Source organism: Eptesicus fuscus, chromosome 17 (assembly GCF_027574615.1).
Source record: "Eptesicus fuscus isolate TK198812 chromosome 17, DD_ASM_mEF_20220401, whole genome shotgun sequence".
Taxonomy (NCBI): domain Eukaryota; kingdom Metazoa; phylum Chordata; class Mammalia; order Chiroptera; family Vespertilionidae; genus Eptesicus; species Eptesicus fuscus.
In genome coordinates this window covers 17,809,995-17,879,484 of record NC_072489.1, presented here as the reverse complement: position 1 = coordinate 17,879,484, position 69,490 = coordinate 17,809,995, and the positions used below count along the sequence as shown (strand labels likewise).

General features: G+C 56.2%; 1 protein-coding gene and 1 long non-coding RNA gene across 6 annotated transcripts; one reads left to right on the top strand and one right to left on the bottom strand.

The window, feature by feature from the left end:
* The first annotated feature begins 12,212 nt into the window (after positions 1–12,212).
* On the top strand, positions 12,213–40,295 carry CHST3 (carbohydrate sulfotransferase 3). 5 transcript variants are annotated; one of them, XM_054728830.1, is made up of 5 exons: positions 12,213–12,339; positions 36,016–36,152; positions 37,061–37,199; positions 37,362–37,586; positions 38,789–40,295. In XM_054728830.1, the coding sequence occupies exons 4-5, from the start codon at positions 37,408–37,410 to the stop codon at positions 40,071–40,073; spliced, it is 1,464 nt and encodes a 487-aa protein (XP_054584805.1). In that variant the 5' UTR covers positions 12,213–12,339; positions 36,016–36,152; positions 37,061–37,199; positions 37,362–37,407; the 3' UTR covers positions 40,074–40,295. The 5 variants fall into 5 exon arrangements, with proteins under 5 accessions (XP_054584805.1, XP_054584807.1, XP_008143630.2 ...); XM_054728831.1 differs by lacking the exon at positions 12,213–12,339 and adding an exon at positions 14,027–14,213; XM_054728832.1 differs by lacking the exon at positions 36,016–36,152.
* On the bottom strand, positions 34,701–40,963 carry LOC129152005 (uncharacterized). Its single transcript, XR_008558716.1, has 3 exons — positions 40,876–40,963; positions 36,395–36,479; positions 34,701–34,934 (listed from the first exon to the last, which is right to left on the bottom strand). It is a non-coding gene; the product is annotated as an uncharacterized LOC129152005 (long non-coding RNA).
* Positions 40,964–69,490: the final 28,527 nt, after the last annotated feature.

The following is a 69,490-nucleotide window of genomic DNA, read 5'->3' as shown; positions in this document are numbered from 1 at the left end:
ACGCGAGGGCCCCTGTGTGCTGCCACGTAATTCCGCTAGAACCCCACTTCCGTCGTGCCGCTTCTCCAGCGCCCACCAAACCACCCAGCTCCGCAGGCTCGGGGAACCCGGTGTGTTACTGGAAGCTAACAGAGTGCCTGACGCGGGAAAGGTGTTTTGTTTCGGCATTTTTTGAGCGGGTTTCCATGTATTTAGTGAGTTTGAATACATCATTTACCCTGAAACCTTGACAAAAGGACGAAGAGGAAGGCTTCACGACAGAAGAGCAGAAACTCAGCGCACTCCCTTGCCCTGACACGTCACTGAGGCGAGTCTAGGCTCAGAAAGAGGTCATTTCCCGGCGGCGGCACTGGCTCTGGATCGTTAGGGGTTGGCCTGTGGTTTGTTCCTCTCCGCATCCTCGGGAGGTGGGCATGCTTCCCTCCCGGTCGCAGGTGAGGAAACAGCTCAGAAAGGTGGCCCCGCCCGCAGGTGGCACCCCTGGCCTCTGGGCGACCCTGCCCGCCCTGCTTGTCTCGCTCTGGAACACTCACCGCTCGCCTGCCTCACCACCACCAGGCCAGCCCCCCAGGGGAGGGTGTCAGCTCTCCCGTCTCCCCAGCACCCAGCTCAGGCTGGACATGTAATGGAGACTTGGCAAATATTTGTTGAATAAATGAAGGAATGGATCATTGTAAATTGCAAAGCTATTTTCCAATATATGATTATTATTTCTTCTCTCCCCCTTTTCCCTACCCTTGACTCCTCCCTAATAACTACGCCTACCTTGGTGGCTCTATTTCCCCCACATCCTGAAAGGCTTTGGAATCCCCACCAAGGATGGAGGTGCCACTGCCCCCAGGAGGCAGCTCAGTGTAACGCCTAAGTATGCGCGCTCAGAGCCAGACTACGTGGGTGGGTGACTCCTGTGTCAGTTTTCTCACCTGTAAAATGGGTATAATGACAGTGGTGGCGACATTAATGATGATCCTGTGTCAGACACCCCTGAGGCACCTGTCAGATGCCCTTGGCCTCTGCTGTTATTCATTCTGCTGATATTCATGCTGTGGTGGCAGCTCTGCGTGGACTATGATCAGCTTCTCGAGCAGCACCTGGCCTCCTATGCGTGCTGTGTGCCTCTGGCGTCCCGTCCTGGGCTCCTCTGAGACCATGGAAGTGTGGGATGCTGCAGGGCCCTGCCTGGTGTCTGTTCCTGCATAACCAAGAAGTGGGGGCGGGGACTGTTAAGGCCCCTTGGGTAGACATTGGCCAATGGGAGACAAGAGCTGATAGATGAATTATTTCTCCTTTGCCCCCGCCTCCCCCACCCCGTCCAACTGTCCTCTATTCCGTATCCCCAGGGGATAGAGCATTCCTTCAGCTGCACCCCGTGGTGGCCAGTCGGGTCACGTACTCTCGTTGTTTGCCCCGGGTGCCTGTCCTGATCAGTTGGGTTTCCACGGTAAGGCCCAGGGTGGGACTTTGTCATGAAAGGGAACTTCAGTATATGAGTTCCAAGGGTTTATAGCGGAAGCAGAAGTGAGTTTATAGGGCCCAGATGGCTCCAGCACATCAGCCCTCATTGCACAGTGGCCCCTGGCACTCACTGGCAGAATTATTTTCCCGTCTCAGCTGCGGCCGTGCTGGCCCGCCGTGTGCGTGAGGACTAGCTGGTGACCTGGGGGTGACCTGTGCTCAGGACATCAGGAGCTCAGTGTCTTCCTTCTGCTTCCTTCCACCCAGTTACTGAGGTCACATGAGCCTAGTAACCGCCTGTGGTTGGTCCCCGCCCCACCGGTGGGTTTAGCTTGTCACCCAGTTTTGCTGTAGATGTTGTCTGTGGGTCTTCTGATTTTTTTTTTATCCTGGTTGCTTTGGAGTGTTTCTGGGGGGTGTAAGTCTGGTAGGGCCGTCATAACAAGACACCACTGAATGGGGGGCTTAACACAGACATTTACTTTCTCAGCGCTGGAGGCTGGAGTCCAAGATCAAGGGGCTGACAGGGTTGGTTTCTGGTGAGAACTTTCTTTTTTTTTATTTTAAATGTTAGTTTCCAATTACAGTTTATAGTCAATGTTATTTTGTATTAGTTTTAGGTGTACAGCATAGTGGGGAGATAATCATATACTTTATAAAGGGGTCCCCCAATACTTCAGGTACCCACCTGGCACCATACGTAGTTATTACAGTGTTATTTACTGTATTCCCTAGGCTGTACTTTACATCCCTGAGAGTATTTTGTAACTGACAATTTGTGCTTCTTAATCCCTTCACCTTTGCCACCCAGCGCCCCGCCTCCCTCCCTCTGGTGAGTTCTTTCTTCCTGGTTTGCAGACAACCGCCTTCTCACTGCATCCTCACAGGGCCTATCCTCTGTGAACACACACACACACACACACACACACACACACACACACACACACGGGGGGGGGGGGGGGGGAGGGCAGAGTCTGGTATCTCTTCCTCTTCTTCTAAAGACCCCTGTCTTGCCCGCCTGCGTGGCTCAGTGGCTGAGTGTTGACCTATGAATCAGGCGGACTCTCGGTCAGAGAATCACAGTTGGACTCTGGGTCAGAGCACATGCCCAGGTTGCGGGCTTGATTGCCAGTGTGCGGCGTGCAGGAGGCAGCTCATCAGTGACTCTCTCTCATCATTGATGTTTCTATCTCTGCCTCTCTCTCCCTTCCTCTCTAAAATCAATAAAAATATTAAACATATTTTTATTTTAAAAATAAAACAAAATAAAGACACCTGTCTTGTCACACTAGGGCCCCACTCTTATGACCTCATTTAACCTAAATTACATCCTTAAAGGCCCTATATCCAAATACAGTCGCTTTGGGGGTTATGGCTTCAACATATGAATTCCGTCCATAATGGGGAGTTTGGGGAGAAGCAAAAACTACATTCTGCCATCCTCCCAGAATGAGACAGGCCTTGGCGCAGTTCACAGGGGCCCGGCATCCAGAGCAGGGAGCAGAGTGGGAAAGGGTGGGAGTGCTTGGGGGTTGAGAGGCAGATGTTCAGCACATGACAAAGGCCCCGGAGGCTGGGCTCCTGCCCACTTCTCCCCTCACCAACGCCTGACACCTGCTGCCTTCCCGGCACGCTCTGGGGACAGCAAACGGTTTCGCAGTCCCTGAACACACCACCCTGCTTCTGGTCTCCTCGCCTTTGCTCACACCACCGAGACTGCCTGCAAGGCCTCCCTCGCTTCCCTCCCCTCTTCTCTCTATTTCAACCAAGAGTGCCTATTCGTTCTGTCCTTTGGCATTCACCTCGGCAACCCCCCGCTCTAGAAAGGGTAGGTGTCTGCAGGGTCCACCTCCATGCTCCCGCAGTGAGCATGTGCACACACACACACTCCCATGTCCCACCTGCGCCTCCTCGCTGCACTCACCTCACTGCATTCACCTCACTGCATTCACCACGCTGCCTCGCTGCACTCACCTCACTGCATTCACCTCACTGCACTCACCTCACTGCACTCACCTCACTGCGTTCACCTCACTGCACTCACCTCACTGCGTTCACCTCACTGCACTCACCTCACCTATGCCTCCTCACTGCACTCACCTCACTGCACTCACCTCACTGCATTCACCTCACTGCACTCACCTCACTGCGTTGTACTTGTGTTTTTGTGAGTCCCCCCATCCCACACACACACACAGACTGGGTGGTCCCTGAGGGCCAGGCCTGTGCCTCATCCCGTGGCAGATGGGATCCTGCTCTCAACTCTTCATTGCCCTTGTCAGAGAGTCCATTACCTGTGCCATCACCAGGCACAGGTAGACGTAGCGTAGACTTCTCTGACTGACTTCGGGCTTGGGCATGGGATTCGCTTTGGCCAGTGACGTCAGCAGAGGCTTTAAATGCACTTGGCTGGTTTGACTTGTCCCTTGTACTCCCTTGAGAAGACTGTGTCCTGAGTAGCCACTGGTCCAAACAGAACGTGGGGATGTGAAGAGCAGACCGCACCCCAACCCAGAGGCTGGATGCAAACCCAGCGACCCTGAGGCCGACACAGACTCCCTGCTGACCCCCGGCCTGTGAATGAGGAGAATAAGCACTGGTTGTGTAGGATGCTGGCACTGGGAGGATGTCTGTTTTGCAGCAATAGTTGACCAGGACATCATTCATCCTTGTGTTCCCAAGCCCAGCACAGTCCTGGGCCAAAAAATGTTTGTTAAGTAAAGATACGAATAAATTCCTTGATTCAATACCTTTGTAGTCTGCTCGAGTCGCCGTCCCTCCTGAGACTTCTGTTAGCTCCTCTTTCCAAAGGGGACAATAATGGTTTCTTTGTAGGGCTGTCATGTAGGATTCCGTGAAATAAGGTGGGCAAAGCTCCTGGTACTCTGTGCTCAGTGACACTTTCCTTCCTCCCTCTCTACCCTTGACGTCTTCAAGTGAGCTCTTAGGTTAAAATGCTCAGGCGGCAGAGGAAGCTGAGAGGGGGTGGGCAGTGGGGAGAAGGAGGAGTTTCCTCCACTCTTCAGCCTCTGGGCCCTTGAACTCCATCTGAGGGAACCTCTTTCTGGTCCTCCTCTTCCCTCGTCTTTGCCCCCCAGGATTCTTCCCGGAGTCACTGCCAAGTAGGTCTTCCTGGACCAGAGAAGGGGATTTGCCCCAGACCCCAAGGATTGCCCAGCAACGCCCTGGCCCCCCATGCAGCTGGGCTGCCTGAAACAGGGAGCTCACACTTCCCTCTCAGGAGCTGTGTGTGAAGTCTGTCTCCTCTAAACCACCGCGCTGTGAGGAAGCCCAAGCGAGCCACATGGGGAGGCAGGGGACATGCTGAGGAGTGCAGCCCTCTTGGACTTCCCAGCCCCACCCCGCTGCCAGCGGAACGCAATGGAGTGGCCTCAGCTGATGCCACAAGGAGCCGGGGAGCCCTCCAGATCCACCCCGTCCGATTTATCAGAAGCAATACATTTTTGTTGTTTTAAGTCATTAAGTTTTGCTGTAGTTTGTTACACAGCAGGTAAGTGAAACTCTCCTCCCCTATAATATATATGTCATATGATACGTATATTAAATACTGTTACTATTATTTCTACACCATTTGAGAGGAAGTGGCAGAAATCACGACCCTACACATTTCAGAGTGTCTCTGTAATAAACCAAACGTCATCTTACAACACAGTATAGTTATAAAATTCAGGAAATTTAACACGGACACATTATCCTCTTTATATTTTGTCAATTATCTAAATAATGTCTTTCAGAGTCATATCTTATTTTTCAGTTCCGGGATCCAGTTCAGAATTATCCATTGCATCTAGTGGTTGTATTCGTTATATGTGGCTGCATAACAAGTCACCCCAAAATTTAGTGGCTTAAAACATCTCACAGTTTCTGTGGGTCAGGAGTCCAGCTGTGGCTGAGCTGGGCTCTTTGACGCAGGGTCCCCCAAGACTGCACTCCAGATGTCGGCCAGGGCGACAGTGATCTCAAGGTGCAGCTGGGGCCGGATCTGCGCGCAGGCTCACACCGCGATCGTTGGCGGGATTCAGGTCGCTGCAGACTGTTGGCCGGAGCGGAAGCCCTCGGCGATGTGCTGGCTGTTGGCCAGAGCTCTCCCTCTCTGTTCCTTGAAACATGGGCCTTTCCATGGGGCAACTCACAATTTGACAACTTGCTTCACCCGATCAAGAGAGTTGAGAAGAGCCAGAGAGAGAATGCTAGCAAGTCAGAAGCCAAGTCCTTTGTAACCTAAATTAGAGTCTTTCGTCATCTCAGCAGTGACATCCCATCACCTCTGTATTCTACTCATTTAAAGCAGATGCCTGGGTCCAGGCATGCTCAAGGGCAGGGGATTGCACAGGAGGTAAACACCAGGAGAGGGGGTGTCATTGGGGACCATCTTAGAATCGTCCACAACCTTCTTGTCTCTTTCGTGTTTTTTTTGTTTTTTTTTCTAATCTGAGACTTTTTTTAAGCCTTTTTCTTTGTCTTTCGTGTCTGTGACATTTTCGATATTACAGGCCAATTGTTTGGTAAATGTCCCTCAGTTTGGGTTTGTCTGATGTTTCCTCATGATTAGATCCAGGTGATGTGTCTTTTAAAAATATGTTTTTATTGATTTTTAGAGAGAGAGGAAGGGAGAAGGAGACAGAGAAAGAACCATTTCTTTTGCCTTCCACGCGCACCCCTACTGGGGATCGAGCCTGCGGCCTGTGCTGTGTGTCCCGACGGGGAATGGAACCAGCAACCTTTCGGTGCTCAGGACGACGCTCAACCACCAGGGCCACACGGGCCAGGGCAGGTGAGGTGTTTTTGCACAGGAACACCTCAGACTCAACGCTGTGTTCCTCTCAGCATGTCACATCAGGAGGCACGTGGTGTCCAGGTATCCTATTCTTAGTGGCTTTATTTTGGATTGCTTCCACATTCTTAACCACTCTGCAATTCTGCCTCTGGTCTGGAAAGTTCTTTTAATTTTTCAAACAGGGTAAAAACGAAAGAAAACAAAACGGAGACCAATTCTCTTGGCAGAGCAATTTTGGGAAGAAGTTGAACCTAGAAACTATTTTAGGATGAAAATTCCCAGTGTCTTGGATCAGACCTTTACCCTATACCTCTTGTTTGCGCCCAAGATATTCTTACTGTAGGCCCAAGTCTTGGCTGTTAGGCCAGCCTGAAGCTGGGAGATTGAATACCCTTTCATTCTTTCCATTACTCATCCCTTCGCCTAGAAAGCCCTGTCCCACCTCTACCTTCTATTCCTGTCTACCTGAAGAACTGCGTTCATCTCCTAAGCTCAGGCCTGGGGCCTTCAGCTCCAGGAATAAGGCTGCAGCTCTGCACAATCCAGGGGCCAGTAGTCACATCGCATTCCCTGTGCCTGGTGCCCCTGGGGCTGGGCAACATACCTGCTCTGAAATCCGGTTGGAAAGCATGCAGGCTGACTCCAGGGCGGAGGCCGGCCCCCTTCGATAGGGCCTGACCTGAGGGCAGCCAGGAGATCTGGAGAGAGGGGTTCAGGGAGCTTATTTAGGAGGTGAGCTGTGGTCTGAGTTCTCACCAAATCTCTGGGCCCCTATAGCAAGTCACGGAACTGTCAGTCATAGGACTGACATGCACAGCCTGGAGCACGTGACCACCTGCCCTTCAGCCCACAGCCTGTGGGCCCAGATAAGGAACAGGGTCCTCTGACTTCAGCCCCCTGTGAGGACCTGCTCCTGCGAAGGCTGGGGTCATGCTCAATTCTATTTTGGTTTCTCATCAACGAATGTTGAGAATGAGGGGAGGCCAAGTACAGATGTTGAGGTTTCTGCTTTTTTGGATGTTCTTACTTCTCCTCTACAGGAAGTGGCTTATTGTGTCTAAATCCAATCAAATGGCAGGATCACTGGCCTTAGAGGGGCCTGAATTACTAGCTCATGTCCTAAGTGTTGGTAAGACTCAGGAGAAAAGCCTCATCGGCGGGAATCAAAGCCTGGGAGGCACGGGCATCGCCAGGGTTCAGACAAGTAGGAGGGAGGCTAGGTTTGTGTCTCAGTTCCCAGCCCTTTACCACGCTCCTGGTGAAGCCAGCCGTGGGCCCCAGAGCCGGCGCTGCCAGCTGGGCACGGGGGCCTCACCCCTCCAGCTGCCCCAGGCTCTGAAGATAACCCGAATACGCGAGGGGGCCCCAGCTGGCCCGAAGGGACCACTTCTCACTTCCCTGGATCAGAGAGGGGGTGTCTTTGGGAGCCTGGGGGGCCGTCATTTGACCCTCCTGCGCAGAGATGGTGGAGAGCCCGCGCAGGCAGAGGGGTCTCTCCGAGGAGGCAAGCCACGAGATCTCCACGCCGCCTCTCCCCCATCCACCCACCCACCCACCCCGGCCCGGGAGCTCCTCCCAGCCTCTCCGGGAGGGGGTGGGGATCCAAGCGGCCCCAAGCGAGTCCCCCGGGAGGGGCGGGCCGAGGGGCAGCGCCGGAACAAAGGCCCATAGAGGGGTCCCGGAGAGCAAGGTTCCCCGGGGGCGGGGGCGGACCCCTCCCCAGTCAGCTCCTCCCTCTCCCCTCCTTCTTCCACCCGCGGCCCGGCCGGCACGCAGCCCCAGCCCGAGCTGCGCCAAGTTCGCCAACGGTTCCCAAGTTGTCGGCTCGCAGGGGTGGGAGCTGGGTGGGGTGAGGAAGAGGAGGAGGAGGGGGCGGAGGGGGGGGGCTCCCGGGCGCCTTGGACGCGGTTCAGGAATTCGCCGCCGCTAGCCGCTCGCCCGCTCGGGCCGGGCGGGGAGGACGCTAGGCAGCCCCGATCACTCGCTCCCTCGGTGGGCAGGACGGCGCCCGCCTGGCGCCTCTTCTCGCCCGGCGTGCGAACCCGCGGAGCCGGGCCGCACCGCCCTCCTTCGCTCCCCGCCGCCTTCCCCGGGGAGGGCGCAGAGCCGGGCCCCGAGGGAGCTGGTTCCGCTGAGACCGGGACAAAGTGGCGAGCGGATGCTGCCGGCGCCCGACCCCAGCCGCGGAGAGTGGGGCCCGCCCCCGCCGGAGGAGGCTCAGCGGCCGGGGTAAGTAGGACCCTGAGTCCCGGAACCGCCTCCGGGCCCGGGGAGGCCGCCGGCCGCGCGCCCCCTACCTTCCCCGTCCGGGCGCGCGCGCCAAACTTTGGAGGAAGAGGGGGCGAAACGCGGGGTGGGAGAGGGCGCTCCCGGCTCGGGGAAAACTCCACGCAGGCACCCACAATCTCCAGGCTCGCTGCACCCCGACTCACAGCTGCCAGGTACCCACAGCCCATCACTCAGCCCACATCACCGCGCACACGCTCTGAGCGGCGCCACGCCGACCGGGCACAGGGCGCAGACCCTCGTGTACAATCCCGGGAGCGGCGGCTTGGATCCTCGGACCCGGCGTGTCCTCCTCCTGCCCCTAAACAACGCCACGGTCTTTGTCTGCAGCCCCCCCACTAAGAAGTCCCCCCAAAGCGACGGGCATGGGAAGGACTGTCTTGTCTTTGAAAAGTCGTGGCCAGGACCCGGAGGCCCAGAGTGGGGAGGGGAAATCAGACATCCCGGTGCGTTCTCGGGGCTCAGCGGCAGCGAGCTTGGCGTCGGGGTGATGTGTCTGGGTGTGCGCAGCCCTTCCGGAGGCGAGGCCAGGGGAAGGAGCGAGTGATTCATAACTCGGACCTGGCTGCTGGGTCTGTGCGCCGAGCGGAAAGCCTGCCAGGCCGGTGCTGAGCGGGACCGCCGGGCGGCGGCGGTGACAGGGCCCGCGAGGGGCGCTCTGGCCCCTCTTCCCCCGGCGGATGTGCTTCCTCGGAGGGCCTTTCCTCCGGGGACGACTGAGGGATTCCAGGCCTCCGTGTGGCTGTGCAAAACCCAGCGGGGTTAGGGAAGATTCCAAGGTCCAGGAGAAGCCAGCAGCCTTCTTCCTGTTCATTGCACCTGGAGCTGTGCTGTCCGTGTCCCGAGGCCCCGGGATGTTGCAAGGACTGCCCTGGGCTGAGCTCGGTGCCTGGCACGCGGTGGGCACTCAATAAGTAGCTGACAAGGAATGACAGCAACAGGATCTCCTAAGGGCGCACTAGGAGCCACGCCTGGGGGCCGCGGCCGGGCCGGGCTGGGTCTTCCTGCAGAGGAGGGGTCCGCAGTGGTTCCAGGGAGCCCTGCCTGCTCTGTCTGGGGAAGTGGCTCCAGGAGCTCGTTCCATGGTGCCCTGGGGGCTGGCATCGGGAGTGGAGTTTCATCCTTGGCATCTGCTCCCCTGAGGGGCAGCAGGAGTCTTCATTCCTGCAGCTGCTCAGCTGCGGGGCGGGCGCTTCCCCCCAGGGCTCTGCGGGCTGCTGGAGACGGGTCTTGTGAAGGGTCTCCCCGCAGGGGCCGGCTGCGTGTGGCAGCAGGTGGAGGGGCGGTCTGTGTCCCCACACTGAGCACTCAGTGGGTGCCTCTGTGCCAGCTGGCATGAACGGGCCCGAAGAGCAACAACATCTCATGTTATTGGAACTGTGATTGCAGGCGGGCTTGGGGATGTTTCCTCCCTGGCACGGGGCTGAGTGTGCAAGGACTCGGGGCCATGTCATTGCGAAGGAGGGTGTCACTGCCCCCCCCTCCCCGTCCCTTTGTGACTAGGTTCAGTGTGCAGTTCAAGCTTCTAAATGGTCTTCATGCTGAAATTAGCAAAATACGGGGGCAGCACCCAGGACGTTGGCCCCAGATCAGAGGAGTGATCCGGGCTTGGCCACCCCAAATGCCAGGTGGGACGCTGCAGCCAGACCCTTCCCAATGTCACCCTTCCCCCTTCATGATGTCTTCTGGGAATCAAGGGCTCTCCGTACACTTTCTCACTAAGTGCACCCTATGAGGTTAGCATTTATCACTACCTTAGGGACTCGGAGGCTGAGGCTCAGGAAAGTTAAACAGTGTAACTTGTTCAAGGTCACACACCTGGTGAGGGACTGAGCCAGGATCTGAACCAAGGCAGTCTGACGCTGACCCAGGCTCTCTCCCTCACGCCGGGCCGTTTCTAAGTCCCCACTGGCTCTCCATGGCAGCAAGGAAGCAGCAGTGATCCGGACTAGCACGGCCTGGGGCCTCCGCCTGCAGTCCTCCTTTTTCCACACACTCTGCCCGGCTGGGCTGCACCGTGGGCCACGGGAATCAAAGGCTGGTGGCACCGGCTGCTGGAGCGTTCCCTGTGGATCTGGAGTCAGGAAAAAAGGGGGGGGGGGCGCTTAGGAGTGATTTCAGGGAGATGTTGCGGTAATTCCAGCGAGAGGTGATCCGTAGCTCATCTGAGACGTGGGGACAAAGCTGCCACACGTCACAAGTTTGGGTTTGGGAAACCCGCCAGGGGAACATGCTCAAACGGATTCTGACATTCCTTTCCCTCGCTAGGACAGAAAGCCAGTCCACAGGGAAATCCGCCCTCACGGCCACGGCCTGCCGTCACTCACGCGGTAAATGTAAAGGGACACGTCATGGCTGGCCTCGCCCCCACCCAGTGCCCGGAGACCTGGGCCCCTCTGTGGTGTCCGATCCTCGGGAGAGCCCGGGCAGCGGGGGTAGGAGGTGGGGTGTAGGAGGCTCGCCTGGTCCCCAGTTGATGCTTTCTCACACAGACCCCTCAGAGGGACCGTGGTTCCTGTCTCCACTTAACAGAGAGGAAACGGGGCTCTGAGAGGTGCCGTGGGTGTCCAAGATCCCAGTGCTAGGGGACTGCCGGCCACGCAGCCTTTAGGGCGGCCGAGTGTTCAGTCTGGTTGTATTCTGTGCCCGGAGGGCTGAGCGGGATGACCCTGCTGGGACAGGGTCCTCATTGTTCTGCCCCAAAGCCTCCAGAGCCAGTTTGCACAGTGTGGGAAAAGCTGGCACCTTAAGCCGGGAGCCCGGCCCAGGCCCCTGGAAGGCCACCTGGGTGCGTTCCGAGAGCCTTCCCAGTGCCTAAGTCCCTCTCCCCGCGCCCTTGCGGAGTGGACCTCTGTCCAGGATGGAAGTTGGGAGACGGGGTGTGGGAGAAGCTGCCCCACCCGAGGGACGGGAACCCCTGGCTCCGTCCCAGTGCCTGACGCATGCAAGTACTTGGGAACGATGACCGATACTAGGTGAAGGCCAGGGACAGGCTGAGCCCCCGCTGAGGGAGATCTTAGTCAGAGGGAGCATTCAGAGAGGTCTCTGCCCTTCATGAGGTCACACAGGAGGAGAGGAGACAGCTCTCCTTTCAGCCTTAAATAGAAAGACTTGTCCCGTTTCTTCTCTACGCTACTCGCCCTGCCCTGAGCATGTGGGTGCCACAGCCGGGCGTGGGGTGGTCCCTGACTGACTGGACAGTTCTGTGCTTGAAGATGGACCCCTGTCTCCAGTGCCTCAAATCTGGTTGCTCCTGCACCCTCCCACCCCCACCCCACCCTCCCACCCCCGGTGTGGAGGGAGGGGCAGGCAGGCCAGGGAGCCCTGACCAGCAGTAACTTCATGTCTCCACCCCCCATCCCTTCCTCTCTATGCCTCGCCCTCCCCGGCCTTCTCCCCACCAAGCTGGCATGTGCTGAGGGACTGTGGGTTTTCTGGGCCCGGGAAATGTATCCCTGGGGTTCCCGAGGACTCTGAAAAGGATTTGGAGGGAAAGTGTGGAAAATAAATAAGCCAGTGCCCAGCTCAGCCTCTCCTGGCGGCCACGAGTAAACAGCATCGCAGAGGCCAGCCGGGAGCTGCTTTGGCCTCCCCTCCCCTGCTTACACCTGGCTCCCTGGCCGCCTCTCCAGCTCCCTCCTTCCTGCCCCTCCCAGTCCAGCCCCTCCTCCTCGACTCTGGGAGCCTGAAAAGTCAGGGAGCACACCCGCCGTCGCCAGCGGAGTCCTGGCACGCTGGAGGCTGGGCGGAGGAGCCTTGGGGAGAAGACGGGGTGCCGCAGCTCTGCCTGCTTCGTCTGAGTAAGTCTCCCAGCCCCTCTGCTCCGCTCGGCCGAGGTGCGCTCTAGGTTGGCGGGTTTGACTTCGATGATGGAGAATGGTGGGGGCTTTTTCAAGTTTTGTGACATCTGAGGAAGCTCTGGGTCTTAAACGTCTGTTTAGAGTCACTGGACCCAAGCTAATTTTCCTTGTTGTGTCCCTCCAAGGTGGGGCTTGCGTGTGAAGAAACCCTCAAAACCCATACGTTGACCTTGTGGGGGCTTCCCGGACTACCTAGGATGTCGGGTTCTTTGCTTTTGACCCAAGTCATATTAGCTTAGGTCTGTCAGCGTGGGTGCTGGTGCTGTGGCTGTGGAATAGGAAGCAAATTTGTGATATCTCAACAACTTCAATTAATTCCACGGACCCACTCCAGAACCCAGCTCCCAGTGAACCAGGGCTCTGGGGTGGGGCAGTTCCCTGGCGGGGGTGGCAGCTGAGGGCCCCCCTCAGACCCAGGGAGTGGCTCAGGGGCCTCCCCATGGGATGTGGCTAAGCCCAGCTGAAACCGCTGGATCTGGGGAGCGGGTGCTGCCGGGAGGCGCTGGGTGCTGCCTCCGGGCGGGGAGGCCCTTCATGCTGCTGCTGCCAGGCTGCTGGGAGGGAACTTGAGGGGAGTGAGCCCCATAGTTGCAGCCTTGGTGGGAGAGAGGCTGCACACCCACATACTCACAGGCCATCACACACATTGTCATGGGGTGAAATACATACATTCAGATATACCCCCCCACACACACACACACACTAATGTTTTCTATAAACAGCCAGGCACATTACACACTGAAACAGCTTTTGTAGGCACAAGAATACACACACACACACACACACACACACACACACACACACACACACGGAACACTCATTCCACAGCACAAATTATGTAATGACTTGGAGCACATATGCTAAAGCCAGAATGCCCGCAGGGCTGCTTCGTGGCTGTGTAACCTTGGGTAAGTTACTTAACCTCTCTGGGCCTACGTTTCCTACTTGGTGGGAGGGGGTATGGTAATAAGTCATAGGTCCTAGGGCTACAGGTGAATTAATATCTGGGAGGAGCTTAGAACTAAGCCTGCACATAGTGAGAGGTAGGTTTCCGATGAAAGTTGTTTTCTAAGAAGGCTCCCCAGCTTAGCCGGTTACAAGCCGCCCCCTCCCCCTCAAACGCTGCCCTGCGTTCCATCGGCCTGTGTGAGGGCATGCCTGTGCACACATGCCCCGCGCACGCCCGTGCCTGCGAGCCCACACGGCTACCTGAGACATTTGGCCCCGGGCCTCGCCCGCGCTTCCCTCTTCTCCCCCCTTCCTTTCAGCCGCCTCGCCATCTGCAGGGTTCTGGAAAGTGCTAAAGTGTCTGAGCTAAAGCAGCGCTATCTGAGGAAATATTTTGAAAACAATATTTCCTCAGATAGCAAAGAATTTCACAGCTCCGACGTGGGCAGGCAGGCCGGGGGGAGGCAGGGTGTGGAGGGGTGAGGGGTGCCAGCTGTCCTCTGGAGAAGCCCCATTGCTGCGGGGTTAAGGACAGACACGCCCGCAGAGGCCCGAGATTGGGCCGTGGAGTCTGTGCGTCAGTCACCCCGACCACAGTGTCAGCACCCTGTCCTATTTCTGTTCCGAGAGATCCTCTTTTCTTTTCACTGCCCTGCCCGTGTCACCTGGTGCGGCTGCCTAGGGGGAGGGCACACAGGAACTGGGGGACACAGCTCACAGGCACAGCACCACGCTTGCGCCTTTTGGGGCGGTGCTCGCCGAGTTCTCCCAGGAAGCTCCTGAGGGAGGTGCCGCTCTTATGGCCACGTTACAGCCGGGCACGCAGAACCACACAGGCAGGGTAAGCCGCTGCCTTCCCACAGCTGGTGAGTGCAAAGGGGGGGGGGGGGGGGGGAGGAGGTCTGAGCCCTGCAGCCGGCTCCATCAGTGCCCTCAACCTGCCATGGTACCACCTGTGCCTGCCTGCTGTGGCTGCCCCCCGGGAGGCCGAATGGTCCACAAGAACTCTTTTAGATTTTATTGCGTAACTGTGGCCAGGGCGCTCTGGGGAGGCTGGCTCCAGGGGTACCCGTGGCCCCTGTGGGCACCGCAAGTGGATGTCTGAGCCTCGCCCTCCCCAGGCTGACCTGGGCAGGGCCTTTCTGATGGTACAGCAGCCCCTGATGCAAGGCCAGCTATCTGCTGATGGCTGCTCCCCTTGGCAATGACCTGGCCTAGGAAGTGGCGTAGACAGATGGCAACAACAGGGATTCACATGAATAAGCAGCAACTAGCAGATCGGGCCGTTGCAGCAAGACGGAAACCCCACCTGGAGTTACCACCGTGACTATTGGTCCCCAGCCTCTTCTCTCGCCAGCCCTCGCCTTGGACTCGGCATTCCAAGCCTCAAACTTCCCAGCCGCTCGTGTCAGCTTTCTGTAGCCTTTCCAGCTGCTGAGAACTCTCTCCCTCCTCCTTTCCGGCGGCCAGCTCCCTTCACCCTCAGTTTGGATGTGTCCTGGGCAGGTCAGCAGCCCTCCTTACTGCCTGCTTGTCCCCTTCATCACACTTTACGCTCCTGTGTGGCCGTTGCGGGTTTCATGGCTGCCCTCCACCGGTCTGAGCTCTGCGCGGCAGGACAGTCTGCCTTGTTCGCGCTGGGGGCCGTGTGGAGCCAGCCTGGGCACGCAGTGAGCGCGCGTACCTGATTGTGGAGCCACGAGTGATGGATGGGGTGTGGGGCCCTGGGATGAAGGAGGCGTGGGTCTGCCCCTCCAGGAGCTACTGGCTGGACAGTGCCCATCCTCCCAGGATAGGATGCTCCTGCTGGGAGTGACCTGTGTCTGGGCAGAGGCGGTGGCAGTCATGGTGAGTGGGAGGGGGCAGCTGACGTGGACCAGAGGCCCCGGGTGGGACAGGGAAGGAATGGGAGAGTGGGACCCTGGACAGGTAGCTTCCCCCAGTCATTACCCTGCGGGTGCTGGGCTGAGAGCCCGAGGACGGGCCTGAAACCTTCCGAGAGGCCCCTGTGATTAGGTGGACTGGTGGGTGGGTGCACTATGCATGGGCCCCACGCTCAACCCCACCAGCAAGTGCTTCTTATTCCCGTGCCCTGTGGACCGATATCTGTTCAGCCTCTCCAGGGTTCGGCTCTGACCCCCAGGCAATGGAGACCGCAGGTGGCTGAGTCCCAGCCCAGCAGGCAGGCTGCCTCCTGGGGGTGGTTTCAGCTGCAGCCCTCAAGCTGTCCATGCAGAAGTAATGGGGCCCAAGTGCTGCATTCTCCCCCACCCCACCCAGGGGCACGCATGAGGGTGCTGCGGCCCGGACATCACCTACCCGGTACTGCGTACCTGCTGATGCCTGACACTGTGCAAGGTGGGCTGGGGTAGCAGAAGGCACCTCCAGGCTAGAAGAGGAGAGGAGGCCAGCACAAATAGCCACCTTTGAGCCAACTGTGCTGAGCCCACAAAGGCGGACATGAAGGAGGACTGGGGGAAGGCTTCTGGGGAGCTGGGCATTCCAGTGCAAGAAGGGAACCTGGGCAAAAGCACAGGATGGGAAAGGTCAGGTGGGATGCAGGGAGGGTGAGGAATCCAGTGGGACTGAACTGTGATTTGCAGGGTGCACAAAGCAGAGAGAGAGAGAGAGAGAGAGAGAGAGAGAGAGAGAGAGAGAGAGAGAGAGAGATGAGGCAGGAGAGAGTTGAGTTACATATTCAGGTCCTAGAGCCAGGCTGCCTACATGGAAACACTGCTCCTCACTTATAGGCTGTGTGACCATGACCAAGTTGCTTACCCTCTCTGTGCTGCCTCAGTTTTCTCATCTGTAAAATGGAGATACTAACAGTATCCACCCCGTGGGGGTGATAGGAGGATAAAATGTGTTTCTGTATTAGCGTTTAGAGCAGAGCCTGGCACACAGCATCAAGAAAAGATATTATCCCCTTTTAAAAAATGTAGCTAGAAAAGTAAATTGAGGTCAGATCGTAGAGGTCTTTGAATGTCATACTTTCCATTTGCTAAGCACCTGCTGGTTGCCAAGTACTTGACAGACATTCTCACTGAGCCCCACACAGCCTAGCAAAGTTGTTAGCAACGTCTCCATTGTACAGATGAGGAAACTGAGGCTCAGAGAAGCAGAGTAACCACCCAAGGTCACTCAGCTAAGAGGAACCAGAGGCAGTAATGAAACCAGGTCTGTCTGGTCTTCCCTCAGGGTGGAGCTTGGACCTGGCTGAGGCAGCATGGGGATGTCTGTAGGCTGGGGTTGCAGCCAGGAGCGGTACCCACGGGTCCCTGAGGCAGGGAGGGCAGGAGGTAACAAGAGAGATGTTGGACAAGCCTGGAAGGCCAGGAGATGGGAGGCCCTGCGGCCACAGAACACAGCTCACCATTCAGAGCCCAGGGGCAAGCCGCTGAGTCATTTTGGGAAAACATGACGTCACTGAGTCTTGCTGTCTGCTGCCCACCTGCCAATGTGCCCTCTGTGATTCTCCTGTGACCTCGTGCCCAAAGTTCTGCAAAGAGACCCTCACACCCCAGGTGGCAGGGCCAGGTCAGCTCCCCAGTTTCTTGTCCTGGGTTCTGCTCCCCAACTTTCCCACCCCTCCCTTCCTACCTGGGGTCCCCACCCCACCCCCACTCATAAACCTGGCTGTGGCAGGAGCTCCGGGAAGTTGAAATGGGCATGAAGAGCTTCCAGTAGGGCCTCCATGCCAGGCCCCCATTGGAATTCTGGGTGACTTTGGCTGAGCTGTGGGAGCTGCGTTTCCTTTGGGAATGGTGCCTGCTCTCCTCTTGGTATCCCTTTTTAAAAGGAAAGCCTGGCTGCACTGTGTGCCCAGCACCAGGTCCCAGAGTCCTCTGCCTTTCCAGAAGGTACTGCTGAGAATCTGAGAACCTTGACGTACTAAGCTTCCTCAGGCTGAGTGATTTATCTGCATTAATCCGATTGCATGAGGTAGGCCCATTTTTCAGATGCCAATGCTGAGGCCCAGAGAGGTTAGGTGACTTGTCCAAGGTCACACAGCCAGAATTCAAACCCTCGGCCGCCCAACTCCAGATGTGCCTATGCTCTTAGCCACTTCACAGGGAAGCCACCAGCTCATTGCAGGAGGTGGAGTGTACGGAATGTGTGCCTGCCAAACTGTGCAGTGCAGACAGGAAGTGGAGGGCGGCTTCGTCTCCACTGTGGTCACTTACAGAGCTCCTTGGAGAGTGTGGCTCCATTCAGGAGGTGGCCGAGTGCTCAGCTTCTTGGCCATGCACACCCAGCGGACATGGCCTTTTGCGGGGAGACTCTCCCCTCCGGAAGGAGCACAGGGCTCAGGGGGCGCCTGTCCTGTTTTTTTGGGGGCCAGACCTGGAAAAGGAGCATGAGTCAAGCAAGGGATGTCGGCTGTCACAGCTGCTGCTACAACTCCCCTCCCTCCTGCAGCCACCCCAGGAGTGGTCGTGACCAGCCCTGCACTGAGGGAAGCGACAGAGAGGGAGCGAGGATTTACCCCCCTTTTCCAGGTGAGGACTCAGGCTTAGAGAGGTTTTCCGGCTCGCCTGAGCTCCCTGGGCCAGAATGGGGAGGGACTGAGACTCAAGTCTTTCTGCAGAGAGACAGGCGGGAGAGTTAGCCTGCCCTCTGACCTTGAGCAGTGCAGGCTGGCTGTTCTCGGGCTTGCATTTCTGATTCATTCTGCAGCGACCCAGTCCCTGGGTTGCAAAGCAAATGACCCTCCGGGGTGAGAGAAAAGGTCTGATTTCAACTGGGCTGTGAGTCACCATTTTTCCAAAAGCACTTTTGCAGCCATAGGGCGGGCCCTTTCTAGGCTTCCGGTTGAGGGTTGGGGGGCAGGTTTCTCCTCCTCCCCCTTCTCCTCCCCAATGCCAACCCCACCCTGGTCCTGGCAGTGCCTGTCCCTGGAAGGGCCTGGAAGCAGAGGCCTCCATGATCACCCAGCATGTGAAGGTTGCCTTGCTCTCAGTGGACAGCTGCCAGACGCCCAGAGCTCAGAGGGTCTGCAGCCTTCAGGGGCCCTCATCCCCTTTAATGCCCATGTCCCACGTGGTTAGCACAGTTTCAGTTGCCCTCCCCAAGGATATCTGGGAACCTCCCAGGACGCCACAGTCTAGGGGTGGCTCCTCTTGACACTGCCCCCTCAGCCCCAGGTGCCCTCAGGCCTTCCAGGTGGCCACTCCTCGATCTCAGGAGGGAGGGGACCCACACCAGTTACTCCCTCCTCCTCAGACACAGGCTGCCACTACCGTGGTGGTTTCTGGAGAGCGCCGCTCGTCTCGCAGAGAACGTGGACTGGTGGCTGCAGGGGCAGTTCTGCTTCTCCCCGCCCCAGGCTCTCCTTCCTGGCCTGGCCTCTGCTCACACTCAGATGCCCGTTCAAGTGACTTGTCCCAAATGAGAGTCTCCCCTCAAAAGAACTCTGCCTCTGCTTCTACAGGGAGAAAACTGGCACTTGCTTTTGTTTCTTTAGTTTGATGAACATTTTGCACTCGGATGTCGAGTGTGACTCGGCACGGTTAGCATTAGAATAAAGGAATCGAGAAAAAAACAAGCGAGTGCAAAGGGTTAAGTTTTATAAGATAATACATGCCCATGGAACAAAATTGGAAAGGTACAGAAAGACCTATGAAATCTCTCCCCAGGCCTGTCCCAGACACCCAGGTCTCGCCACCAGGGCAACCAGCATTGTCCGCTTCTCGTGTGTACGCTGCTTTCAAACTGTCCGGGTGTGAAACGGTGAAAACCATACTCACTGGACTTCCTGTTCCACCACTCGGCAAAGGGGGCACCACCTGGAACACAGCCGCAGAGCCCACGCTGTGCAGGGCTGTTAGTGTGGCCACTGCCTGCGATCACTGCTGAGCATGCTGCCTCCCAGGCGGTGCCCTCCCAGGCTGTGCCCTCATCCCGGCCCCCGCCCTCAGCAGTCACCTTGGACTCCACCCCCATGACACGAGGACGGGACCCAGGCCCTCACATCCCTCCTGCCCTGCAATCCCAGCAGGGCCAGCAGCTTCCAAGGGTGGCATTCCCCAGGCTCCCGGTTAACTCTGTGTTCCCGGCTGCTCCTTCTTCATTTCCCCTCTGGTCTGGCTGGGCAGGGGCCTGCAGCTGGGGCCCGGCCATGCTGATCTGACCAGGCCGTGCTGCCTCTTGGCCAGACTGCATGTTCCAGGTCCCCTCCGTGCTCACACGGAGGGTCCACTCTTCACTCCCATCCTGAGTGTGACCCGAGGCCTCCCTTGCTCCTCTCTCCCATTTCCTCCCCTTCCCTCCTCCCCTCCCCTCCTCTCCTCACCACCTTGACTAGAATCCTTTTGCATCCTTCTCCCCTTCATTCCTTCCTTCCTTTTCTCCTTCCCTAGTTATTTGGTAACTCTGATGTAAAGTGGAAAGTGATAAGAATGGCCCAGGGTAGAGAAATAAAAAGCTTGGGGACAGCAAAGTGCTCGAGATTTGACATCAGCAGACCCTGCCCTTCAAGTCCCTGCTGGCACCTCTAGCTGGGTGACCTTAGGCAGGTGGCTTAGCTTTTCGGAACCTCCCTTTCTCATCTGAATAACATCAGAGAGGGCGGTGGTTGGGATGCAGGCTGTGCCCAGGGCTGGTGTGAGAACTGAGAGGTGCAAAAGGGTTTCTAAGGAGGAGAGGTGTCAGATATGTGGGGGGAGTGAGGGAGGCCGTGTTCCCCTGGGGAATGGATCATGGCCGAGGAGGCTGAGTCAAGGAGGGCTCTGGGCACGTGGGCACGTGTGGGTTTGCCCTCAGCCTTGGGTAGAGTGTGGCCAGGCATGGATGGGGAAAGGTGGCCCTGGGACTTCCTTCCCTCTACTGTATTTCCACACGAAGGTGGACCCTTAGTTTTGTTTTTTTTTAAGTAATGACTATTGTTTGTATAATAATGATAGATGCTTAGTATGTAAAACTCAAGTAAAATGGATAAATGCAGAGAAGAAAGCAACAAGTCACCCCTCAATCCCACCACCCAGATGTAGCAGGTTTGTCACTCGGTCCACACACTTCTCCGGGTACATTCGCGTAGAAGAGGAAGCGGTGGAGTTTTATAAACGTGGGGGGTGCGCAATTTCATCTACATGCAGGCCTGCTGCAGAGGCCGCTGCCCGAGGGCAGCCGCTCTCACCTGTTGCCGCCTACAAGAGCGCGTCCCGTGGGCAGGGAACTCACCCCTCCATCTTTCAAACCTCCCGATCCAGGCACATTTAAAAGGGGAGCTGGTTGACATTAGTTCTTTCCGGCTTGAGAACAGTGGCTTTCAGTCTTTTTATGTTGCTCAGTCAAAGCCTCAGAGATATATAACTGAGAAAAGTCTTATGAAACCCATATGTCCTCATTATACAAGACGCATTTTCTTGTATAATGATATTTGATATATTATACAAGATATTTTCTGTTCTACACAATGGTATTCTATTCTAATTCCCATTCCTATTCTATTCTATTCTATTCTATTCTATTCTATTCTATTCTATTCTATTCTATTCTAAAATGAAGCTTATCCAACCTACCAGCTTGACAACTCGATGGCTCAAGCTGAAGCTTGGGAATATCGCTGTGGAACAGTGATTTGCAAACTGCAGCGTGCATCACGCTCACTGGCCACGCTGTTGGACAGCCTCCTGTGCCCACACCCAGAGATTCTGACAGGAGGGCTGGGAGGGCCCAGGAATGTGCATTCCACAGGCTCCCAGGGGCGGCTGCTGGCCCAGGACCCCACTTTGAGATCCCCCCCCCCACTAGGACATTTTTGAGGCGATGTTCTCCTTTGTCAGAGACTGCCAAAGGATTGCTCTATTCAACAGACGAGAATTGCGAGTGGTTAGCATGGAAGCGTGGGTCTCTGGCATTTTTGAGGCTACTGGTCAGGCACTGTCTTTGGGCTCTTAAACCCCACCCTCCTGAAATCCTGAAATCCAGCTCCCACTATTAATATCAAGTGCTGAATGTAGAAAAGGTCTGCTAAGCAAAGGGACGTTTGTGCCCAGTCCTGGTTGAATTACCTGCCTCTTAAATCCCAAGTCCACAGAACATAAAACCTCCCCAGCCCTTTTGAAACACTGTTCTTCTATAGGCAATGAAAGGTGCCATTTACCGTGTGGATCTCACCTTTCTGTGTTGTTGTTTGTTTTTTTTTAAGGGAAGAAAGTGGGTCAAGCATGACCACCCGGTGGGGAAACATACCCCCAACACCACCACCACCGGGCTCTGTGGGGTCTGGTGGGTTTCACGGGCTGTTTCTGGATTCCCCGCTTTAACTGGAACCTCTTCCTGGCATTGTAGCTGAGCGCCCACATCAGCACCTCGCTTTCCAGCCTGCTGACTTCTGAGACTGGCCTAATGTTCTTAGCTGCCTCTGCGCTTCCAACAGCCCCCACCCCTAATCCTCCCGCTCGCTGGTAGCCTGGGCCCCCATGGCCCCCTCCCCAGCCTGGCCTCCTCCCGAAGCCAGGCCTCCGCTGGGAGCTGCCTCGGGAGGGAGGGGAGTGCTCAGTGGGCACAGAGCCCCTCTGTTCTGTTCACAATGGCCCGTTGATGACTGGATTCTGCCCAGTCGGCCCCCTTCACTGGACTTTGGGGAGGAGGAGGACTCCAGCCCCCCAGGCAGCCATTTCTGGGCGTGAGGTTGATTCAGAGGCCCTGATGCAGCAGTGAGCAACCCTCTCACCCCTTCTGCCCCATCCCAGGGCCGTTTGGGGCCCCAGGAGTGACTCAGTTCAGTCTAATCCAACAACCATCTATTGACTAGCTCCTGGGACTGAGGTTCGGTGTGAAGGAGCTGTGGGGAATGAGAAGAGCTGCTGACATGAATTCAGTATTTATAGTCAGCCCACCCCTGACTGCCCATCAGTCCCTAGGGAGCCTATAAAAATCCCAGTGCACAGACACTCACCGCCCAGCCTCAGGAGTGAGCCCCGGCACCGATGTTCTGTAAAAGCGCTCAAAGTGGCTCTCCTGCCCAACTGGAATGAAGCATCATGGGCCCCCTGTCAGTTAGGCAGTGCTGAGCACTTACCCTGTAGTATCCCACTTCATGAGGTGGGTGCCTGTGAGGGGCTGAATAGAGGCCCCCCGAGATGTCCATATATGAATCCCTGCACCTGTAGATACAGGTCCTCACATGGTAGAAAGGACTTTTCGGTACGATTAAGGCTTTTGAGATAGGAATATTACCCTGGATTTCCCAGTGGCCCAATGTAATCCTAAGAGCTCTTATAAGAAGGACATTTACTACAGAAGAGGAGGTTAGAGTAAGACATCAAGACGAAGACTCGCCCTCACCAGTTTGGCTCCGTGAATAGAGTGTCAGCCTGCGGACAGAAGGGTCCCGGGTTTGATTTCAGTCAAGGGCATGTACCTTGGTTGCAAGCTCTATTCCTGGCCCTGGTCAGGGTGTGTGCAGGAGGTAACCAATCTCTCCCCCTCCCTTCCACTATCTCTAAAAAAAAAAATCAATGGGAAAATATCCTCGGGTGAGGATTAACAACAACAAAAAGACAAAGACTCAACAGGCCACTGCAGGCTTCAAACATGGAGGGAGGGGCCCTGAGCCTGGGAGAGCAGGCAGCCTCCAGAAGCTGGAAAAGGCAAGGAAGCCTACAGCCTCTCGGAAGTAGGCTTGCTGACACCTGGTCTTTAGGCCAGAGAGACTGATCTTGGACTTGGACTTCTGTGTGACAACAGCCATAGGAGGCCAATACAGGGCTACTACTGACCCTGATTGGAAGGACTCAGGTGTGTCTGACCCCTTAATCAGTGATCTCTGCACCTCCCCACACTGCCCTCCTTTGCAGCCAGCCAGACATGGGTTCAAATCCCAGCCCTGCCACATTCTGTCCTGTGTTCTTTGCTAATGGTGGGGTGCATTTGGTCCGAGGGAGGCTGTAGGGCAGGGTGGGAGGGAGGGTGTAGAGACCAATTGGAAAGCTAGGGTAAGCCAGGTTGTCCCCAGGTAGAATGCCAGCTGGAAGAGTTTGAACTTGATTCTGGAGGAATGGAGATGGAGCCCACCGAATGCTCAGTCTCTGGGGTCTCCCCTACGGGCAGCTGCCACGTAGAACCGCAGGTTTGGGGCCAGGATCAGCATTGTACTCATTGCTCCCCGCTGCCAGCAACTGCTGCTTATCTGGGACGGCCAGTGGCCTCCCGTTTCCTGGGAGATGAGGTATGGCGCCTTGTGCCTCCAAAGCATGTTCCTTTCAAGACTACCCCAGAACCTTGTATTTGGAGGAACGTGAGACAAAGAGGTCCAGAGAGTTGTCCAAAGTTGCACAGCAAGCTGGTGACAGGTCCTGGCAGACCAGCTCCTGGCCAGGATGCTGAGCTGCCCACTACTGTCCAGCTCCCGTTGTGGCTAACTGCCTGCTCAGTGATACAGCACAGGGGCTGAGTTCATGGCCTCTGAGCCAGGCTGCCTGCGTTCGAGTCCTGGCTCTACCTTGCAACTGAGGACAAGAAGTTTGGCCTCTGCGTGCTTAGATGGAGGTGGTGGCTGTTATCTATTGTTATCTAGGACAGCGGTCGCCAACCTTTCGGCCCTCGTGGACCACCGGTTGGTGACCGCTGCTCTAGGAAGGTCCTGCTGTGCCTTCCTCACAGGGTTGGTCGAGGACTGGACACAGGTGTGTGTGTGAAGTGTTTGGAACAGTGCCTGGTTCATGAGGTGTAACTTCTGTTTTTCTTCGGCTCCCCAGGGGCCGAGGCTGTCTTTCCCTCCCTCAATTCCCAGGGCCTCCTCCCGTGCTTGGCCCAGAACAAGGACTCGGCAAATGAATTTACGTGTTGAATGGGAGCTTTTCTCATCCATGGGTCACTACTTTCCCAAATGTTTTCACTTTTTAAAAGTTCCACCTGAGTTCTTCAAACCCTCCTCCTCCTTCTTGCCTGGGAGCTGCAGAATTTCCATAAAGCAGCCTGAAGCTTGCTTTGCCCCTTGGTAAGTCCCACAAGCAGTTCAAAGAGAACCCAGATGCCCCTACTGCAGGGGTGGGGGACGTCCGGCCCACGGGCTGTATAAGGCCCGCAAAATCATTTGGTCTGGCCCTGCCAAGGCACTAGGGGTGAGTTAATTAAACGCTTGACCAAATATAGCAGGCTAATTTTTAACCTTTTGCACTCGGATGTTGAGATTAAAATTACTCTTTGAATGTATCAATAATTTGAAATATAAAAAAAAATCCAATTAAATAAGTTTGTATGAAAAGTAACTCCAGTTTTTTATTCTACTGCCGTGCTTTGTAAAATCTGGGGTATTTAAAAAATTAAATCCCGAGTAGAATAAAGGAATCGAGAAAAAAGCAAGCGAGTGCAAAGGGTTAAGTTGATAATTTTGTACGGCCTGCAAATGATGTTATACACATTCAAATGGCCCTTGGCAGAAAGAAGGTTCCCCACCCCTGCCCTGCTGTGAGGATGGGACTTCCTCCTCAAGTGCGGCCTCCTCGTTCAGGCTTCCCCTCAAAAAGCCCCCAAGCCCGTCCTTGCATGTGAATGGGCCCAGGAGGGTCACCAGTCCATAATCCTACAAACCACCAGACTCGGGGTTCCAGCTTGGACTTGACCAGTTCCCTCTTCTGCCCCAAGAAGGCCATTCTGCTCAGTCTCATTTCCCCCCTCCGGCTCCATTTTCCAAAGATCTCTTTAAACCCTGCCTGCTGTGGTGGGAGCTAGTTTTCTTTTCTTTTTCATTAAATGTTTTTAAGTTTTGAGATCATTGTAGATAGAAATAATACAGAGAGATCCCAGGAGCTCATTACCTACCCAGCTTCCCCCGATGGTAACATCTTACAAAACTCTCGTTCAATATCACAACCAGGATATTGACGCTGACACAGTCAGATGCAGACCATTCCCATCACCACAAGGTCCCTCATGCTGCCCTTTTGTAGCTACACCCACTTCCCTCCCACTCACACCCCTCCCTTAACTAATCTGTTCTTCTCTACATAGTGTAAGAACTGTCAAATGGCAGGCCACCCCACAATTTGTCGGAGCCTTGCTTGTTGTGGGGGAAAACCCCACACATTTGGTGAGCAGAAGTAGTGTTCTAGATCAAAGTAAAGGAGACACAGGGCAGGAACACGGTGGGGAAGAACTGGGTTTACGCCATGGCACAGGGGAGCAGGTTTTAAATGGACCCCACAAACACAGGCCTAGAGACTCCCCAAGCACTTACGTCCCGAGTAAAACAAGGAACACAGGCCCGTTCGTCGGCCCGTCCCTGGTCAGTGGGAGATGGCAGCCCCGCCAGGTTGGCTGCTGAGCAAGGCACGCAGGCAGGCGCTCCTGCTCTCCGAGAGGCCCCGAGGAAGCCGGTGCTCTAAGGTCCGAATCTCGGTCTTTGCCGATTCTAGGTTAGAATCACCTGGGGAACTTTAAATGCTCTTGCCCAAGCCATACCCAGACCAATTCAGTCACAGTCTCTCGGGGTGGGAGCCAGGCCTCGGTGATGTCTGAAACTCCCTGGTGATTCTCGCCTGCAAATGCACCACAGCCGTGCGCCCCTCCAGCCCCGGTAGACATCGCCAGCCAATCCCCGCACTCTTTGCCTCTAGCTCCGTGGTCGGCAAACTGCGGCCTCTTGAATGTGGCTCTTCCACAAAATACCACGGCCTGGGCGAGTCTATTTTGAAGAAGTGGCGTTAGAAGAAGTTTAAGTTTAAAAAATTTGGCTCTCAAAAGAAATTTCAATCGTTGTCCTGTTGATATTTGGCTCTGTTGACTAATGAGTTTGCCGACCACTGCTCTAGCTACCCACCCACCTTTTCAGAGACAGCTCTCCAGGCAGCCGCTTCCAATTGATCAGCCTTGGCTGGGGCGGGCGGGTGGGGGGAAGGGTTGGAATTGATTTGCCTCCCAGCTGGGAAGCCTGAAACCGCTTGGCCATGGCCATGTCCAGGTGGTTCCAAGCCACAGAAAATAAACGTGACCTCAGGCTTCTCATCACAGCGCTCCAGGCAGCCAATACCAATCTCCTGGCTTGGGCTTGTAGGTTGACAATTAGTTGCTGTCCTCAGCTTTGCAGCATTTTTGTTCAAGACGCTGTAAACCTGGAGCACTCACCATCTTGCCACGCTTCCTCTTGCTTGTTCATCATGTTTCTTAGACGACTTGTCATTAAAGTGCATCTTAAACACTGTGGACAGGAAGTCCTCAAGGCGTCAGTAGGTTTTTGGAAACTGCAACTTTAGGTGAAATGACGTATAATGAAACCAATTTCACCGAAACTGATTCTAAACGAGAGTCAAGTTCCCACAGCATATTTCTAAATGAAGACCCAAAACACTTCTAATGTTAAACTTTGAAATAAATGTGAGCTCTACATACAGTTAAGAAAGATTCATAAAAATAAATGATTTTTTTGGACCCGCTTAATCCATTTCAGGGCACAAGTCTGGCCCCTGCCCTGGACAGGACGCCCTTCCATGGCTGGCGCGTACACACCTGCGCGCGCACACACACACACACACGCACGCACACACACGCACGCACGCACGCACGCGTGCGCACAACACTGGGGAATTGAGACACGCCAATCACCCCACATGCACATATTTGGGATGTGGAAGGAAACTGGAGGATCCAGAGAAAATCCATGAGGGCGTGGAGAGAACCTGCAAACTCCAGCTGGGAATCAAAAATTGTTTTTTCTTACCATTATCATGAAATGATGTTGAATGAAATTACATCATTCAAGGGCCTGGTGTATATATAAGGCAATGGATTGGAACACAACTCCATATATTCTTTTTATTCAGTTTGTTTTATAACCACTTCCTTTTATTTGGAAAAGTTAATAAAAATTGGAACAAACTCAAATATGTGAAATGGCAACAAATTCAAATAAGAGGGGATAAGTGAAAAGTGGGTCCCCATTCCTACCCCTATTTCTCAGTTCCCTCAACCACCCTGCCAAGTTCTTGTTTCTCTCTCTAGAGATACCTGAAGCATGTCCCAGCATTCAGGGGTACCCACCCCAATGGTAGTCCACCACACATTCTAGCCCCTCGCTTGTGTCACCCATCTGTGTGTGTGTGTGTGTCACCCATCTGTGTGTGTGTGTGTGTGTGTGTGTGACCCATCTTGAACAGCACTTCATCCGCCCATCCTGAGCTACCTCTTTTTTTTATAATCATTACAGAGTATTGCACCCATAAATGTACCGTCATTTATCTAACTGGTGGTTTGTTTGGGGTGTGTGTTTGCCTACTCACAGATATTATGGTCATTTTCAGCCTTTTGCAGTTATAAACAGTGTGCTCTTGTTTGTGCCCTTATAACCGTGCAAGTGCACCCATGAGATTAATTCCTAGAAGTGTAGTTCTAGGATCCCCACAGGGTCGCAGCGTGCGCCTATTTAAGATTCTGATGGTTTTGCCAGAATGTCCATCAACCTGAGAGAATCCTGTGTTAGGACAGAGTAGGCTGTGCTGCAGTAACAAACAGGCCCCCATCCCAGTGGCTCAGCACCGCGAAGGCTTGGTTTCCACTTGCATCACACCTGACGCAGGTTGGCTGGCTCTCCCAGCAGCCGCTCAGGACCTGGGCTGCTTCCAACTTGTACTAAACCAGTTGGCACACGTGGCCTCCAGTGTTGCCACAGCAAGAGAAGGGAGGGCCGGGGGGGGGGGGTCACTGTGAGGACCAGGACTTAAAGTGGCTGACATCACCTTAACCTGCATCCGACTAACCAGAACCTGCTCATATGGCCTCCACCTACTGCAAGGGAGGCTGGGGAGGTGGAGGCACGTGGGCCCTTGACGAGCACCAAGTTGTTCCCCCAAACTTCACCCACACCCAAACTTTACCCACAAGGCAAATCACTGGTCAAGCGGACATGTGGGGAAATGGCACCACATATCGCTCCAATTTGTCCTTCTGTGCGTTCTCCAGGCAACGGGCCTCGCCCCTTTTCCGTTCTAATACCCAGAGCAGAGTGTGTTCACACTCAAGACACACTCCAGTAGACTTGCCCACATTTTCCAAAAACCCAAGAAAACATTTTGTGGGGAAGCCTGAAGTCTTTTTCATTTTGGCTCTTACTCATAAAAACATATAAGGCATGTGAGTAATAATATAAAATTAGCCACGTGGAGGTCCGTGCCAGCTGTGGTGCGGAATGGATTGGCAGCGGTTCTGCGCAATTTCCTAGGCTCTCGGCAGCCCCGCCTCCGCTCTCGTTCACGAAGCACAAGCCAGGCGAGGGGAAAGGTGGAATTATAAGAACCTGCATCCATGGCAGCTCTTTTCAAAAAGCACTAAGTTTCTGGCAAGTTTTGATGAGTTAACTATTCTTAGTAACTTCCCCATTAATTGTAATCTGTGGCATTTTGTTCAGTGAATGGCTTTATCGGCTCAATGAAAGGCTTGGAGGATGGATGTACAGACACATGTGCGTGAGTGGAGGGTTTGTGTGGGAGGAGACTTGAGATCTGGGCTGGCATTGCTGGGTGATGCCAGAGAGTAGAATGCCAAGCGAAAGGGCATTGAGGGATTTTGTTTGGTAGCCACTAAGTTGGGAGGTCAGATCGGTTTTATCTCACATGCCAACTCGAATGGACTGGCACTGCATGGAGAAGGCCTATGAGCTACATCTAGTCTCAGCTGAAGATGCTGATTGATGAGTGGTGTCTGCTCCAGGCACAGGGCTGCCTCGTGGTGGAATGAGCGCCATGCCTTTACCATCCGGTGCGGAAGGTTCTGGAGTGGCCGAGGCTATGAGAGTCCGGGTGATAGATAAAGTTGGGCTGGGCCAGCACTAACCTGGGAGACAGCGGAGCTACTAGTAGTTCGAGTTTTGTCACCACGCAGTTGTATGCCACGGCCACGCACGTCCCCTCTCTGAGCCTGAATGCCTATCGGTAAGAAATGAGGAAGAGTGGATCCGAACATTCCCAAGGGCTCCCCAGTCCTGCATTCTGCAGTTTCAGAGAAAGAGCTGTGGTTTTCATGATCGGTGGGGTGGTCACAGGACAGATTTCTCTGAACCTTTCAGACTCGTTCAGTGGAAGGCAAGAACAAGTAAAGCGGGGAAGCCAGCCTGCTCTGTGTCAGGGTGCCGGCCTGAGCCGTTGCTGACATCACTCTGCCCTGGGGGCAAAACCCACTGGCATTGAGCTTGTCCTCAGCCTGACAGCTCTGAGGCCCGAAGCCCCGTGCAAACCTTGGCGACAGTCAGAGTAGAGAAGGCTGCGCTGGAAGGGCCCATGTCCCACCGCTCCCCCATGGCTCCTGTCGCTCCTGTGGCCACACTCTGGTCAGTGTGCTCAGCCCTGCGTGGCGATGCAGGGCCGTGGGATAGTGAGCAGCTCCGGCCTGCAGGGCCTGGAAGGAGAGCATCCTCGAGGGTTCTGCCGATGGTGTTCCTGTAGCTGCCTCAGGGCTCCAGGTGGCTGCAGTGCCTGGGACTCACTGAGTTTATCTCCAGGCGAGGCCAAGGGTCCAGGATGAGGTGCCCAGAGCCAAATGTCCTCCATAAATGAGTGGGCAGTGGCAGGAGGGACATTTCCAGCTGGTGGTCAGGTCAGGTTATCACTGTTTCCTTCATTTTGATACTTTTGGGGACTGAGACACCCCCACCCTCCACCCCCATCCCAACAGTTGTCGCCCGTGCGTAAGCCACTGAACCTGCAGAGCCAAGCTAGGACCAGCGCTTCCTCACCAGTCCCCCTTGCCACGTCTTCGGCTCGGGCTGAGCATTTCAGTAGCATCTCTCACTGAATTCCTTGTGACCAATGAGAGTACAGTAGACGCTGTAAATGTCCCCATTTGCAGATGAGGAAACCACTCAGGTTGCAGTTACCTTCCAAGGTCACAGGGCTTCATAGACAATAAGTAAAAGCAAGGAGGTCAAGGGTACCCACAGCTGCAGGGAATCACTGTGAGCTTGTTCAGACTTTTCCAGGTGTCTGTCTCTCCATCTACACATTTTGTGTGTGTACACACACACACACACACACACACACACACACACACACACTTTTTTACAAAACGGAGCCCTCCTCTAGCTACTGGTGTATCTTTTTTGGTGCAGCATCATGATGTGAACACCTTTCTGTGCCATAAAAGAACTTTATGCCAATACCTTTTATCAGTGGCGTCTTCTATGTGTGCAGGACAGCACCAGCGCTGGGGAGGAGAAGACCCACCTTCAGGACACCACAGCTAACTCTGCAAGACAGTGTATGAGTCCATTCATTCACTTCGCAAATATTAACGAGCCCAGTCACGTGCCAGGCGCTCTGACAGCCGCTGTGCCAGGCGCTGTGGTTGCGGCGGGGAATCTGTCCACTGTCCAAGGAAGAGCCAGGGACCCTCCTCGACGCCTCTGTTCCCCTGCTTCCTGCTGCCCACAGGCATCACCGCTTACTTCTTTACTCACTTTTACTGTGGAAAACGCACACACCATCAGATTTGCCATGTTAACATGTACGGCTCAATAGCATTAAGTACATTCACACTGTTGTGCAACCAGCACCACCATCCACCTCCAGAATTCTTTCATCTTCCCAGACTGACACTCTGTCCCCATGAAACGCTAACTCTCCCGCCCCTCCCCCCGTCCCAGGCCACCAACCTCTACTTTCTGTCTATGAGTTTGACCCCTCTGGGGCCTCCTGTGAGTGGAATCAAACAGTATTTGTCCTTTGTGTCTTGGTTATTTCACGGAGGGCGATGCCCTCAGGGCTCAGGCATGTTGTGCACGTCCTAGGCATCCTGTCAGCTTCCTTAAAGTCTCGTGTCTGTCCTCCCTCGCCACCCTCTGCCACCGCGTGCGCAGGATGCCACCTCTCTCCTGGGCCGTTGTAGAAAGAACGAACTGGTCCCCCAGCCTCAAGTCCTGCCCTGGCCCAGTGCATGTCCACACCGCTTCCAAAGTGATTTTACCGTTCTCTTTTTAAGTTTCAGGTTAGATTTTAAAACGTATTAAAGTGATACATGGGCATGGTCACCAAAAATTCACCCAATATGAGAGCATAAAATGAAAAGATGCAGCCCTTTCCATTCCATTTTTGTGGCTGTGCAGCATTTTTAACCCCTGCTTGGCTTGCACCCATGTGTCCATGCACTGCAGTTAGTCAGCAAGTCCCATCTGGGGGGTCACCCAAGTTGCTTCTGACATGTTAGTTTTTAGGGCTGGGTGCATCCTTGGCCATGAATCTTGGCCCACGTCCAGGTCAGTTCCAAATGGGCCAGCAGACTCCCCACCAGGCTGCCCGGCTGCGTGGTTATGGGTGTCTTGGACTCCAACCTCTGCAGCTCCTGATCAGCCAGATGCAGCGAAGCCCAGAGCAGCGGGTCAGTTCCAAGCTGGCCCGGGGCCTGGGGTTCGGCGTCAGAGGCGTGGGAAGCGCCTTCGCTGCCTGGGAGGCCCAGGACTGTTCTCTGGGGCCCTGTATTTCGTGCAGCTGTCAGCTCTGGGGTTTGCCCAGGATATGTCGCTCACACAGCTGAGCCGGCCCTGATGAAGTAACCTTGTCAAATGGGGGTAAAGGTTGTGCTCCCCCATATCCCCACACAGCAATAAGGCTGAGGGGCAGCCCGGCCTTTTCCCAGCCAGGTTCGCTCAGGCGCAGGGTCCACCTGGGCTCTGACCCACAGCTTCTCACAAGGTCTTGGGTGGCCACGCCACTCAGGTGACACATACCTTCACCTTTGGCCGCTTGACTCTGTCTTGGCTGAGGGTGGACAGTGCCCATAGGAGGTTATCGCTGGGTTCATTCTGGGAGAGGTGCTTGGGGAGGAATGGTAGCCCTGAGCTGCACAGGGAGCATCCGCCAGGCATTCATTCTCTTCCTCGTTCTTTCATTCCTTCTCTTCTTCCTTCACTCATGGTCATCCCACAGCCTCTGGGCATTTACTCAGCTGTCAGACACTAAGTTCGATATATCGGGGGCCTCGGCCCCTCCCGAGCCATCTCTGGGTGTCGCTATGTGAAACAGAACCCAGCCCGACAGACCACTGGGTGGACTTCTGTATTCCCCAAGCAAAGATCGTCCACAACAGAGGCCAGCCCGCGCCTGAGCTCCCTGTCCGCCTCTGTCTCCACTCCCCTGGGCATCAAGAGACAGCTCACAGGAACCCTCCCAGCTCCCCTCCCAGGCGCTTGACAATATGGCATGGGGGGGTAGCCTCCCGGCCCCCCAGGACTGCAGCCCCTGGGTTGCTTCAGAGTTTTCCCACCAGGGGCTTCCCTGCTGCCATGCCTGCCCTCAGAGCCTCCTCCCTCTCAGCCCTGCCCTCCCTCAGCCCCTCTCCTCCAGGCGGCTCCTCCTCCTGCCTGGTGGAAAGGCTGTGTGAGCAGGGCCTGCAACAGCTGAGGCTAAGCCCTGCTGTGCTCTTGGCCCTGAGCACAAGCCTGATGCAATGCCTGGCAGGGCCTGTCCCTTATCAGAGCTCCATTCACAGCAGACTCGGACCCACCTTCCCCAGGAGGAGCCAGGGGTGGGCTGCAGTCCCTCTGGGGCCTCGGTGGAAGGCCCAGGGAAGCCAAGGGCCTGGCTGGGAGCCATCTGAGTAGAAGACTGTTGTCCAGTGAGGGCCCTTGCCCGGCCATGAGGAAGACCTGAGCAGAAAGGCCCCCTGAGGGGAGCGCAGGTCGGGATGCTTGTGCTTAGAGTTGAGGGCCTCTGCTCCCAGCCCTCTTTCCTTCCAGGGCTCCCTCTCTCAGACTGGCCCGGGTGCCTTCGGCTGGGTTCTGTTCTCCCCGTCACTAGCTCACAGCTACAGGGGCTTGAACTGAAAGCCCCAAAGTGTAGTTTCTTCAGCCTCAAAACGGCATCCACATTGAGAAGGGAATCCAAGAGACATGTCTGTGAAGCTCGAAGCGTGAAGTTTTGCTGTAGTACACACTCAGCACACACCCGTAGTGTACGCCTATAGAGCACACTCAGCACATGCTTGTAGTGCACACTGAGACACAGTCACAGCACATGCCCATGGCTCACACGCAGGCGTATGCTCACAGCACACCCCGCACACGCACGGCTCCCTCATATAGGGAGCACCTGCTCTCCGTCTTCCTATTTCCCATGAATTCAGAACGATTAGGCATCTCACGCTGGCTGAACGCTTTGGGAAAGACATGCTTCCGTTCATCCACAAGCCCCGTGGCTCACCGGCTCTCTGCCCAGCACCCAGATGGGCACTGGGATGCTGGGCGTGGACAACCAAGGCAGAGCCGAGCTGCCCTGTCGTCTCCCAGGACATTCAGGCAGCCAAGATAGGCAGTGAGCAAGCACATTGCGTCAAGAAGGCCATAAAGCTGGAGGCTGAGAGGGAAGTGAGGGGGCAGGGGAGCTGGTCAGCGGTAGGTTGGTGGGCAGGGAAGGGCTCGGGGGAGGGGACATTTGAGTTGAGCACTGGGTGTAAGTGGGTGAGGGTGGCTGTCCCGGCACCTCTCTGCATCCAGGCAGAGCTGGGCTGGCACTTGTCCCTGACCTCCTCACCATTGCCCCAGGGGCCCTGGAAATGTGGCCTCTGCTGGCCTCCTGGCCAGGGGACGCCAGTTTCCTGTGGCAGTCACACCACTGCTGGGCACCACTGGTTTGGGGAGGGAGGGAGCGTGAAGGTTTGTCCTGTGCCACCAACGTCGCAGACTCACTCCTAGCAGAGGGCTTCCTGCAGGGCAGGTTCTGCCTGGAGCTTGGCCAGGTGACCCTGTCCTCCTTGCTCATGACTCTGTGACCTCCTGACAGCCGTGACCCTTTCCTATCTCCTGGATCTGGGGCTCCCACATTCCCCCTGGGCCTCTACATCTCCCTCCTCGGCTGCCCGTCACCCCCGCCCACATGCCGTTTGGGCCAACAGCCTGCCTGGCGTTTCACGCCAGTTCTCGCCCTTGCTTGTCCTTTTAGGGCATTGCCTGAGTTCTCAGGAACCTGACTTATTCGGGGGGTGAGGCTGGGATGGCAACTCAAACAGGAACAGTGCCCGGAAGGGAGGGGAGGAGGGATTCAGCTTTGTCTTCAAGGCCTCCCAACTCCTAAATCCTATCAAAGATGTCAGACTCAGAAGGGAGAAGACAGAGAAGCAACTCCCCGCCCCGCGCCCGCCTTTGCGTCCCTCTCTAGTATTTACTGAGCACCTACCACGCACCAGATACTGTTGCTCACAGCAACCTGATGCCATGGGTACTGCCCTTCTCATGCTGCAGGTGAAGTAACTGAGGTCCAGAGAGGTTAACTCACTCATACAGGGTTACACAGCACGGCAGACACACAGGGAGGACTGGAACCCAGGACTTCTGGTTTTAGTTACTTCTGCTTCCCCATCAGACCCAGGCAACTCTCAGCCAAGAGCTAAGAGGGCAGAAAGTCAGGATTTCAACGCCTGCGCCCTGCAGATTCAATGTTGGGCCTCCCCCTCTCAGTAGGACAGGCAGCCTCGCACCCACCGCCGGCTAAACAGGGTGCATGGGAATGCGGTCCTGCCAGTCACTCTGCAAACATGCCGACAGCCGGCCAGGCACCGAGCCAGGCACCAGCTTTGACGGGTTCACTCACCACGGATTTGTTGGGCAGCTGGTATGTGCCAGGCGCCATTCTAGATGCTAATTCTGACTTCAGGGAGCTTGTAGTCTGGGAAAGACAAACAGACAGACACGCCATCAGCTGGAAAGCCCTCCCCTCCCATAGGTGCTTCTGTGTCGGGGGGGGGGGGGGGGCAGGGGCGGGGGGAGGGGGGGAGGACACTGGGAGCATTAAGAGGCTTGAATGACCTGCATCTGGCCCAAGTGATCAGGCCATGACTGGAGGAACCTTGGGCCAGTTACTTAACCTCTCTCAACCTCCGTTTCCTCGTCTATAATATGACTTTTGTGAAGATTTCATGCGGAAATGCAAATCAAGTGCTTAGCACGGTACCTGACACAGACTAGTAAGCATTCAATAGACTTGAGCTACCCACCGCACTCCAGTTCGCCCTCCCAACCAGAGTACAAGCCCCATGAGGGCATGGGCCGGGTCTGCCTGCTCACTGCTGTATCCCGGTGCCGAGACAGAGGCTGGCACACAGTAGGTGCTCAGAAATATTTGTTTAATGAGTGCATGGGGAGTGCCCTGGGGCTGTCCCTGCAGCCCTCTTCCCACCTGGGCCCCTCTCCGCCTACCCACACTCAGGAAGCACCCCATTCCCTCATTAGGGAGAGCTGCCTGCCGCCCCACAACCACTCTGCCCTGCACCCCTGGGGACTTCCATTCTACTGCCAGGGTACACACTTCAGATGCAGAACCCCGCCTCTCGGCTCCCCGCAAGGCCAGATTTCCTGGCTGTCCCTGAAGCTGCTTCCTACAGGGCAGCCCTGGGGCTCACTTCCCTGCTCCCCCACGCCCCCATGTCAATACCAGCTGCTTCTCTGGGGAAAACCAGTCTTTTTCAGATGGCGGGACAGTCCTGGGTGCCCTGTACAGGGTCACAGTAAGATTTTTCCATACTTGGAGCAGACTGTCTCCTGTGGAGGAGGGTCCTTATGGAGAAAGAGATGGACTTTCAGAAGGGGGTGTTGTGCTGGAATCTGGGGCTCATGACAGGTGGGTGACAGGAAAAATGAAAGAAACAGTGATTCGGGCTCCATTGGCAACGCTGTGTTTGCTCCAGCTTTTAAAAGGACACATGCCCTCTACTGAAGGTCATTTATCACTTTATCCCTCTGTCATTTAGCAACCGTGCACCGTGTCTCCCGTGTTCCGGGCCCAGTGCTAAGGGAAAATGAAGGACAAACTTCCCATCCTCCAGGAAGGGATGGTCAGCATTGAACAAGCTATTACAAGGGAGGCAGCTTTATGACAAAGTCTCAGGTACTACTGGGAGTCTTTGTATAGTGGTGGGACGGGGAGCCCCAACCTGTCCCAAGGGAGGCTGCCCCAGGGAGGTGAGTCCTGAAGACCAAGGCCATGAGAGGGATTTTGTTAGGATTCATGTGTTATGGTTAATCTTCAATAATTAACCCATTGTAGCCCTGGCCGGGTGGCTCAGTTGGTTGGAGTGTCATCCTGTACATGGAAAGATTGCAGGTTCAATTCCCGGTCAGAGCACATACCCAGGTTACAGGTTCGATCCCCGGTCAGCATGCATAGGAGCAGCAACTGATCCATGTTTCTCTCTCTCTCTCCCTTCCTCTGTCTCTTAAAAAAAAAAAAAGAAAGAAAAAGAAAAAATCAATAAAAACATATCCTTGAGTGAAGATTTTTTTTAACTTTGTAAAATTTCTAACTGTGCACAGTGTTATACCACAAACTTAAGACTCACCCACCCTTCTCTCCTGACCTCCCCAGCTCTTTGTTATGAGGCCTTGTGTATCCCCGTAATCAAAGTCTGTTTGTATTCAGCATCTATATTTTTCTCTCACTGAAAAGTATTTTTTCAAATGGGATTATACTACATCAGAGGATCTCAACCTGGGACAGCTGGCAAAGTCTGGAGACATTTTTGGTTGTCACATCGGAGCAGAGAGGATGCTACTGGCATCTAATGAGTAGAGGCCAAGGATGCTGTTAAACATCCTACAATACACACGACAGCTCCCACAGTGGAGAATCATATGGTCCAAAATATCAGTAGTGCTGAGGTTAAGAAACCCTGTTCTATATAAGCACATTGTGTCTGCAGCTTGCTATGTACATTAAATTATGATAGGTAGGTAGATAGATAGATGGTCGATTATTCACATCAGCACTTGTAAATCTTCCCCATCACTTTTATTTAGGTGTCTGCAGTCTTCTGCTATTGCAAACATTTGTACTATACGGATCATTCTTTTCCATATACTTGCCCTCGAGTCATGTGTGAGGTCAAAGGATAAATTGATGGAGGTGGCATGGATGAATCAGAGGGTTCATTAGCATGTAAGTGACTCGATTTCAAGTCTCTTTGGGGAAGGGTCCATTAGGACAGGGCTTCCAGGGTTCTGCTGCTAAGCAGGACCAGGATCCTCAAAAGCCTGGTGGAAAAGCTCTCTTCGTTCTCATCTACAGACGAGGGTGTCCTGACAGCCTGTCTCTCCACAGGACGAGGGTGTCCCCCACCTGAAGACAAGGAGCCAGGCCCCGAGTGATGCCCCGGAGCCGAGTGCCCACGGCCCCACCCTTCCCCATGGAGAAAGGACTTGCTTTGCCCCAGGACTGCCGGGACTTTCTGCACAGTCTGAGAATGAGGAGCAAATATGCCCTTTTCCTGGCTTTTGTGGTGGTGGTCTTTGTCTTTATTGAAAAGGAAAATAAGATCATATCGAGGTGAGGGATGCCAGCACACGTCCTCTTACCAAGGCGGGTCGGGGAGAGGCTGCTGTAGGCACTCTGGGCCTGCGAAGGCAGTCCTTCCAGCCGTGATCATCAGACCGCCTGTGCCCAGGCCGTGGGCCACGCTCAGGTCCTCAGTGGTGAGCTCTGGGCTCTGAACACAGGCAACCTGGCTTGGAACTCTCATTCTGGCCCTTTCTAGCTGTGACACCTGGACACATGATTTCACTTTTCTGTCTTTAAGCTCCTCTTCTCTGAAACATGGCTAATGGTGGGGCCTACCTTATTGTAAAGATTAAATGAAAAAATGTAAAAGTTTTTAGCCTAGTGCCTGGTACTGGTGTCCAGTACTTGCTGGCTGTGGTTTATTATTATTATTAACTAACTTCCTGGCCTAGGATGATGCCTCAAATTAGCAGCCCATCCCCTTTACCAATCCAAAGTCATGGGTGAGGGTGAGCCCCCGGAGAGGCAGGGCCCTCGTATGATACCCTGGTGAGCAGGGATGCACCGAGCTGCCCAGGTTGCATATTGCTCAGCTGCAGGACCCTGCACTCACATAGGCTACACTGGGAGGCTGCCCCCTAGAGTTCTCAGTGTATGGCTGCATGCAGTGGCCCTGCTAGTGGGCCTGCCAGACATGGATTGCTTTAGATGCTCTCCCAGGCACAACCCCTGCAAGAAAGCATCAACCAAGATGGGCAGGCACTGGGCTGAGTCAGTGCCCTGGTGTGTTCCTCCACATGGACCGATCCAGTTCGTGCCTACAGGGCCTACTGCAAGGCCCTGCCGCTCTTGCCGGGGGCTTCCCTGTCCCCCTGCACACTGGCAAGGCACAGCACCGGCGAGGAAAGGCCTCAGCCAAGGCCGGCAGGGAGCGTCACCCCTTGGGAGAGAGAACCCTGAGGTGTGTTTTTGTACCCCAGGGCCCCCCAGTCAGAGTGATTTGCCCACAGGAGTAGCCTGCTCATCTTTTATGGACTTATTTTCCTCCTCGCTTCACTTCCCCACCCCTCTACCAGTCTGTCCTGTAACCGTGTCCCAAACCAACTACTTACCCTCAAATCCAGCTTCGGGGAAAAGCCAGCTAAGAGAGGCTTTGGGCGATCAGCCTGGGAGGCAACACAGGGGAGAGAGGACCCCCCCCCTCCCCGCCCCCATCAGTTACTGAGTGTGGTCTCCCTTTGTCCTCACAGGGTCTCGGACAAGCTGAAGCAGATCCCCCAGTCCCTGGTAGATGCCAACAGCACGGACCCAGCCCTGGTCTTGGCCGAGAACGCATCCCTCTTGTCCCTGAGCGAGCTTGATTCGGCCTTCACGCAGCTGCAGAGCCGCCTGCGAAACTTCAGTCTGCAGCTGGGCTTGCAGCCTGCGGAGGAGGCGGCCAAGGGGGAGGCGGAGGGGGAGCAGCCGCCCGGCCCCGCCGAGGCCCGCCCCCGGCGCCACGTGCTCCTCATGGCCACCACGCGCACCGGCTCCTCTTTCGTGGGTGAGTTCTTCAACCAGCAGGGCAACATCTTCTACCTCTTCGAGCCGCTGTGGCACATCGAGCGCACGGTGTCCTTCGAGCCGGGAGGCGCCAGCGCGGCGGGCTCGGCCCTGGTCTACCGGGACGTGCTCCAGCAGCTCTTCCTGTGCGACCTGTACGTGCTGGAGCACTTCATCAGCCCGCTGCCCGAGGACCACCTGACCCACGGCATGTTCCGCCGCGGCTCCAGCCGCTCCCTCTGCGAGGAGCCGGTGTGCACGCCCTTCGTCAAGAAGGTCTTTGAGAAGTACCACTGCAAGAACCGCCGCTGCGGGCCCCTCAACGTGACGCTGGCCGCCGAGGCCTGCCGCCGCAAGGAGCACATGGCGCTCAAGGCCGTGCGCATCCGCCAGCTGGAGTTCCTGCAGCCGCTGGCCGAGGACCCGCGCCTGGACCTGCGCGTCATCCAGCTGGTGCGCGACCCCCGCGCCGTGCTGGCCTCGCGCATGGTGGCCTTCGCGGGCAAGTACGAGACCTGGAAGAAGTGGCTGGCCGAGGGGCAGGACCGGCTGCGCGAGGAGGAGGTGCAGCGGCTGCGGGGCAACTGCGAGAGCATCCGCGTGTCGGCGGAGCTGGGCCTGCGGCAGCCCGCCTGGCTGCGCGGCCGCTACATGCTGGTGCGCTACGAGGACGTGGCCCGCCGGCCGCTGCAGAAGGCGCGCGACATGTACCGCTTCGCGGGCATCCCCCTGACCCCGCAGGTGGAGGACTGGATCCAGAAGAACACGCAGGCGCCCCGCGACAGCAGCGGCATCTACTCCACGCAGAAGAACTCCTCGGAGCAGTTTGAGAAGTGGCGCTTCAGCATGCCCTTCAAGCTGGCGCAGGTGGTGCAGGACGCCTGCGGCCCCGCCATGCGCCTCTTCGGCTACAAGCTGGCGCGGGACGCCGCCTCGCTCACCAACCGCTCGGTCAGCCTGCTGGAGGAGCGCGGCACCTTCTGGGTCACGTAGGGGGCCTGGGGCCACCGCACCCTCCTCGTGAAAGTCCCGCCCTGCCTTCCTCAACCCAGGTGGTGCGCGCTCGCAGAGGCCGGCGGGAAGCCGCGCAGGGAGCAGGCCGGCTCTGCTGTAGAAGCAGCCCCCAGCCAGCCGGCTTCCCCAGGGCTGTGGGCTGGGCATGTTGCTGAGAACAGGATCAACCAGACCTAAGGGGCAGGCTCTCGCCTATTGACAGTCTCTCTCTCTCTCTCTCTCTCTCTCTCTCTCTCTCTCTCTCTCTCTCATATACATACATACATACACACAGAAACATACATGAAGCACACATAAATGCCTGTAGACCCTGTGGGCCAGACCACAGTCCCACAGTCTGGATTTCTACAATCCAGTGTGGATTCTGGGTGGTCCCCAGGGAGGGGCTCGGACAGCCCAGGGTGTTAGAGGACGGCAGCTGAGGCTTCCCAATGCAGTGTTTCCATCAATGGGCCACCTGTGCCGTTAATGATGGAGTCAGCTCTGTGAGGAGCTACAACACACTCTTATAAAGACCAAGACCTGCAGGCACAGCACACAGCACACACGGATGTGGGGAACATAGAAACACAATTCTGCATACACACGTGGAAATAAGCGGACAAGCTTTCCCCTTGCTCTGTGCCCGCAGGCTTTGTAGGGTTCATCTGTATCACACAACTATCTGGGAGCTGGGGAAGGAAACGTGGTCATGGCGTGGTCATGGCCGTGGCCTTGTTTCCCGACGGGGTTCGGGATGAACCGTGGACAACAGAGTGCCGCGTCTGCGGCCCCTGCTCACCTTGGAGTCTCGGGGCTACCGCTTCTGGCCCATTCACGTCCTTGCTGCTGGCTGGCGGGACGGTTTGAAATGGCGTGATCGACCCTCACGTGACTGCGGCCCAAAGTTCCCATCCCAGCTCTGCTGACGCCCTGGAGCATGTCCGTATTTGAAGGCTGCCTCGGGCCTGACTGGCAGAAGCAGCTGTGGTCCCTGGAAGCAAAAGGAACTCATGGGTCCTGCCCCTTCCAGCCAGGCCTCTGGGGGGCAGGGCCCAGTGACAGTGCAGAGGAGAAGTCACATCAGGACAGCCCCTCCCCTGAGAAGACGGGGGACAGCGGTCAGCCTCCTGCTGGCCGCCATGGTTGCGTGGTTGGTGTCTGAAATTCCTCCTTCAGGGCTCTGGGAAGAGTGTTGCTTAACGGGATGGACCGGGTGTTTGTTTTCTGTTGTGTGTGTGTGTGTGTGTGTGTGTGTGTGTGTGTGTGTTGTTTTTAAGATATTTATGGTTTGGTGTCTTGTTTTGCGGCTGTGTTTTTGTTTCTGCAGAAGTGCCTCTTGGAAGCAGTCTGTGCTTGAGGGGCTGAGGGGGCTCTGGGGGGCCAGGGGGAGCACTCTGGTGCTTGCTGGAGGGAGAGGAGGAGGAGGAAGAGCCTCCTCCAAGGGTCAGAGCTTCGGTGGCCGCGGGACAACCCACAGTGCCGTTTGGGCTTTTCTGCTTGAACTCGTGTGAAACGAGTCTCAGAAACCACCAGCATTCTTCGCTGCATGTCCAGAAGCAGCATAAGTTAGCAGCCCTCAACCCAGGCCCAATCACATTCCCAGGGGTGGGGGTGGGGGAGGGAGGAAAGGCGGGGGCAGGCCCTATGACCAACCCGGGGAGCCAAGCTCAGTGCCATCTAAGAACTTGCAGGACGCTGTCACTTCACTAAGGGCTGTTTCTGATTTCCTGGACAACCTCCAGCAAGCATCCCATTGTCAAGCCCAGGGGGCTGAGTTTTCGTTGAGAATATGGACATGAAGGAAAGACAGGATCTGAGTCCAGCTGGGGCTGCTGTGGGGAAGGAAGGGGTGTGTCCTGGCTGGAAACTGCCATTTGAAAAGGCGAGGATGGTAGCCATCTTATGGGGTCCCTTATGACCACCGGATCTGAGCTGCCGGGCACACATCACCATGGACTTCAGCCGCTCAAGGAGGTCTCCACTCCAGGCTTTCCAGTCCGAGAATAAGTTGTGCAGAAATCTGGCTCTAATTTGGGGTCCAAAGGGACTCCAGCTCTGAAAACTTGACCCTGGGACAGAGTGGGGCCAGGATTTTTCTGGCAGGCCCAGAGTGCTGGTGGATCTTCCCCAGCCCCTGTCCTGCCCCCTCCACTGTTCCCCACCTGGTCCTCCCTCCAGGGTCCCTCCTGGGCCTCCTAGTGTGGGCAGCAGACCTCTCCTTCCTTCTGAGGTCCGGGCCAAGGCCCCCACCCCTAAGCTCTGAGGACTGTGCCGAGAGTGGACCTTTGGGACTTCTCAGGACATTGACAATTTGTACACAGCAAGTTGACTTAACTTATTTATTCTGTGAAAAAGAAGTGACAGAAAATACCTTATTGTGTGCAGGGACTCAAAGCTGTACCCAAATCAAGAAAGACAAACTAGTAAGAAGAAGAACTATTCACTCACCCACACACAAGGACAATCCAAGGCGATTCAGAATGCAAGAGGCAACTAAACCAAGACCGCAGGCGTCAGGACGGCCCGGGCTTTTGTTTAAGGAGATCCCTTGGTTTCCTCCTGTAGATTTGAGGATGCGACAGTCAGGCCCTTCCTGCTGTACGACCTTTGCCCAGGCGTCTGAAACAGGACACAACTCCAGTCAGTGCTGCCTCGGGGCTCTGGGAACCCTGGGGGTTTGGGGAAGGACGGGGTGGGGTGACTGTTGCCTTTTCACCCGTGGGACCTGGATGGGGTCACGTCTCTGGGTTTTCAGCATGGAACTAGCTGGGGACGGCGGTCCAGCGGGGGGCAGTGCCCTCTTGTCCCGGTTTCTCTGCTCCTGCTGATCCACCGGGAGCCTTCGCCCCACAGCCCCCTCCAACCTTCTGGAGACGGAGGGAGCGTTTGAGGCCTCACCTCGCAGCTACCAGCTTCCTCAGAACAAGGGCCCATTCAGCAGCGAGCGTTTACTCATTTTTTCTTCTTGAAGAAGATCTCTTTAGCCTGGCCTATATAAATAGTTCAGAACATTCCGGGCCTTGGTGAGACAGGGCAGTGTCTAACACCCGCAAGCCATCACCACCACTGCCCATTCCTGGCTTCTCTGTGCCTGTTTGTAAGCCTTGGCGTGGAGGCCGGCACGGGGGAGCGGACGGCGGGGGCAGGAGTCCTGCGACCCCAGGGGGAGGGCGAAGGGAGCGACGTGCAGCGCGGTCACACCCCCTGCAGGTTGTTACCGAGCTCAGGTTGAGAGATGTGACTAAATTCTACCCTTGGTCACTTTATGTGATGCACACACTAGAAAATAAGTAACTAAATGAGCAGAAAAAAAATAGTTAATGAAGAGTTTACTCCCTATCAGCCATCGCCCTCAGCCAGAGGCTGGTCTAATGGGGCAGCTCCTGACTAAACGCCCAAGAACAGAAGATGCCCACTCAGCCCGTTACAGTGCATCTTTCTCTGCCACCTCTGCCATCTGTCCAGCCATGGAACCAGTTCCAGCAGAAGGTCAGAGGGTCCCTGACCCAGAAGATGCATGCTTGGCCTAGACAGCAGACAGGAGATGCAAGCATCGGATGGTCCTGACCCTGAAGGTCTCGTCGGCCCTGGGTGACCCTCTCCCACACAAGGGTCTGTTTTAACGGGCCATCGGGCCTGTCCCTTGATAGGCCCTGGATGATGAAGGACAGGAGCAGAAGATTGGGTGGCTGTGTCCCCAAGGCCGTCCCTCCCATTCCAGTCCCCAAAGGCTGAAAGAAGGATGGGAGCCTGGTCAGAGAGAGCTAAGGGGAGAGCAGGGGAGGAGATGGGTTCTCTAGCGGCCGAGTGGGTCTTGTCGATCTGCACGAACGGAGAGAGGGAGCATCTGCGTCAGTCCAGGGCTCAGGTGGCTGAGTTGCTTGTGAAGATTCCCAGGATGTGGTCCCGCTGGACAGGAAGGAGGAGGCCACGGTGCCCTGAGTGCAGCCACATGGCCTCTGAGCTGTTGCGGTTTCAGGAATAGTCAAAACTGCCCTTTCCCTCAAAAGGACGAAGCAGAATTGCCAACTTCAGAAATCTTAAACACTTCGAGGTCCTTTGTCCTTCCACGACTGTGCCCAGGGGACTAGTCAGTTACGTGTTTCCAAGGATACAGACACGGTGCCATCCACACGAGCCTCGCTCATATTGTAGATCGGGTGTTTTGCCTGGGAAGTGAGATGACCCCTGAACCCTGCTTCCTCTCCCGCTGGGCTTGGCCTGGGCACCCCCTGAAGTCTCCGTCTCAGCGGTAAATTCTAGGCCAGGTCTGCACGGCTCCCCTGCTCCCTCCCGGATCCCGCTAACGCTGCCTTTTTGCCAAGACCTCTCCCCGTGTCATGTTTCGAGGCCACATGGTACAGGACGCTCCCTTCATGGCCATGTGTGGCCATGGTGTGTACATAGGTGTCCACATGTTTGTGTGTGTGTAACATGCAGCTCATTCTGCTCGGCCACATGGCTCCCAGCCCCCTCGCCGTCAGTCCCAGATGTCCTTGCCGTGGCCACCTACAACCCGCCGTCTCCTGGAAACGCAGGGGCCGCCCTTCAGAGAGCTGGCAGCCAGCACCGGGCGGGGTCTGCTTTGCGGAAGAGAATGTGAACCCATCACCTGATGGCTTACTTGATTTATTTAATTAAAAGTGAAAACATGCAATGAGTAAAATTCGAAGTGTCTCTGCCTTTCTTTTGCATTTGTTCTCAGCAGCAGCAGCCATAAAAGTTAACGGGAACAACGAGCAGCTGCAGGAACGGGGTGACTTCTGGCAAGAACAGGGCAGAGGAAGCCCCGCCCCCTCCTGAGGAGCGAAGGACAGGAAGTGCGGCTGAGGGCAGGGGCATGAGGAACGGCCTGCATGTCACCAGGACGGCAGAGCCGGGGTGGCTGTGTTTGCAGCTGGCTGCAGGCGTGGGGTCTGAGAGGTCAGTTCCCAGGCATCCTGGGGCAGGGGCAGGGGCATTGGCCAGAGGTCAGGGGACTTGGGGACATGTCCCAGCTTTGCCACTATCTGGCCCCGTGCCCTTGGGCAAGTAACTTGCCTTATCTGAGCCCCAGTTTCCGTTAGAATGAGGGTGCAATCTGTGGTTTACAACCTTTGTTCCAAAAAGCCCTTTAGAGATTAAAAAATCAGCCCTCTCGCCCAGAACAGCTGTGTCGATTGGCTGGCACCTGAGATTTCATTCGGCCTTAACGGAGTCTTAAAAAACCCACAAGGAGATTTCTAAGGATCTTTCTCACTAAGAAAATGTCACGGAACCCTTTCAGATTGCAATCACATCGCTCTAGCTGTCATAACAATTTTAGTGTGAATTAGATTCCCACCCGTTTGTCCCCTCACAGCCACCTGGCGGGAACGGGCTCTCCGCAGGGAGAAGGTTCATTCTGGAAGACGGAAGGCAGAGCTGGTGGGCCTTGTGGGTTGGGGGGCCTGGGCAAGCAGGGCAGCAGCAACATGAAGGGACAGAAGAGCTGAGCCCAGGGGACCGGGGTGCCTAGAGGAGGGGTGATGACAGGGGAAGGCATGATGTAAGGGAATGGGACCCCTTTCCCAAACCTCAAGCCTGTGTCTGTGCCGTTTCCCCCAGGCCAGGCCTCGGAAACTCACACCATCTTCCTCCCAGCCTTTAACATACAGGAGTCAGTGCAACGACGTCCGACCTGGTGACATCTCCACCCCCGGCCCCAGCCAGGTGGCACTGCTGTCTCCTCTCTTCGGGGGACTGGGTATATTTAGCTTCTTTTCTGGGTTGTGTTTCCTACCACAAATGGCCCTAATCACAGACAGAGCAGCCCAGACACCTCCCTACCCACTCAGCCACCAGCCCAGACCAAAAGCCATCTTCCCCCCACTCCCAGATCTTCCTCCTCTGCACCCCAAGTTACCCAACCCTGGGGAGGAGCTGAACACCCCACAGGGTCTCCTGGGAGTGACAGTCAGCCGGACCCAAAGCCGGAAGCAGTTGGATCACCACAGGGGCCTGGGACGCGTGCCGCTTGCCCCTGGAGCCCTGCCAGGCAGGCCCGGCCCTGGAGTCTGCAGCACAGAATCTCCGCGTGTGATTGGCAGCCCCGTGGTCACCTGACCGCTCTTAGGAGGCTGCGTGCACCTTGGCACAGTCAAGGCTCTGAGAAGTCCCGCTTCCCAGTGACCCAGCCTCCCCGGGTTCACCAGAATCGTTGTTATGGGTGGGATTCTTTTATCATAAAAACCTTTTTTTTTTTTTTTTGGCCAAACAACATTTTCAAGACTCTGGAATCCTACAGAATAATTTGGAGCAACCAGAAACCTGCAGGTATAAGCTTATACCACTGAAAGCCAGAATACGCAGACGAGACGGTGGTGGGCGAAGAGGCTGGGGAGAAAAAGTGCAGGGTCGGGTTTCAGAGCCCCAGCCCACCTCACGCCATTCTCACCGAGCTGCAGGCAGGAGCAGGAGGTGGCCTATGGGATTGTAGCAGACTCGGGGTCACTGTGGGGAGAGTTCACGGCCCGAGGCATCCATCTGCTGTCATAAAACCTGCTGGTCGCCTGAAACCCTCGGTCCTTGGCGTTCTCAGCTCACCCCACACCGGCAGGGCCTCTGTGACATCCCCCTCAGAGAGCGAGGGCCCTGGGGACCCGGGCCAGGCATAGGCAGGGCCTCTGTGACATCCCCCTCAGAGAGCGAGGGCCCTGGGGGACCCGGGCCAGGCACAGGCAGGGCCTCTGTGACATCCCCCTCAGAGAGCGAGGGCCCTGGGGGACCCGGGCCAGGCATAGGCAGGGCCTCTGTGACATCCCCCTCAGAGAGTGAGGGCCCTGGGGGACCCGGGCCAGGCATAGGCAGGGCCTCTGTGACATCCCCCTCAGAGAGTGAGGGCCCTGGGGGACCCGGGCCAGGCATAGGCAGGGCCTCTGTGACATCCCCCTCAGAGAGTGAGGGCCCTGGGGGACCCGGGCCAGGCATAGACAGCACATGGATCTGAGAAACTGGAGCTCGGGGCACTTCTTAGAGGAGGTGTTTCTGAAACAGCTGGACAAGGGTTCCCTGGAGATACAATCCTCTAGTCGCTAGTAAACCCTTGCTAAATGCTGCTGTGCACTTCATTGGAAGAACAGGCAGCTAGTCAAGGCTCCGCAGGCAAGGCTTGCCCAGGAAATGAGGACGAGAGAAGGAAGGAAGGGAGAGAGGGAGGCAGGGAGGCAGGGAAAGTGACAGGAGGGGGCATTCTCATGAGAGGCAGGGGAGGAAGACAGCCAGTTTGCGGAAAGCACCCACTGACCACAGCCAAGCGGTCCAAGAACTTAGGGGACGTGCAGGGTCAGGCCTGGCCCAGGTGCACGCGCAGCCCAATGTGCCCCGTGGGTGTGTGGCCCACGCAGTGTCTGGTTTTGTTTTTAACAATTGGCATTAGAGGCCAACACTGAAAAATTAAGGGGTTTTATATAAAAACCAGATTTCTGCTTCCTCTTGAAAATCGGGTATCTTGGTTTGAGTTACACCAGAAGCTGATGCTGGGGCAGGGATGAGAGCAGACGGTTTATTTCAGAGCTGCAGACAGCCTGGGGGGTGGGGGGGGGGGGCAGCCGGAGCAGAACCCCTCCCTGAAGGTACGAAGCCCGCCTTGCAGTTACCCGGGGTGAGGCAAGGGAGCCCGAGTGCGGCTCCGCCAGTCCCGTCAGTCTTTGGCGGAAGGCGCTCTCAGGGAGGTGATTCCTCAGCACCGTCCCGTTGGCCCAGCAGCATTCCAGAATTCGGGGAAAGGTGCTGGGCCCCAGGATGAAATTGCAGGCAGCTGGAAGTTTCCAGAGCACCGTGTAAGTGTCCAGAAGAAGGTGTGAGGGATGGGAAGGGGTCTGACAGCAGCTGGTCCCTGGGAACAAGAGGTGATGGGACCCCATGGGACCCCCTGCCCACAGGCACAATGGGCTGCAGCTGGGAGCAGGGCAGGCCACCACGTGCCCTCTGCTCTGTCCTAGACTGAGGCAGCATTTAGCACAGCACTTGGACTGAGGGTTTGCCTCTAAGAGCCATCTGCTCTGTGAATCCTTGTCCGTCCAAAGTGAGAAACCAACAGGCCAAGAGGCCCACAGCTGCGACTCCATTCATTACAAAAGCGCCCCAGGCTCTATAAGTGGTTGAGGTTTCAAGCCCCACCCCACCCCCACTCAACCACCCCCTGGCCGTCTCTGGCTGCGCCCATCTGGGTCTCTCCTGCCACCCCTACCCCGGGGGCAGCTGCTGAATAAGCGGTGAGGAAGAGGACAGTGGTCATGTCCACCTGGACGGTGGGCGGCAGGTCTCATCCGGTCCATCCCAGAGCTGCCCTCCCTGGGGAGTTTTCAGCTCTTTTCTGCTCTGATGCACATAGTGGGGGACGCTCACCGGAGGCACACAGGTCGCTTGGGCATCCTCTTGATCAGTGTGGCAGCCCCCAGAGCCTGAGGTCAAATGCTACCCTGGTCTCGCCCATCCAGGAAAGCTCAACAGAGTGACCGAGGAGACATCGTGAGTGAAGGCCTGGAGGATGAAGGGGACTTGGAGAGTTTGGGGACTGAGAAACGATTTGCTCTGGCTGAGATGGAGATGAGACTCAGGTCTGGGGAGGAGAGCTAGGCCTGCACGTGCAGGAGCCTCTAAGACACTAAGCAGAGATTGGACTTGACCCGAGGAGCTCTAGGGCACCGCTGAAAGGCAGAGAGAAGCAGGGCAGCCTCGTCTGATCACTGATGTCCCATCTGACAGATGTGGAGCATGCGGCGCAGAGAGCTGGCGTGACCAGCAGTGTTAGGAGGTGAAGCCACATCCTTCATCCTCACAGACCTTCCATCCCATCCTTAGCTCAAGTCTCCAACCTGGATCAGTTGAGACCCCACAGGCCATGTAAATGCAATGCAGGCACAAGCCCAGAACCAAAGGCTTCCCTTTGGGGTCATACACAGCCCCTCCCCTAAATGCCAGCTTTTCCAAGTCAGCCAGAGCCTGCTCTTCTCCAGGCTTGAATAGCAGCGATGTGTCCTAGCTGTGTGACCTTGCACCAGTGAATTGCCCTCTCTGAGCCTGGGTTGCTCATGTGTAGATGGGGGATAACATCCATGTGGAGGTCGGGCATGTATGCAGTGTGCCTGGCTCCTGGGGAGACCTGAATGAACAGTGGCTGCTCTTGAAGTCAGAGGCCCTTCCCCCTGTGTTTGCCTCCTTCCGGGAGCCTCAGAATCAATCAGTGAATCAACAACTATTTTGAAGGCTTGAGCAGAGGCCCACATAGATCTTATAATAGAACCCCGGGCCACGTAGAGGGATCCTTCAGCACTTGGGGCAGTCAGGGTGGTGTCAGGCCAGGCACAGAGGGGCAGCACACGGTCCCAGGCCACAGGCCAGCTCTGTTCCCTGCAGGACAAATCCTGAAAGCCAGAACTGAGCACTAGAGACAGCCCTGTGATGCCCTCAGAACAGCTCTCCGAGTTTGGAGGACTGAGTGGGGGCCAAGTTTCGCTTTCCTTTGGGAAGTTTTCATGAATTCCACGTCTGTGCTTTACCATTCTTTCCTCCGGCTTGGTGTTGGTTTCTTGAAGCGGTTTCCCTTCCAGGAGAACGTGCCCTCGGACTCCTGTCTCAGTGAGTGGAGAGACTGACACTTGAGAACCAAGGAGACCGGGGTTTAAATCAGTTCATTCAAAACATGGCCGGATGGGCAGGCCTTCCCCTCCCCCCGCCCTGGCCCGGGAGGGGTCTGGCTGACCCCAAATAGAGAGGCGTGTCCACACTTCCTGACTCCAGTCTCACTTGGCTGCGGAGCAGAGGAACGTGCGTCCAACTCGCCCATGGAAGGAGGATCCACGGAGCCCTGCAGGGAAGTGCTCCTGACCGCTCACCTCTAGACCTGCCCGTCTCCTTCTCTTCCACAGGTGAGAGGCCTCAGTGTTCACGGTGTCCCTCACTGTGCCTGACACAGCATGTGCATCCGGTTGAATGAATGAATGGGGATTAAGGTTAAGAAGCACTGGGAATAAGCACTTCCACTTTTCAGTGCGGTAAAATACACATGACACAAAATTCACTGTTGGTGACATTTAACACACTCACAATGTGCAACCACATCGTCACCATCTAGCTCCAGGAAATGTTCACAATCCCAAAGGACACCGCATGTCCCCTGGCAACCACTCCTCCGCTGTACGTCTCCATGGAGGCTCCTATTCTGAATATTTCAATGGAGTCATACATGTAAATGGAATCTGCATTATTTGTTCTTCTTTCGGCGGCATGTTTTCAAGGTTCATCCATGTTGCAGGATGTATCAGAATTTCATTCTTTTTTAAGTCTGAATAATATCTCATTCGGGAATATGCCACAGTTTGTTATCCATTCAACAGTGAATAGACAAGGTGTTTTTTTTTTTTCATCTTTAGGCTTCACTTCCATTTAATAAACATTTCTTGAGCCCCTACTGTGACCCAGGTACTATGCTGGACACTTGCTCACTATCTGTTTTTAAAAATATATTTTTATTGATTTCAGGGAGAGAGGAAGAAGAAGAAGAAGAAGAAGAAGAAGAAGAAGAAGAAGAAGAAGAAGAAGAAGAAGAAGAAGAAGAAGAAGGAGGAGGAGGAGGAGGAGGAGGAGGAGGAGGAGGAGGAGGAGGAGGAGGAGAAGGAGAAGGAGAAGGAGAAGGAGAAGGAGAAGGAGAAGGAGAAGGAGAAGGAGAAGGAGAAGGAGAAGGAGAAGGAGAAGGAGAAGGAGAAGGAGAAGGAGAAGGAGAAGGAGAAGGAGAAGGAGAAGGAGAAGGAGAGAGAGAGAGATCCATGATGAGAGAGAATCATGGATCAGCTGCCTCCTGCAGGTCCCACACCGGGGATCGAGCCCACAACCCAAACAAGTGCCCTGACTGGGAATCGAACGGTGACCTCCTAGTTCCTAGGTTGACACTCAACCATTGAGCCACACTAGTCAGGCTCATTACCTTTTTTTTTTTTTTTTTATTGAGGTATTATATGTGTACATATCTTACCATTACGCCCCCCCCCCCACCCCACACCCATTCATGCCCTCACCCCCCAGAGTTTTGTCATTACCTTTTACTGAACCTTCAAAACTGCTCTCAACTGGCTGGAAATTATTTCTGCATTTCACAGATCAAGAAACTGGGAACTGAGGCTCAGCAAGGTCTAAGGAACTCACCAAGATAAAAAGTAGCAGAGCCTGGCCAGCGTGGCTCAGTGATTGAGTGCTGACCTATGAACCAGGTCCCAGTTCGATTCCCGGTCAGGGCACATGCCCGGGTTGCAGGCCTAATGGGGGGGGGGGTGTCTGTGGGAGGCAGCCAATGAATGATTCTCTCTCATCACTGATGTTTCTTTCTCTCTCTGCCTCTCCCTTCCTCTCTGAAATCAATAAAAATATTTTTAAAATATATTTTTTTAAAATTTCAGCCCAACCAATGTTGGCTGTGTGCCTGCAGGATGCCAGACCCCACGCCAGGCCGCAGGGTACAGAGGTGGAAAGCACAGTCCCCGTTTACAAAGTAACAGACATGCCGTGTCAGACTCCAGGCAGACGGGGTATCATTACTTACTTTTATAATTACCAAAGAAATAAATGCATTAATGATTACAAGGTGGCTTGATCTGTGATCATCTGTATCGATAAATTCCCAATCAGGGAAAAATAAAAACCCACCCTCAGACCCCATGTCTGTGTCAGTCCCTCCCTGCTTACGACTGATGGGATTGTCCGATTTGAAGTGGTTGGGGCCTCACTGGTTCAAGTGTAAGTCACCAGCTCCTTCCTGCCCTTGACTGCAAAGTCACTCCGTCCGTGTCTGCAGCAACAGCTCCCGGAAGGAGCTCTGTCAGGCCCCTCAGAGGCCCAGGACCTGCACTGCCGTCCACTTTATCTTGGACAGAGAAGCCAGGTGACCAGACCCCTGTCCTGCAGAGTTCTCACCCCTGACTTCGGAGGGCCCTGTGGCCATGTGGCTCTCCTGAGGACATGAGCAGGAGATGGCTCGCGGTAGGGCCACTTCATTTTACTAGTAAACAAGGGTGTATTTGTAATCTTGTTTCTCACTCAAAATGCTTGTCTCACTGAAGGGCCCTGTGCGAACTTCTGGTCATCCCACTCCCCTGGGCGGGACCCAGCAGAGAGGCACAGCGTGGCAGGACCTGGATGGCTCAGAGTCCACACCTCAGCATCGTTTCTCAGAGGCTGCGGGAGGTTCGGTGCCTGCCGGGGAGCTGATGGCAGTGCCAGTGCGGCCTCTTGGAAGATAAACTGAAGTGGAGTTTAAGTGAGATTGGGCATCTTTTCTTACACACACAGAGGTGCTGCCCTCTTCGCAAATGTCAGAGTCTGTGCTTCAGGAAGGAGGCGAGCGTGGAACCTGGAGCCAGTCTGCCTGTTCTCCAGTCCTGGCTCTGCCCACTTCCTCGCTGTGTGACCTTGAACCAAGTACTTCACCTGTCTGTACCACAGTTGCCTCATCTGCAAAATGGTGATTTAAAAAAAAAAAAAGTGATACAAATGGTATTGACCTCATGGAGCTGTTGTAAGGGTTAAGTAAATCAAGATGTGTAAGGGGCTTGGCAGACAGTCAATGTTAGCTCTTGTGTTAAGAGGCTGGTCAGAGTTGGGAATAAAGAGAGAAAAATGGAATTCTAATGGCTTTGTTCTCCATAAATGACAAGATTAGTTGTGTATCCATGAACATTTTAAGCAAGTATATGTTTGTAATATTGTTTCTCACTCAAAATACTTCTCTCAAAACACTCCAGATACAACTGATCAATAATCATAATGATGATGATTTGTTGAGCAAGTACTATCTGCTAGGCACTGTGCCCAGTGCCTTCCATGCATTAACTCATTGGATGATCCTCCCAACCCTGTGAAATGGGTACTTGATTCTCACCCATTTTACGGAGGAGGAAACTAAGGCTTGGAGAGGTGGAGTGAGGGCGGATCCAAGTTGCAAACCAGGCCTTTCTGCCTCCAGAGCCTGACCCCAGAGCTGCCGTGCCACCACCGCGGGGCATCACGTGCTCAGGGCCTTGGCACCCTCGTCCCTCTTCTTGGCGGCAGGGTCCTGGGCAATCCTGGCAGGTGTTGTCTGCCTCTGGAAACAGTGCCCATAGGCTCCTGACCTAGCCAAGACAGAGGCAGCAGAACTGACTCGGCTTTCAGTGCCAGCTGTGTGGCGCTCAGGTGGGGGAATGGCAGGGGTGGAGGGCTCTCCTGCTGCCCTCCAAATATCAACCCACAATAGACATGGGAACAAAGCTCAGCTCGGCAGAGAGCCAGGCAATGCAAACCAAAACAACGAAGACCTCTGACATCGGCAACCTTTTTTAAAAAAATAGTAAAACCCAGTGCTGGTGAAGGCGTGGAGGAATACCCACTCATCTGGGGAGAGACTTTGGAGGAAGGTCTGGCAGTATGTGCAAACCCTTTCCATCCAGTAAATCCAGTGCAGGGATTTATCCTAAGGAGGTAACTGTGGCTGAATGCTGAGATTTAATGTTTTCAAACATTGTTTGTAACAGTGAAAAATTGGAAAACCACCTAAGTGTTGACTAATAAGGGATTGCTCAAATAAATTATAGTTGCACATACGATAAAATACTCTACAGCCATTAAAGTGATGATGCAGAGGACACTTATGGTAGTTAACAATGTTTAAGATATATTAGATGACACAAGTAGTGTATAGAACATAAGTACCATTTGACTCCATTTATATCAAATAAAGTATTCTCTATAATGTGGATATATTTCCACAGAGATATGATTAGAAAGACTGAGTAAGTCTTGTCAAGTGCAGATCCTCAGCGGTGCCCTAGAGCTCCATTCAGACGAGGCTGCCCTGCTTCTCTCTGCCTTTCAGCGGGGCCCTAGAGCTCCTAGGGTCAAGTCCAATCTTTGCTTAGTGTCTTAGAGGCTCCTGCACGTGCAGGCCTAGCTCTCCTCCCCAGCTCTTCCACACTCAAGACTGAATAATGGTAAACCAAACTGTTGCCAGTAAATCGCTTATCTGAATATTTGACAGTTTCTTTAGCAAACGTACCCCCTGCATTCGTCACATAGCACTTAGGAGTGTAGCCTCTGGGGTCAGGCTGCCTGGGTTCAAATCCCAAATCCACCCTCATTCACGGAAGCCCCTCTGAAGTTCAGGCTTCACGGGCAAACGGGGACACTAGCTCCACGGCCCTGCTCACGGGTGTTGGGATACGTGTGCATTCCCAGGGCCACGCCTCACTGTGACGTATTACCACCATTGCTATGAGTCCCATAACTAGCCATTGTGCTGTTCATATAACTCATAGGAAGGAGAAAGCCTGGTGCCCGCCTCCTTCCTCTGCCTGCAGGACTCGCTCACACGGCCAGGACTCCGGCGTCCGGTCTTCCTCGCCTCTGTCCACACAGAGGACTTGGACTGAGCCGCCCAGCCAACACGGGTCTGCTGGCCCCAGAGTGAGACGAGGACGTTTACAAAAATGCATAAGCAAATGTTTGATTTGGGAGACGAGGCGGACAGAGCCTGCCCGGGAAGGGAGGCTTTCAGGGAGGCCCGGGATCGCCGTCCTTCACCGCTGGGTCTCCTTGTGCTGCCTGTTTGTTCTTCTCTTCGCCCCGACCACCTCGCTGGCTGTGGAGCATCTGGCTGCAACATGGGGCTGATTTTAATAAATCTGAGACGTTTCCCTCAGTGCAGCGGGTTTGGAAGAAGCCAAGGAGAAAACCCGCGGTGCTGCCGGCAGGAGCCCTGAGAGGCGGAGACGGACAGGAAAGAGGACCAGGAAGTGTTTGGGGGCGAGGCTCGGACACAGGACTGGCGTGTTCGGAAACTGAGAGCGATGGGCCGACAGCCAGCATCCACCTGCCGGGTTCCCATCCTCCCCTGTGGCCCCTCACTGGGCAGGAGCTGGCTCCTTCGAGTCACAGACTTGTCCAGATGTGGGAAGAAGGGACTGAAGGACAGGAAGCTGTTTCCCCTGCACCAGGGATGGGCAACCTTTTGAGCTTGGTGTGTCAGACTTCGCCAAAAAACGGAGCATAACTCGGGTAGTGTGTCACTTTGAGGAAAAAACATTATTTCGCAAATGTTTCATCCTTGGCATGCGGCTGCCTCAGCGGCCGCGTGTCATCAGAAATGGCTACGCGTGTCAGTGCTGACACGCGTGTCACAGGTTCTCCATCACACAGTTGTCAATGCTCCTGGGAGCCCTGGGACTGAGTGATGTCCACGGTGTCCGGCCTCAGCAGCCCTGCTCAGCGCCCGTCGACTCAGACCTGTGGCTTCTCTCATGGCGTCAGTCTCCTGTTGGGTCTTCCTCCTTCCCCCCTGCCTTGTATTTCCCCAGCGTCTTTGTCCTTTTCCAAGAGCCCTGCCTTCTCAGGATATGCCCAAAGCAGGACGGCTTCAGCTTGGTCATGTTTGCCTCCGGCAATGTTTTAGGCTGAATTTGCTCTCGGGCCCACGTGGCCGCCCAGGGTATCACAGAGCTCTCCTCCAACTCCACCTTCCCCGCATGGACAGACACAAAGCCACAAACAGGCCCGCCCCCCGGCCCCTCCACCACACACACCTTCTTCCAGGGGGAAGCAGGGGGCTATGGAGTCCCAGCCAGCCTCCATCCCCCGGGGGCTTTAACCCCAAAGGACGAAGGACGCTGCAGTCTCTGCTTGAATAAACCAAGCAGGCGTGACATTCCGGTGACAGAAAGCCAAGCAGAGGAAGTGTCGCTGGTAGAGCATCAGGAAGGGCAGACAGGATCAGACCAGAAACGAGAGAGCGAAACGAAAGGGAAAACCGGCGGGGATTCCTAGAAATGCCCACCCACCCACTTCCCACAACGCTCCCATTACTGCCAAGGAAGAAACTGACTCTCCAGGGTTAGGACTGTGAGGAGCGTGCCAGAGCCCAAGAAAAAGGCTGAATGTTTGCAGGGCATGAACCTGGCTTCCTGGGACTCCCTATGACACAGCTAGGGGAGCCGGGGCTGGCTGATGTGCATTTCGGCTGAGGCTGAAGACACAGGGTGCCCTGCAGGCCGGCCTCGGGGGGGGGGGGGCCTCCTCTGTTACTGTGTTGGTAAGAGGACAGAGCGGGCAGGGATAGTCCCTGTGACCTGGTTTTTGCCTTGCCCTCACTTATATGTAGAAAATGTTCCAAGAATGGAAGGTCACTGCCCCCTCCCCCCTGCAGGAACAGACCCAGCTGCCCTCATCCTGAACCCCTCTGGAGGACATCTGAAAGCAGACTTCTGAGCCCCGCCCCAGAGTTCCCCACTCAGCATCGGGGGTGGCCCCGAGGATCTGCATTTGACAAAGTGCCTGGTGCTGCTGGTCCCTGGGGCCCACTTTGCGAGCCTCTGCCCTCCTGCCGAACTCAGAGCCCGATTCAGCCGGTCTGCAGTGGGGTCTGGACAGCGTTACTTGAAGTGCCAGGGGGTCCTGGGAGAACCACCTAACACTTAGGGCCCATTAAGGTGAGAGCTACTTCAAGAGCACATTCTACAACTAAGTACAAACATCCAGTTACCGTCACTTACTAAAATGCAGCTGTTCCCCGTCAGGGCCTTATCTACCTCCTACTCCTTGTTTACATCAAAGCGAAATCTGGACATCTTTCCCTGACGGCGCCCGCCTACAGCCTCGCAGACCATTCCTGCACGTCCCTGCGTGGCTCCTGGCTCAGGCTGGGCTTTGGCGAGCCAGCGCTTGGTTACAGCTCTTAGTTCTCAGGGTGAAGGTTCATGGGTGTCTTAATGCTCCCCATCTTCCCTTTGTTTTGAGGGAAACGTTCCCTCTCCTCGCAGAGATCCTCTTACGGCCAAACACAAAGGCCTTGATCCGCGCAAAAGCCGAGGGCTGAGAGCCACGTCTGCTGCAGGGCAGGCGGCTCTGGGCAAGGGGTCTGCCTCGCGAGGCCGGGCAGAGGGGGAGCTTCGGGCCTCCAGCCCCTCGGTGGGAAGCTTTACAAAACGAAGAGCAGATGCTTCGGAACAATGACTTCACCGCAGAATGGGGCCCAACACATCCACACCAGAAAGGGAAGGGTCAGTGGATGCCAGCCAAGTCCTGCTCAGAGCCTCAGAGAGAGGCAGGCAGGCAAGCACACGATCCGCAGTGATGAGGAGCAGAGGGAGGAGAATATAGACACTCTGCCTGCCCTGGGCCAATGTGAGCACTTTCTTATTCAAGCTCGACGACAACGCCACAGTAGGTGCTGTCATTGATCCTACTTTGAAAATGAGGAAATAGAGGCTCAGAGAGGTCAAGCATCCTGCCTACAGCCACACGACTGGTTTGATAGCCAACTTAGCTACTATATAGTACTTACTTGCTAACTTACTTACTGAGTCCTTGCTATATGCCAGGCACTGCTCTCGTTGCTTTGCACATATTGACCCATGTAAGCCCCACGGCAATCCTAGCGGTAATGTGTTAGTCAGCATAAGGCAGACTGTGCTGTGGTAACAAACAATCCCCAAAGTCTCGGGGCCTAACATGACAAAGGTTTATTTCCCACTTGTGCAAACTCTGCTGTAGGTCCATGAGACACTCCAGGGCCACTGTCGGTCACGTGGTAACCCAGCAAGCCAGGCATTCTTGATCTTGTGATTCGGCCAACTGAACAGGAGGTCACTGTGATGCTGAGGCAGAGGAAAAGACAGCTGGGGGGTCATGTGCTGGATCTTTGATGCTTTGCACAAGAAGTGACTCATGTAACTTCAGGCCACAGGCCACTGACCAGCGCTACCCAATTGCAGGGGGCGGGGCAGGAATGTAGAGCAGCAAGTAGACTGTTTGGTGCCCATCACTCTCTCTGCCACGGGTAGGTGCTGCTATTTATCCCCATTTTACAGGCAGGAAAACCAAGAGGTGAGGTAACGTGCTGTTTTAGTTGGCTAGGTCTGTTGTCGCAAAGGACCTCAAACTGTGTAGCTCAAGGCCGAAGCCCCCAGGGCTGGTGAGAAGCTGCAGGCGAGGGGACAGGAAGCACCAGGCCCCAGTCCCCTCTGAGTCTGTTTACCCCAGACTGCGCACGGAGCAGGATGCCACATGCAACCCGGACTGTGGGCTCAGACAGCAAACCCGGGACAGACACGCTGAGCAGGAGGGAGAGAAAAAGAAAACAAAACATAAATCAACCTCCTACTCGCAACTGGCCCAGAAACTAACATTCCAAATCAAATGGAGAAATCCAATGCTAAGAAAACGGACAAACTCAACAATCAGACGTGAACTCACTGCGGATAAACCTGAAATAATCCTTTAAAGAAGGATGTTTAGGCTCCTCAGAGATCAATGCAGAAATCAGTTTTTTAAAAAGAATAAACATTTTGAAACTAATATAAAGTAATATTGAATATCAACTGTCATTGAAAAATAAAATTAACAAAAAGAAAAAGGGAAAGAATAAGTATTTATGAGGCCTAAGGAGGAAGAAATGAAATAAGAACAGTGAAAAATGTAAAAATATTTTTTGTATCTTTAAAGTGAAAAACATACCACTGAACTTCATAGGATGGGCAAACCTCCTATGGCACACAGCTGTTTAACCCAAGGGAATTCACTCTGAATGAAGCAAAAGGGATGGGTGATATAACATCACCTTAACAGTTGCATAATATTCTATCATATGTGAGTTCAGCAGGTTTCCAGGATAAAAGGCCAACCCACAAAAAGCAATTGCATTTCTATATACTAACAAGGAACAGGGAGAAGCTAAATTAAAAATGTAATACCATTTCCACTAACTTCAAGAAATCAAATGCTCAGGTATTCACAACACATGTTGAAAAATTACAAAATCCTGATGAAAGGAATAAAAGAAAATCTAAATAAGTGGAGAAACATACCGTGTTCTTGGACTGAAAGACTCAGCTTAGAGATGTCAATTCTCCCCAAATTGGCCTATAGGTTTACAATCCCTATCGAAACCCCAAAACTAAAAACATGGGTGTCATGCTTGAAACCCTGTCCTCCGATCCAGTTTTCAATAACAATAGTACCAACAAGAGCTATCGTTAGTGTGCTTTGCTGGAAAGACGTCAACTAAATTCAATGCTCACAATAACCTCAGGGGCAGGGATTGTTATGCCCATATCACAGATAGGGAAACTGAGTCACAGAGACGTTCAGCCACTTGCCCAAGGTACACAGATCAGAGCGAGGATTGTACAAGTGCCCCCTCCTGACTGCTGAGGCTCCCTGTGCAGGGATGTATCTGGCCATCTCAGTGTCCACCCCTGGCCTAGGAGTCTCCGCTGTCAGGGCTGGGCACAGGGAGCCCTCCAGCTGGGCACAGGGTGCCCTCCAGCTGGGTACAGGGTACCCTCCAGCTGGGCACAGGGCGCCCTCCAGCTGGGTACAGGGAGCCCTCCAGCTGGGTACAGGGCACCCTCCAGCTGGGTACAGGGAGCCCTCCAGCTGGGTACAGGGAGCCCTCCAGCTGGGCACAGGGAGCCCTCCAGCTGGGTACAGGGCACCCTCCAGCTGGGTACAGGGAGCCCTCCAGCTGGGCACAGGGAGCCCTCCAGCTGGGCACAGGGTGCCCTCCAGCTGGGTACAGGGAGCCCTCCAGCTGGGCACAGGGAGCCCTCCAGCTGGGTACAGGGAGCCCTCCAGCTGGGTACAGGGAGCCCTCCAGCTGGGTACAGGGAGCCCTCCAGCTGGGCACAGGGAGCCCTCCAGCTGGGCACAGGGAGCCCTCCAGCTGGGCACAGGGAGCCCTCCAGCTGGGCACAGGGTACCCTCCAGCTGGGCACAGGGTACCCTCCAGCTGGGCACAGGGTACCCTCCAGCTGGGCACAGGGTACCCACCAGCTGGGCACAGGGCGCCCTCCAGCTGGGCACAGGGAGCCCTCCAGCTGGGCACAGGGAGCCCTCCAGCTGGGTACAGGGAGCCCTCCAGCTGGGCACAGGGTACCCTCCAGCTGGGCACAGGGTACCCTCCAGCTGGGCACAGGGAGCCCTCCAGCTGGGTACAGGGAGCCCTCCAGCTGGGCACAGGGTACCCTCCAGCTGGGCACAGGGTGCCCTCCAGCTGGGCACAGGGAGCCCTCCAGCTGGGTACAGGGATCCCTCCAGCTGGGCACAGGGTACCCTCCAGCTGGGCACAGGGAGCCCTCCAGCTGGGTACAGGGAGCCCTCCAGCTGGGCACAGGGTACCCTCCAGCTGGGCACAGGGTACCCTCCAGCTGGGCACAGGGAGCCCTCCAGCTGGGCACAGGGAGCCCTCCAGCTGGGCACAGGGAGCCCTCCTGCTGGGCACAGGGAGCCCTCCAGCTGGGTACAGGGAGCCCTCCCGCTGGGCACAGGGAGCCCTCCCGCTGGGCACAGGGTACCCTCCAGCTGGGCACAGGGTACCCACCAGCTGGGCACAGGAGCCCTCCAGCTGGGCACAGGGTACCCACCAGCTGGGCACAGGGAGCCCTCCAGCTGGGCACAGGGTGCCCTCCAGCTGGGCACAGGGTACCCTCCAGCTGGGCACAGGGTGCCCTCCAGCTGGGTACAGGGTGCCCTCCAGCTGGGCACAGGGAGCCCTCCAGCTGGGTACAGGGTACCCTCCAGCTGGGCACAGGGAGCCCTCCAGCTGGGTACAGGGAGCCCTCCAGCTGGGTACAGGGAGCCCTCCAGCTGGGCACAGGGAGCCCTCCAGCTGGGCACAGGAGGCAGTGTTCGGAGCAAAGTGCCAATCCTCACTTAGACAACCCTGCCCCAGACCGCGAGCTGAGCACCCGCTGCTGGTCGCCTTCCTGTGTTTACCGAGGCCACCATGACAGACAAAGGCTCCTTGTCCGGTCCCCAAGGTGGCAGGTTTTTAAGGACACGGGTTTACTGCCAGGGCTGCTTATTGCCAGGACTGGGTTTCCTCTCTCAGAGGTGAGACCGTTGCTGTCGCAGACTGTGTGAAGATCAAGGCCATCCTCACCACTTCTTCCTCTGCCCACTGGCCCGGCTCCCTCCCTGGGCACATGGTCCCACCTGACAACTTGCCACAGGCAAACACATACACACCCCTGCAAGCACACACGTGCATCCAAACACCGCCTTCCAAGAAGCCGGGGAAAGAAAATGGGTCTTTCTTGAGCCTTTGAATGGACTCATAGGATTTCTGAACATCTCAAGTCACCTGCGGAATTGTGGTGTGTGCGCACGCATGTGTGTGCGCTTGTGTGTGTGCTTGTGTGTGTAAAGCGTAGGCCTAGACAGGACATCACGTGCAGTGCCCAGTGCAAATTGAAAATGTGGGGCCCCTTGTTCTAAGAGTGTTAATAATTCCATGATGACAACAAAAGCACATGCACTAAGCACAGGTCCCACCTGAGCACCGGCCCCGGGTGACCAAACACCTGGCCTGAGCTCGTGGGTGGGTTGAGCGTTTACACTGCAGACACTTTTCTGATTAGAAGCCTCAGGGCCTTCTGTTAGAGTCTCAACGGGGTCCTAGCTGGTTGGATTCTGGTCAAGGGCATGTACCTTGGTTGCAGGCTCGATCCCTGGCCTTGGTGGGGACACATGCAGGAGGCAACCAACCGATATGTCTCTTTCACATCAGTGTTTCTCTCTCTCCCCCTCCCTTCCACTCCCTCTAAAAATTAATGGAAAAAATATCATCGGGTGATGATTAACAACAAAAGAATCTCGACAGGGCCCAGGGCTCTTTAACGGTTAAGAACTATGTGGTGTCAGAGGGCCAGGGACAGACAGGCCTGGGTTTGAGTCCCAGATTCACCGTTTATGAGCTATGGGACCTGGACCAAGTTCCTGACCTCTCCGAGGCTGTTCCTTCCTGTAAATTGGGGGTTGTAGTAGCTGCTTTGCAGGGTTATTGTAAGGATAGGAGAGAAGGATAAAGAGCCAGCACAGAGCCTGGCACATTAACACCCAGTAAGTGAGATTTGCTTGTTATATTTGATGTCACATCCTTCTGCCAGCCTGACCTCAGCAAGCTGTGTCTCCCACGGAGGCCCCCCCTCCTGTCCCCCAGCAGACCCAGTGCACAGCCCGGCAGGGCCCTCGGGGACATGAGCTGGCATTCTGTCCAAGGCCTAGTGTCCTGGCCTTACCCCCGGTCTTGCCCATGGGCTGACCTGGCTGGTTTGGTCTGTAACAGCTGGGCTACAAGACTATGGGACAGGCAGCAGCAACCTAGGGGCCTCAGGGCTGGTGGACAGACTTTAGGTTGAGCTTGAGGGGAATGGGCCCCCCAAGAGTGAACCCAGGGTCACCCTTGACAGAGCCTCTTTCCAGAGTGGGGCACCCAGGAGAGGGTTCCTAGGAACCCCTTGGCACCCATCTTTCCCTCTAGCACCACATGGTGGCTCCTCAGGGGCCTTGCTGCCTGCCGGTCTCCACAGCCTGCCAGCATCTCAAGAAGGGCCCTGCGACCCAGTCGCCTCTACTCTACCCCCCTCTCTCAGGGTGGTGACCCCTAGTGGAGGGGAGGAGGGGACACAGCAGGGACCGAGCGCCACACCATCCTCAGTGTGATCTCAGGTCTCCGTTTCCATATTGTAATATGCCCTGGGGCAGCCCTCACCCATACCCCCAGGAGGCTGCTCCAGGCGTCCAAGGTGCATCGTGTACAGGAAAAGTGGAAGCAGCCGATGTCTGTCCAGAGGGCAGTGCTCAATCAATGAGTGGCTAGTCACTTCCTGAATGCCATCCAGCAGTTCTTAAAGGCTACGTGGTTTGACACAGAAAGGTGTCCGCGATGTAGCTTTTAGTGAAAATGAGCATTGCAAAATCATACAGTGCAATTAATTTATGTAAAAATAAACTGCACATTCTCTAAACATATTCAGGTGCAGGGGGAGGTCGGGAAAGGTTTCACTGATCGTCTGAGGAGGCGTGTCAAGGACTTCCACTGCACCCTCGGGAGCCTGTCCCAGCTCCCAGAACCCCCCGACAGGATGGAAGGCCTAACCCCAGGGCCAAGGGCACGCTGCACTGCTGGCGTCCTGGGTGGGAATTCCGAGTGCTTGTGAATAACCAGCTTCCCAGCCACTGATAGCAAAGTGTTCCAACCACCATTTAGGGACCCTCCCCACAGGCCAGGCACAACCTGGCATCTCCCCCTCCCAGCAACAGGGTGGGTTAGAGCCATGGGGTGGCGGGGGGGCGGGGGAGGGGGGCGGTCTGAGCTTCTACTCCACCGGGAAGCTGGCAGCCAGCTCGCAGGCCCATCAGTGCTGGCAGAAGACACGAGACTTCTGGGACGAAAACAAAGGACTTACTACTCCAGGCAAAGCAGGCGACGTGAGCTCCATGTTCGAGCTGCCTCCCTTGGCCCCTTGTCTCACAAGCCAACTGGGAGGCATTCCCAGGTGGGTGCTGTGCCACGGGGGGACTGTGTCAGAGCTGAGGAACCCTGAGGTTGGGAAATTCCAATCTTAGAAGGGGGCTGCGAGCAGGCCTGCCTGACCTTTGCCCTGGAGAGAGACATTGTTTTTATTACCCTGGAAAGGAGACAAAGCTGCCCTCTGTTCTAGAGGGGGAACTATTTCTCTATTACCAAAATGTTTGCTAAACCAAACGCCTTGAAAAGATAGTTGGGCCCTGGCTGGCGTTGTTCAGTGGTTAGAGCCTCAGACACCCACCAAAGGGTCACAGGTTCAATTCCTGGTCAAGGGCACGTACCTGGGTTGCAGGCTGGATCCCTAGTCAGGGCGTGTGCAGGAGGCAACCAATCAATGTGTCTCTCTCACATTAATATTTCTCTCTCTCTCTCTCTCTCTCTCTCTCTCTCTCTCTCTCTCTCTCTCTCTCCCTCCCTCCCACTCTCTTTAAAAACATCCTCTGGTGAGGATAAAAAAAAGAAAAGAAAGTTGAGAACAAATGCTGTTGCAGACTTTCAGAAGTTCCAGAGGCCCTAGAAGAATGTCTTCCAACATTGACAGGCCGGGAGGTGAAGCACTGAGAGTTGAGTCACTTCCCAAGGTCACAGCTAGACAGAGCAGAGCTGGGTTTGCACCAGGTCATCTGACTCCAAAGCCCTTGCTTTTTTCTCCCTGCCTCCCAGACGGGCCGCTGACCTAGCCTGGGAGCCGCAGAGCCACAGACAGTATTGCTTCAGCGGGAAAACCCGCCCTGAGTTCCCAAGAAAGGTCTATACGAGAGCTGGGGGAACAGAGCCGGTCTGTGGCGTGGGAACCGCGTGCTGCCCACCCGTGCCTGGCCTGACACCACCCACCTCCGCCCCCAGGATGAGAAGAGAAATTTTCTCCTGTGTCCCTGGGTGATGTCAGAGAGGAGCTGAACATCAGGAACCAGCTTCTGAGGACAGGATAAATGAACGCCCTTTCCTTTAGCAGAAGGAAAAAAATGCCACGTCATCCCGTATTTACTCAAAGTGAAATTTATTTATGGCGCAGGAAGGGCTGCTGCTGGCGGGCAGTGCCCAGCCAGGAAACGGTCTGGACTTGTTTTTGCCTCCTCTAGCACCCTGTCCCCCGGCGACCTCACCTGAGAGTCCAGAGCCGGAGGCCGGCCCGGCCCCTGGTGCCGGGCCTCCCTGACCCACCTTCGAGTCTCTGGAGCCACTGCTCCTGCCGGGACGATGCAGAGAGGGGCCTAGTGTGTCATTGGGGAGCCTCCCCTTAAATGGGGACACCCAGGCCTGCCCCTCCTCTCCCTCCGTGAGTTGCTAGTATGTGTGTCCATGAGGCACTGGGATTCTTATTTACAGACAGGGAAACTGGGGTTCGGGGACGTTGGCAACATCGGCCCCTGTCACACAGACACCCTTGAAGCGTGCCTGCCTCCTGTCCCATCGCCCCTTCCTTCTGGCCACCCAGGAAGCCCCTCCCCAGCCTCTGCGCCTCTGAGCTGGGTGGGAAGTTGTGCGGGGTGTACACACCCAGAGGCTGGGCAGGGCTGCGCTGGGTCTCCTCCTGCAGAGAGCAGGCCCCTGCCCCCCCCCCGCCCCCCGCTGCTCTGCCTGAGACCCTGTCGTGTCGTTTATGTTATTCTAACCCCATGGCAGCCCTGAGAGCTCGAGCCCGTGATCTCGCCCTCACAGGTGAGGAAACTGAGTCTTGCCTGGCCAGGCCTCCCGGCGGGGGGGGGCGGGGGGGTGCGGGGGGGGGCATCAGGACGCGGGTCCTCCCCTCTGGCCTGGCTTCTCGTCTCCGCACCGTGAGGCCTCGGAGCCAGCAGGTGCAGCGGGCCTTCCTCTCCCCGTGCAGCGGGGCGGCCGGCTCCTGGCCTCTGAGACTCTCAGGGTGTCTGAGTTCCCTTCCGCCGAACTCTGTGCTGCTGGTTCGGAAAGGCCCGGAAAGAACCCACGCACCCAGTGAGCCCAGCGGGACCGGGGCCAGGTCTGGGCTCTGCCTCCCACACCTCGGGCCCAGCCTGGCAGGGAGGCGATGGAGGGTGGGCCAGGCCCGGCGCGGGGAGGGAGACCAGGCCTGGGTGCATCCCACATAAGCGCCCCCGCAGACGGGAAATTGCAGGGTGCGGTGGCACGGACGCTGGGGAGGGCGGAGGCAGAAGGACAGGAAGACGCAGGCCTGATGCCCACTTTCCTGCCCCGAGGAGTGGGCAGCGGTGGAGACAGGAGATGCCCCTGGGGCGCGACTGGGCTCCCCTCCTCTGAGCCAGGCTGGCACCAGCGTCTGGGGGTGGGCATGGCCCTAGGGGTGTCCTGCACCCCCCGAGGCAGGGTGGTGAGCTGGACTCTTTGGCCCCTCGCCCTTCAGGCCAGTGTCCCTTCCTCAGGAGGCCCCGGGCCTGGCCGTGCAGAGGGCCCCTCCCACCCCCTGTGCTGGGTGCTTGTCCTGCCTGTGACTTAGTCATCGGCTTTCTTTCGGATTTGTCGTCCCAGACCACCGGCCTGGGCGCCCCGGGGTCGGCCCTGCTGGTTCTCCCTCCCCCCCCCTCCCCCCCCGGCCTCAGCACCAGCACAGGCTCGTGGGCCGCGGGCTTGGTCCCTGTGAACGGGCCCAGAATTTCATCAGCACTCACTTGCTCATTCGATGGCATAACAGGAGAGTGAGAGGGATTTGTCCTAAGCCCAAAGCAGTGTGGGCCCAAAGGAGAGTGGGCCTCGGTTTTAAGAGAGCCCCGTTAGGGACAGACACCCCGCCCCCTGAACCCCACAGACTGGCCACACCAAGCCCACCGCAGCTCCCACCCTCACTCAGTCCCAGGCAGAGGGCGTGGGGAGAGGCCCGTGAGGGTGATGAGCCGTGTGTCCACTTGGCCGCATGCGGGGAGGCTAGCCACCCTGTTACCACCCCCAGCCAAGTGTTGGGGGGACTCCTGGAATTCTGCGTGGAGATGGGGGTTCCTACCAGGAGGAGGAGCTGCCACCTGGTGACTCCAATGCACAAGCAGAGCTCCCAGGAGAGCACGGCCTGTGTCCCTGAGTCTGAGGTGCTGGGACGGAGCGTGGCCTGTGTCCCTGAGTCTGAGGTGCTGGGACAGAGTGCGGCCTGTGTCCCTGAGTCTGAGGTGCTGGGGACAGAGCGTGGCCTGTGTCCCTGAGTCTGAGGTGCTGGGACAGAGTGCGGCCTGTGTCCCTGAGTCTGAGGTGCTGGGGACGGAGTGCGGCCTGTGTCCCTGAGTCTGAGGTGCTGGGGACGGAGCACGGCCTGTGTCCCTGAGTCTGAGGTGCTGGGACGGAGTGCGGCCTGTGTCCCTGAGTCTGAGGTGCTGGGACGGAGCGCGGCCTGTGTCCCTGAGTCTGAGGTGCTGGGACGGAGCGCGGCCAGTGTCCCTGAGTCTGAGGTGCTGGGATGGAGCGTGGCCTGTGTCCCTGAGTCTGAGGTGCTGGGGATGGAGCACGGCCTGTGCCCCTGAGTCTGAGGTGCTGGGACGGAGCGTGGCCTGTGTCCCTGAGTCTGAGGTGCTGGGACGGAGTGCGGCCTGTGTCCCTGAGTCTGAGGTGCTGGGGACGGAGTGCGGCCTGTGTCCCTGAGTCTGAGGTGCTGGGGACGGAGCACGGCCTGTGTCCCTGAGTCTGAGGTGCTGGGGACGGAGCGCGGCCTGTGTCCCTGAGTCTGAGGTGCTGGGGACAGAGCGCGGCCTGTGTCCCTGAGTCTGAGGTGCTGGGACGGAGCGTGGCCTGTGTCCCTGAGTCTGAGGTGCTGGGGACAGAGCGTGGCCTGTGTCCCTGAGTCTGAGGTGCTGGGGACGGAGTCCGGCCTGTGTCCCTGAGTCTGAGGTGCTGGGACAGAGTGCGGCCTGTGTCCCTGAGTCTGAGGTGCTGGGGACAGAGCGTGGCCTGTGTCCCTGAGTCTGAGGTGCTGGGGACAGAGCGTGGCCTGTGTCCCTGAGTCTGAGGTGCTGGGGACAGAGCGTGGCCTGTGTCCCTGAGTCTGAGGTGCTGGGGACAGAGCGTGGCCTGTGTCCCTGAGTCTGAGGTGCTGGGACAGAGTGCGGCCTGTGTCCCTGAGTCTGAGGTGCTGGGACAGAGTGCGGCCTGTGTCCCTGAGTCTGAGGTGCTGGGACGGAGCGCGGCCTGTGTCCCTGAGTCTGAGGTGCTGGGAGAGGGTGCGGCCTGTGTCCCTGAGTCTGAGGTGCTGGGACGGAGCGCGGCCTGTGTCCCTGAGTCTGAGGTGCTGGGAGAGGGTGCGGCCTGTGTCCCTGAGTCTGAGGTGCGGGGACGGAGCGTGGCCTGTGTCCCTGAGTCTGAGGTGCTGGGACAGAGTGCGGCCTGTGTCCCTGAGTCTGAGGTGCTGGGACGGAGCGCGGCCTGTGTCCCTGAGTCTGAGGTGCTGGGGACAGAGCGCGGCCTGTGTCCCTGAGTCTGAGGTGCTGGGACGGAGCGCGGCCTGTGTCCCTGAGTCTGAGGTGCTGGGACGGAGCGTGGCCTGTGTCCCTGAGTCTGAGGTGCTGGGACGGAGCGCGGCCTGTGTCCCTGAGTCTGAGGTGCTGGGACGGAGTGTGGCCTGTGTCCCTGAGTCTGAGGTGCTGGGACGGAGCGCGGCCTGTGTCCCTGAGTCTGAGGTGCTGGGACAGAGTGCGGCCTGTGTCCCTGAGTCTGAGGTGCTGGGACGGAGCGTGGCCTGTGTCCCTGAGTCTGAGGTGCTGGGACGGAGCGCGGCCTGTGTCCCTGAGTCTGAGGTGCTGGGACGGAGCGCGGCCTGTGTCCCTGAGTCTGAGGTGCTGGGACGGAGCGCGGCCTGTGTCCCTGAGTCTGAGGTGCTGGGACGGAGCGTGGCCTGTGTCCCTGAGTCTGAGGTGCTGGGGATGGAGTGCGGCCTGTGTCCCTGAGTCTGAGGTGCTGGGACAGAGCGCGGCCTGTGTCCCTGAGTCTGAGGTGCTGGGGACAGAGCGCGGCCTGTGTCCCTGAGTCTGAGGTGCTGGGACTGAGCGCGGCCTGTGTCCCTGAGTCTGAGGTGCTGGGATGGAGCGTGGCCTGTGTCCCTGAGTCTGAGGTGCTGGGGACGGAGCGAGGCCTGTGTCCCTGAGTCTGAGGTGCTGGGGACGGAGCGCGGCCTGTGTCCCTGAGTCTGAGGTGCTAGGGATGGAGCGCGGCCTGTGTCCCTGAGTCTGAGGTGCTGGGACGGAGCGCGGCCTGTGTCCCTGAGTCTGAGGTGCTGGGACGGAGCGCGGCCTGTGTCCCTGAATCTGAGGTGCTGGGACGGAGCGCGGCCTGTGTCCCTGAGTCTGAGGTGCTGGGACGGAGTGTGGCCTGTGTCCCTGAGTCTGAGGTGCTGGGGATGGAGTGCGGCCTGTGTCCCTGAGTCTGAGGTGCTGGGACGGAGTGTGGCCTGTGTCCCTGAGTCTGAGGTGCTGGGACGGAGCGCGGCCTGTGTCCCTGAGTCTGAGGTGCTGGGACGGAGCGCGGCCTGTGTCCCTGAGTCTGAGGTGCTGGGATGGAGAGTGGCCTGTGTCCCTGAGTCTGAGGTGCTGGGGACAGAGTACGGCCTGTGTCCCTGAGTCTGAGGTGCTGGGGACGGAGCGAGGCCTGTGTCCCTGAGTCTGAGGTGCTGGGACAGAGTGCGGCCTGTGTCCCTGAGTCTGAGGTGCTGGGACAGAGCGCGGCCTGTGTCCCTGAGTCTGAGGTGCTGGGGACGGAGTGTGGCCTGTGTCCCTGAGTCTGAGGTGCTGGGGACAGAGCGCGGCCTGTGTCCCTGAGTCTGAGGTGCTGGGACGGAGCGCGGCCTGTGTCCCTGAGTCTGAGGTGCTGGGGACGGAGCGAGGCCTGTGTCCCTGAGTCTGAGGTGCTGGGGACAGAGCGCGGCCTGTGTCCCTGAGTCTGAGGTGCTGGGACGGAGCGCGGCCTGTGTCCCTGAGTCTGAGGTGCTGGGACGGAGCGCGGCCTGTGTCCCTGAGTCTGAGGTGCTGGGACGGAGCGCGGCCTGTGTCCCTGAGTCTGAGGTGCTGGGACAGAGCGCGGCCTGTGTCCCTGAGTCTGAGGTGCTGGGACGGAGTGCGGCCTGTGTCCCTGAGTCTGAGGTGCTGGGACGGAGCGT

What these genes read in the sequence shown, in the direction of transcription:
- CHST3 (XM_054728833.1), top strand. Translation starts at nt 37,408, where the DNA reads ATGCCCCGGAGCCGAGTGCCCACGGCCCCACCCTTCCCCATGGAGAAA. An exon ending in GAAAATAAGATCATATCGAG is followed by an intron (nt 37,587 to 38,788) that starts GTGAGGGATGCC and finishes TTGTCCTCACAG; the next exon opens with GGTCTCGGACAAGCTGAAGC.